The 72,089-nt window shown below is 36.7% G+C and overlaps 5 protein-coding genes across 7 annotated transcripts; all 5 read right to left on the bottom strand.

Annotated features, from left to right (window-relative positions):
- Positions 1-6,007: 6,007 nt before the first annotated feature.
- On the bottom strand, positions 6,008-7,956 carry LOC116177431. 3 transcript variants are annotated; one of them, XM_031496408.1, is made up of 3 exons: positions 6,995-7,956; positions 6,591-6,948; positions 6,008-6,505 (listed from the first exon to the last, which is right to left on the bottom strand). In XM_031496408.1, the coding sequence occupies exons 1-2, from the start codon at positions 7,362-7,364 to the stop codon at positions 6,614-6,616; spliced, it is 705 nt and encodes a 234-aa protein (XP_031352268.1). In that variant the 5' UTR covers positions 7,365-7,956; the 3' UTR covers positions 6,008-6,505; positions 6,591-6,613. The 3 variants fall into 3 exon arrangements, with proteins under 3 accessions (XP_031352268.1, XP_031352266.1, XP_031352267.1); XM_031496406.1 differs by having other exon boundaries at positions 6,008-6,948; positions 6,995-7,396; positions 7,582-7,956; XM_031496407.1 differs by having other exon boundaries at positions 6,008-6,948; positions 6,995-7,390; positions 7,582-7,956.
- Positions 7,957-22,222: 14,266 nt separating this feature from the next.
- Positions 22,223-24,334, bottom strand: LOC116175545. The gene has a single exon (XM_031493710.1). The coding sequence runs from the start codon at positions 24,332-24,334 to the stop codon at positions 22,223-22,225; it is 2,112 nt and encodes a 703-aa protein (XP_031349570.1).
- A 6,505-nt stretch (positions 24,335-30,839) lies between these two features.
- LOC116175309 lies at positions 30,840-39,403 on the bottom strand. Its single transcript, XM_031493385.1, has 4 exons — positions 39,162-39,403; positions 31,582-31,766; positions 31,097-31,352; positions 30,840-31,043 (listed from the first exon to the last, which is right to left on the bottom strand). Exons 1-4 carry the CDS (start codon positions 39,386-39,388, stop codon positions 30,869-30,871), a joined length of 843 nt encoding a protein of 280 aa, XP_031349245.1. The 5' UTR covers positions 39,389-39,403; the 3' UTR covers positions 30,840-30,868.
- Positions 39,404-44,223: 4,820 nt separating this feature from the next.
- Positions 44,224-45,683, bottom strand: LOC116177121. Its single transcript, XM_031495996.1, has 3 exons — positions 45,478-45,683; positions 44,732-44,993; positions 44,224-44,682 (listed from the first exon to the last, which is right to left on the bottom strand). Exons 1-3 carry the CDS (start codon positions 45,619-45,621, stop codon positions 44,372-44,374), a joined length of 717 nt encoding a protein of 238 aa, XP_031351856.1. The 5' UTR covers positions 45,622-45,683; the 3' UTR covers positions 44,224-44,371.
- A 19,678-nt stretch (positions 45,684-65,361) lies between these two features.
- LOC116176605 lies at positions 65,362-66,885 on the bottom strand. Its single transcript, XM_031495249.1, has 2 exons — positions 66,442-66,885; positions 65,362-66,392 (listed from the first exon to the last, which is right to left on the bottom strand). The coding sequence occupies exons 1-2, from the start codon at positions 66,856-66,858 to the stop codon at positions 66,024-66,026; spliced, it is 786 nt and encodes a 261-aa protein (XP_031351109.1). The 5' UTR covers positions 66,859-66,885; the 3' UTR covers positions 65,362-66,023.
- Between the last annotated feature and the right edge of the window lie 5,204 nt (positions 66,886-72,089).

Raw genomic sequence — 72,089 nt, 5'->3', positions numbered from 1 at the left:
ACTCTATAAGCTTGCATGACACAGGTGGATGAGTACTACATTACCTGAATTTAAGTGGATCAGTATACTAATCTAACCATTTTGCGAGTGTATTCCTTAGTACAAAGGATGTAATTTAGAAGTTTAATGATCTCGTTAAATGAATGCATTAATTTTAATTCATCTAATTTATACAATTTCATGCCTAGTTTTGGCCTAAAAATCTTCACAATGACAATAAAAACATAATTAATGAAAATTTACATGCGCACATTGTGTTAGCCTTTTGTATATAATTACTGCAAGTAGTGTAAACAAACGAAAAATAAGATACCGTGTGGATCTACCTGCTAAATGAATAGTGTTCCCATCTAAAGAGTTCAATGTGGGAGAGTGAATACCAGATTTAAAAAGTAGCATGGGTTTGATACACATCTTTTGCAAAACATACTTCCCGTATTGTTTTTCATCTGATAGATAAGTGAGGGAAATGTGTTATGATGTCGTTATTGTTCGAGAATAGGGACACTATTTACCAAATTACTCTCTCGTGATGAAAATCAAACATAAACAAACATCAATCCTTTATTAGTTACAATGGTATGAGAATCTTTTGTACAATTGAGATAAATATAAAGCGTCAATAATTGTTTATTATTAAAAGTAGTTAAACATGGTGCACCACTTTCCAAAGTAAAAGAGACACAGCCGGAGTAGTTACTGCATTGTTTTGCACTATCAATCGCTTTGTATTACGCTAGTTGTATGCATCCAACGTTAGTTGTGGCAAGTGTAGGTTGAGTAGGGTTGAGGGGGCAGAACCGGGGTTGGGGTCATAATCGGGTGCCCCACTCTTTCTTCTTTGCAGCGGTTATGTTGTATAGGTATACAATATATAAACGGCATTAATGCCAGTAGTTCATCAAGTTCTGAGAGGAAGTTGTGTTTATTGATCAGTGATTTCCAGAATCACGTGAATTTTAGGTATGCAATCTTATTTACTTACACATTGATTTTATTATATTATTATACTTAAGTTACAATGTTCCTCAATCAACTCTTGGTAAATGCTGCATCTAGGAGTAAATTCAATCTTGAACAGGTGTGTAGGGGAGAGTATTTTGCATCAAATAATATATTTTTTATACCGTTACATAGATTTCCAAGAAGAGAGCCGCTTATTTGCTCTTACAACTACTGAATAATTGGGACATGTCGCATTTCAGTTGGTCTAAAGAGACCAGCTACAACTCAAACAGCACCTAGATTTGTGGTTAAGATCCACAGGGCCTAGACCAGTAGCTCGAGCAATGGGCTCCATTCTCCAATCAAGTGGCAGTTGGAAGTTTTTTCGTCTTTTAATTAATTCAAGTGGCAAGTATCAGTTTGGTCCAATGGTCCGATAAATCACGTTCCCAAGAGTCATTCGAAGGTCATTTTCCTATGAGAAACCTTAGACAAATGGGAACGTCAGGAGAACGTGGCCAATTAATAACTGCAGCATTATGATTCTCCTCTGCAGGTGATTACGTTCCTAATTTTTCCTCGTGTTAGGATGAGGGCAAAATTGCTGGACGGTGCACCCACTGAAATCCATGTGGCTGGATGCAGTCTACCCCTTTTGTGGAATGGGTGGAACGTTGTATTAAGTATGTGAACTGTGAAGCCATCAAAGGAAGATCCAGTTCTACTCCTTCTTGATGGTCACGTTACCCATACCATAGAGGAAATACTAAAACCTTTTCTTGTTCGACTTTGTACGCAAAAATAAAATCATTTTATTATGCTTTCGCTTCTTTTGTAGATTTCATCAAGACACATCTTTTTTGTTATTAACATTTTTCACTGGGATGCTAACGAGGATGCTTACTTTTAGAGAAAAATGCAAATTTAGAAAAATAAAATATATAGTTTAACTTTTCAATTCAAAACTTCTCAAAAACAAAGGAACTCACGAAAAAATTGTAATGAACTTTTTTGTAAAGTTTTTTTAAGCCATTTTGGCCAGTGTATGCGAAAAAAATTTAAAAAAATGTTGTCTAGCCGTTATGCCTCTTTTAAACTGTTGACACCCTCAACAACCATGAAGATGGTTACGGATCAAAACCAAAATAGGCCGTTTCCGGAATAACATTTCCCACGGTTTATCAAATACTTTGGTAGAAAGAGTATCCTTACGTTTATACTGTTAAATTCGTTGTATTTTTAAACAAATTAAGAGAATTAGCCCCCCCCCCTCCTCCGCGTCTCCTCCAGGACACCTTGTTCCACCGTTTGGGTCGTGGTTTAACTGACCCAAGGTTATGGCCGAGGTCATGGCCTTATCCTTTCCCTCGTTGAGCCCTGAAGATCATGGTCTTTGAGATTAATATATAGTCATGGCCTTGGGTTTTGGTCGAAGAGCATGGTTTTGATTTTGGACCAAGGTCGTGATGGCCTTGGTGGTGACCTTTATGGCACAAGGCCGTGTTTTTAATACCGTAATTAAAGGGTGACCTTTTTTTTGTTCGAGCTCCAGATACTCGTATTTCCCACGCCCTTGTACCATAAAACAATAGCATTTGATTTTCCAAGGTTAACTTGTTTTCGAATGCGAAACAGGTTTCTAATCCCAGTTAGTTATTAACAGTTTAATCAGTTTCACCATCTCTCTTCTAACGCTTATTTATTGTCCCATTTGTTCTGGGCCCTCAACAGACTTGCGCCCAATTACAGAGTGACCTTAGCTACCCAATCGGGAAATACTTTTTATCAAAGCTGACTTTTCCGTCTGTGAAGTCTCAGGGCACGACCTTGTACCATATGGTCCAAAAGTTGAGACAATGACCAACACTCACGGTCATGACTTTGGATCAAAGTTCAAGGTGTGACGTCACCAGCAGAAATCCCAAGGTGAAAGCCATGACTCAAACCGGAGTGGCGTAGGAGATAGTGCCTCGGCTCGACTGAAAATCTTAATGTTCAAATTTAAAAATACGAGGGTTGGAACTGAAATAGTGATTGTAAAGACGCCACGCAACGAAACCAAAGAATGTCGCGTTGTCCACAGATTAGTTACATACCTACCTTACCTCTGAGCAAATAGATTCGCCCTTCCAATGTCGGGCGCAATCGGAGTAAGGCGAAGAACTGAACCTTGTATTACCTTGCGGTCACGATGCTTTCAAAACAAGAATAATGGAGTTGGATAAAGATTGAATGTGACAGAGGTCATACAGCATGACAGTGTTATCAAGGTCTTCAAGAAGGAAGCTGGCGGGGAATCTGCATTGCAGTAGCAAGGTGAATAAAAGTCTTCAACGAAGAACGTCAAAATTTTCTGAATTACGCCCTTATCATTTTGAATAACAATGCTCGGCCACATGCAGCTCAAGCTCTGGCTGATTTGTTCCATCGAGGGGGCTGGGAAGTACTGTACCATCCACCGTAGTCCCCTGACTTAAGCCCTTGTGACTTTGACTTAATTCCTATGATAAGGGCCCACTTCGTGGCATTCGCCTCAGAACAGTTCTTGTGGGAGTTGACCGCTCCATTATTCCAACTATCAACAGAACAGACGCTGCTAAAGGTGTTTTACGACTTCCACATCGTTGGAAACGGGTTGTACAGTATACACAATGCTGGCGACTATATTGAAGGACTGTAAAGCTAAAGCTTGGTGGTATGTATCACTACCTCGATGCCTACTAAATAAATAGTTGTCACTATATTAAAGTCTTAATGAAAGTGAATATCAGAAATCGAATCTTATTATTATTGTCAACTTACCAAATACTTACCACATTTTTTCTTGCAAATCAGCAAAACCATGTTTTTGTTTCCAACCTGTACGGCTAAAAAATATGTATCAATATTTTCGTGGTGGTAAACGTTTCTGGAACAAGCAATTACCTTAACTATCACACAGTCCAAATTCATACGTGAATGTAAAAGAATTTGCAAAACAAACAGTTTTATAGTGTCTAGATATTCTAGCGTGGTCATTTAAAGTGGTATTACATACGTTTTTGCACGATCGGTTATAGTCGGCTACTTACTAATTCATTTTCAAGGCGGTAAGGTGCACTTACCAACCTAGGGCGGTAAGTGTATCATAGCAACGTGCTTAGCAACCAAGTGACAGTTACAGTAACATGCGACAAGTAGGATATGTGTCAAAAATCAAATTATTGTTTATTAATGTAGAAGTTAAATGTACAATTTGCAAGTTACAAAAATTAGTTCGGGAATTAGACAGACAATTGGAAAACACGGTGTTTACAGATTCTTCACACTCAGCAGTCGATAGAGGATTTGAATTAGTACGGTATGAAATAGCAGGTTCTGTTGATGGCAACGAAGATGATGAAGGGTTCCCTGGAGTTCCACATAAAATCTTCTGAGCGGTTTCAATCTTGTTAGTTAATGACTCACCAAGTACGTGTCATCGGGTGCTTCCGTAAGAAATTTATGGAAATCTGCTTTAGAAAAAACGCTAGATTTTTTTGGCTGATACCCAACGTTCTTTCTTTTCAAAAATGCTATCAGCGTACTGTATTTAGAAATATCAACACACCTTCTTAGAAAAATCATATTTTCAACATGGAATAATCACACCATAAGCCATTTCAATCCTTCACTACGTTGAACAAAATATGCTAACACAATTTTTTCACTTATGTCAGTTTGACATTTACTTTCACACCATTTAAGGAAAGAATCATATGCGGCTTCATATCTACTTTTAAATTTTTCGGGAGAGATCGATGCGCAGCCAATACTCCATGCATCTTCTATTTCGAAATCTTCTGAATCATTTAGGTATGTTCACTTAGTCTCAACCAAACCACGTTTCGCGCACGTGTTGTTTTGTTTTCAAAAACAGAAACGTAACTGGTAGCAACCCACAAAAAATTACTGAACCCATTGTGATGCTACCACATTGATACATTCGAATTTAGTTTATATCAATTATAAATTGATCGTGCAAAAAATAGCGTAAGCACCACGGTCAGTAGGTGCTTAACCGATTTCGGATAATATTGCAAACCTCGAGCTGCGCTCTCGGTTTGCAATTATTATCCTCAACCAGTAAAGTACACCTACTGACCTTAATACTTAATATACTATTATGAAGTAGACGTTAAATCGGCTGTTTTATTGCCTAAACATACTTTTTCCGTACTACCGACGCATCGCTTCGTCGGCAGCTATCATTCGTAGATACCCTCTTCTAACATTCCGATTTCGAGAATTCGCATTTACAGTTTTAACCACACCAATGGATGCGTCTCATCTACACATATCATTTTCTCTTTGTGGGTACCTTCTTCCGACATTCCCTTTCTGAGTTATTCGCATTTACATGTACAATTCTCTCCTTGTGAGTACCCTCTTCTAACACTCCTTTTTCGAGATAATCACATCTGAAATTCTGCCCCCTCCCGCCCCTACATGCTTGACATAAGCGATTAGTTTGCTTTGATTAGAAAGAGGTGGCATTAACTTTTCAAAAAGATCCCACCAGAGCACCAGTAATAAGAAAGTTGATTTAGTAAAGTTTTCCCCAAAAAAGGGAGGTTTTCAAAGAGGGCTCAAAATCGATAGGATTCATCTACGAAACACCGTAAATGAATCTATTTTGAACGTTTATTATACCGGTTTTATTACAATATGATCGATCATTCTGATTCTGATACGTAGAATATTCCCTACTATTTTTGCGTATTTTGGGGAAAGTTAATAAGCAAATATTCCAGCTGGAAAATATAAGTATTGCTATAGGTATACGTTTTTCAAATTTTTTTATTGCATCAATTCGTCTTAAAACTTTTTTAGATTTTAACCCTGAAGAAACTACAACCTAAACGTCGTAAAGCTTTAAGGGTATCTAATTTTGAAAATTGGGTACATTTGGAATGCATTCTTATGTTTGGTAACGATTTTTACGTCATAGGTATGCAAGATCCCTAAATGGTAAATTGAAAATATATTCACTTACTTCATCAGCCGGTTCTATGTTAATTAAATGCACAAATCAAATGATAACTTCATCAGAAAATTACAGTGTACTCGTAATTGCATCTATTCATTTAAATAAACACTGCACGCAATGTAAATTTTCATAAATTGCCAAGAACTTGTTACGTTATTTAATTACTCCTGTTACATAGGTAATACACGATTCGATTTCTGCACCTGTACCATTCATTTAATATTTCAGAATGGACATTGTGTATCTTTAACGTGTCCTAGAAAACTGTCCATAACCTAAGATAATTAGGACATTATAACATACCAAACAAATTTTTCGGTTAGTTTTGAACCTAAATGACTTTATTCCGCACAGAATGCGAAACAGTTTTGACATTCTAACGGAATTCTATAATGTAATAATTAAAATTAGTCTTTTACAAATGTTTACAATAAAATTTATTACAGCAATATCCATAACGTTATGGCTTGTTTATTGTTGGTCATAAACTTGTTGATGCATCCGACAGTTGAAAAAAACTACAACTGGTACGATGCTTATATAATAATTTAACTGAAAAAGAGTCTCATTCATTATAAGTAAAATCCTTAATTCTAGTAAATTAAAGCGCAGGTAATAATTGCCAGATGATAAATACCTAACTAAGGAAGCAGAAGGAAGCTAGAAAACGTAATTAGAGTCAGTTGGCATTTGTCCGGCATACACCAACGTTGGATCTGGATTAGTCAAGCTGCGATGCCATCCCCCATGACTGTGACCGTACCCACCGGAATCGGAGCTTGTGGCGTATACAATGTGTTCAGCTCCTCCACCACCACCTCCACCAGTCTTTCTAAGCGCACTCATAACCGACATCATTAGTGCCATTTTTGCAATAAGCAATGCGGCTCCAGCCAAAAAAGCAATTTTACCCATAAACATTTGGCCCATCATCCCTGCCATTGCCAATCCGCCCATCATTAGCATACTTCCGGTCTTGTCCTTCTTTTTCCTGCCTGGGGGTACAAATGTTATTAATTTAATGAGAAGAGTTCAACTCACCTTCTATGACATTTGCCAAGCTAAATCTAACGGTTCTCGACTCAAAGAGATCCTCCACTTGGTGGTAGAGAATATCATTGAGTTTCGCGCTCCTTTCATTGAGGTCTTCAGGTAAATCATTTACTGATGTATTGCACTTGTAGTTAGGATCCTTCTCGATGTCTATCATGTCAAAGAAACGCATCGGTTTTTCGTTCATGATGGTTCTGTTTAAAATATCGACGGCTTCCTCTTTCAAACACACGACGACTTGAGGCTTTAACAAACACTCGCGTATCCGTTTAAAAGCGATGGGTTCCTGTGCACTTCCTAATAGTGTTGCAACTGACAAAAACACTAGTGTACACTGCAGCATCTTTGCAGCGTTCATACCGCGATCTTGTTGCGCAATAATCTCTAAAACCTCAAATTGTATCAGTGTAATGGTTTTATATAAAGGTCCGTGCACTACGAAGCGTGGATATTCACCGGTCGAGATAAATACTTATACACGACGTCACACAAGATGTGCTACGTTTAGGTATTTAAGTAATTTTCTTATGCTCTTCAGTACAGATTTTCTATGGACTATGATTTCATCTACTTACTTACTCCCGACTTGAAATTTAAATATTTCGCATTATAAATACACTGGCCTGATGCTCTCGTTACCCAACACCCTCTTCTCAACCGCAACTTGTCAAAATGTCGTCAGAATACATCAAGCAAATATATTCATATTTACCCTTCCTCGCCGGCGGCGGCGTAGTTTTAAATGAAATAGAGCATACGGGTCATGGTGACTTTTTTAAACAATATTTAGCAGTATCGGTAACGGTTTGTTGGTTATGTGTGGTAAAAAGTAAAATTGATTTTCAAGCTAATTGTCAATACGTATTCCAATAATGACCCGTAATAGTGCGTGGAGTCTTTGCGTGGTACCAAATTTGGAAGCGGAACGTGCTCGTACTGGCCTACGATCCGATATAGCGAACAATAATTAATAAAACGGAGAATGAATCACGACCTATCATTTGCGCCGGACCGATAGTTGCATAAACATTTTTCCGTTATCAATATTAGAGTACTGTAATTAAGACGCGAATAATTACCCAGAATTTTAACATAGCTTCATCAATAGGATGCACACCGCGCACGCATGGCGGAACGCGTTATATGGCGTTTATAATTACAGGAATGTTAACAACAAGGAAGAAATCTTATACAACAATGTAACTAACACAATGTGGATGAGTCTTCTGTTCCACTAATCTCGTTCAATCAATAAGTGGTAATTCGTTTGTGGTTAATAATTCTATTGGAAATGGAAAGAGCTGTAAAATATGTACTTAAAGATAGTTATAATAATAAATTACATCTTTAAAGCAAATAAAAATAATTCAAACATTCATACAATCCGTATCTGTTCCTCCACTAAACCATTAAGTTATAAAGCATTAGTTAATTAGACAAGATCGTGAAAAATACACTTGACATAATACCATTCATTTATTGCTTAGAACGTGAATGTTTTAGGACGAGTCGACAAACACCAATTTTTAAATTATATGTAGGTAGCGCATCAGAACACAGAAGCACGAAGAAACTGCCACTTTCTATAGCACGTTTAAAAACATAACGTCATATTTTAAAATTAATTAAATCAAAATGTTTGGCATGACTAAGAAATGACAAAGGCTGACTTGTTAATCTGAACATTTAATCTAGATATTATCCGTTGCCGATGAGTTTGCATTTCTCTAAACTATATGTAATGAATTACCTGTAGCAAATTGATTACATAAGCATTAATATTCGCGTAAGAATGATCGTTCCTTTATAGATTTAAAGGTCTGGAAAAGCAGAGAACAAAGGACGCCCAAGTATGAAACCATAGGGAACTCTACAGTTCAGTTTGCGATCAGAGCTTAATTTCTTATTTGCGCTTCGTCATTTAGTGGTTTGTTAGCACTATACCCTGTAACGATTTATTATCTCCGTTACGTACCTTATTATTGTTCACGGTATTATTACTTGTCGGAGAACCCCCGTAACATCTAAAACGGTCGTATAGGAGGCACTACCTACCGACGCAATTTGCAACTGTTCTGTGCAGGTATTAGAGCTTTAACGTTCATTCATCTTATTTTCTTTGTAAGCAGCATCGAAATACACGTCGAAAAAAAATGAAAGCGTAAGGTAGAATGCATGGGATTCTAATTGCCATGTTCCAAATATATCGATCTCTGGCGAATTTAGGAATTCCGCAGTGTTTGGGCGGGATTCGCCTGTGCTCCCATGTGCGTAAACTTTTGATGTTTCGGCTGTAATTTCCATCGACAATCGTTGCTTCATCTTTGAGAACCCCTCTTATTTAAGAGGGTTCACGCTCCATACACTTGCAAACCAATTATATACCGAAAAACAAGTTTTGTGTGAGAGAACCAGCCAAGTTTTCGTTATGTACAGTTTTCACCTCAGAACCTGCGACTACCGAAGCCCTTGGCTTACCTCAACATCTACCGACAGCGAGCGGTCATTTTGGTGCCAACCCATTATGAGAAATAGGGCACTGAGTCACGAAAAGTTACTCACACCGAGGATGGACAATCATCGGGAACAACTTCCGTAAACCTTTAACGTCTTAACGGATTAACTATTTACTTACTTTACTTTACTATTTACTACTTAACTATTTTGCCCTACAGGGTTATATAATAAATTCATATTATAAGAGAATATTTTATGTATCAACGTTATTCAATTTGGGAGACAATTTCAATGGATTTTAAGTGTAATAAAACCAGTAGTTTTTTCGTTAATTTAATTTTACTGTTATTTCTCTTACATCTTTCCAGTTTTATAGAGGGAGAGTAACGTATTTACAGAAGCTGGGTGGTGCTCAACCCTATGGTAAGGTGTAAAGAGGTACAGAAGCTAATATACCCTAAATGAATAAACCGCTGTGGACGATCTCAAGCCTTTTAATTTTACAACCCTGGACCCTTTTTGAAAATACTGATGCCTGGCCTAGTGATTACACGTAAAAAATCACCGCTAATGGATCGTGGTTACGGTTGGGGAAAACAATGTTGATCAATGCCAAACACTACAAATGTTAAGTGCCAATTTCAAAGTTCAAACTGATTTTAGTTATTTTGGATCACCCGGTTTACTGATAGGCTTATGTTTGACATGTTTCCGGGATGACTTTTTTTAAGAAGAGGATACTAAAAAATCTTCAGTTTTATACGACTTTTTTTTTATTTGCCTTTATTTTTGAGTGGCCGTGGTTTCAGCCAAGACTTTTCTACCAACCCTAACCCACTATATATTTACAAATATCCATGCCCGAACCCGGATTTGGACCAGGGACCCTTAGGACCTCGTTATTGAGCGGTGCAGCAAAGAGATGCAAGTTTTATAGGGCGAATTCGTCTGTCCGTAAACAAAAGAACTGCCAACTCTTGGGCCGATCCGGTTCAAACTTTGAACAGTTGACCTATATATCACATGTAACAAGCATTGAAAATGGGTCAAATCCAATTACGCCGTAAGGTCACACCAAGAGGTGCTTTGCCGCTTTTTTAGATCCGTTTTAAGAGTTTATTAATGAGCACCTAGCGAGTTTATAATTTTGCGGTGTCTGTCCGTCCGTCCGTCCGTTAGCACGATAACTCATAAACGAATGGACCGACTACGATGACATTTTGCAGGTGGATTTTTTATAAAATTTGTAGATCGGAGTTCGTGAATTGGCAATGTAGACCAAAAAAATAAAGTAGGCCCTTTTCGCATCTCCGTTAGTTATGAACCGAATTGCATAAAATTCAATATGCGCATAGCTTTAGCTATACAAAACAAAAGTTGAGTCTGATCGTTCAACATTCACAGTGCCCTTTGTGCATCTCGGCCATTTACAGACCAAAATTGCAAACTTTCTTATTTATGAAGGTATTTAAATGAAATTTGATATACAGTGTGTCCCCGGATGGACTGAACAAGAGGGAAACAATTTTTAATTTTAACTTTATCCAAAAATTCTTTTTCTTAAGCTCTAAGGTGTCTTTTTTAACTTGATTTGCTTATCAGGTTGCCACGGAAGATACAATGATTGATTTAATCAAAAACATGCAACTTAGAAAAATTTCCGATGTAGATTTTGCGTTTTTTGTAATTTTCTCAGCTGCTAAAAGGAATATCTAGATTTTTATTTCAGAATAGGTGGTTTTGAAGCAAGCAAAAATTTTTATAAAGAATGACATTTTTGCGTAAAGTTAAAATTAAAAATTGTTTCCCTCTTGTTCAGTCCATCCAGGGACACACTGTATAGCCACTTAGAATAAAATTTAACACCAGTTTCAAAATTTGGATTTGCGCATGCGCAGTGCCAACTTTCTTATTTATGGAGGCATTCAAATGAAATTTGATACATAGCCACTTGGTATAAAAGCAAAAAATGTAGCGCCATTTTTCAAATTTGGTTTTGTGTAGGATGTGCAGAGCCAACTTTCTTATTTATGGAAGCAATTAAATGAAATTTCATGCATATACACTCTAAATAAAAGCAAAACTAACATCAGTTTAAAATTTAGTTTTGCACATGCTATGTTTAATTTATTATTATTCACTTTTTAGTGACCGTTTGTCTTATTTTGGTTGAGACTGTGGCGTATCTCAGCAGAGACGTGCCGTTTTCGCGACCCTGTGCCCAGGCTGTGCCACTTTTTTTGTGAAACTTATACCACAAACAGACTCAATCATTTGTTTCCTGGAATACAGGGTGAAAACGAAAAGTTTGATTTTTTAGGAGGTTGTAAACACTGTTATTCTTTTAGATATTTTTACCACCGTTTTTGAGATTGCACCAAATGTTGGTATTTTTTAAATGCAACACCCTATATACCTTATTTTTTAAATGTTTATCACAGATGCTTCTAGTAAAGACAAACGTCGCATATAGTTAAGGTCAGATGTGCGCATGCGAAAATTGCGCAATTTATTTACTGAGACATTTCTATAAAATTTTAACCATAGATGCTTCTAGTAAAAAAAGCATAGTTCACATAGCTATGGCCTTTTAAAAATACTGATCAAAGCATGGATAATGCGCTAAAGTTACACGCGTTAGAACGAAAGCATTTTTTTGCTTTTATTTTTCCCTTTCGAGCAAATATTAAAAAAATACATCATATATTATGGAATAGTTTAGCCCAGTGTTTCTCAACCGCCGGTCCGCGGACCGCTACCGGTCCGCAAAGAATCTTTGCCGGTCCGCGAAAAATCCACACATCGCGGTCAAATAAGTTGACGTGGGACTCATTGCACAAAGTACAAATTATCCGCTAGAAGATGCGCTTTATAAATAAGACCATTTACGTAGGCCAATTCATATGTAATTGGGGTACCTTTGTAAATGGTGTTATTCATAAACGCATTTCCACCCACGAAAAATGACTTTTGTACAAATTGGGAACGCGAAAACCGTGTCTCCCAGCTTGTAAAAAATTTTCCGGGGGTGGACCCCCCTCTTCTTTTTTCCGACCCCCCTCTTCTTTTTTCCGACCCCCCGGTCCTCAAACATACACACTTATCCTTCGCCGGTCCCTGCACCACATACGGTTGAGAAACACTGGAGCCCATTATATCGTCAAGTATAGATATGCATGCTTTCCCACTTAAGTCTCTAAAACTAGTTACAATTACAAAATGTTACAAATCAGGAGCACTTCACATACGTCATAATTAAAAATGACCTTTTTAGGTTGATTTTGATATCATGCAAGAGGCGGACTTTTCTAGGATTTTTATTGCATATCCCTAGATACATTAAAATGCTAGAGTTATTGAAAAATGGGTTATTAACAAGAGCTCCGGGAATTAAGCCATAAAAACAGAAAGTTGCCAAATACATTCCCAATGACAAAGCTTAAAGCAAGTGAAAGGTTTTCGCCCTAAGCTACGGTGAGTAACTTTAGCGCATTTTCCATTTATCAGTATTTTCCAAAAGGCTATAGCTATGTGCGCTATATTTTTTGATACTAGAAGCGTCTATGGTTAAAATTTCAAAGAAATATCTCCCTAACTAAGAAAGTTGGAACGCGCGCATATTATTTGTACAATATGGAATATGTTCTTAAAGTTTCAACGAAATTATCTCAGTAAGAAAGTTAACATTGCGCAGTTTGCGTATGGCACATTTGATTTTCACTATATGAGGAACGTTTTTCTTTACTAGAAGCTTCTATGGTTAAAATTTCAATATCTATAAATAAGAAATCCATGCACATACTTGATTTTTACTATATGCGATATGTTTGTCTTTACTAGAAGCGCATTAATCTCCAAGATTTTTCTTAACGCAGGTGCCAGAGATATAAGTAAGTTACCGAATTCAAAAGAACGAACTAAATATATTGAAAACTGTAGAAGTAGTTAAGGCCACGGACAGACGGACGCACAGAGAAAGTGCGCACCCAACTTCTTTAGCAAACGCGCTAAAGGGGTTTTATAGGTACATTGTATTCTTTCAATCTGAAAAACGAACTATTAAAACAGTACTACTACTGGTATTTGGTATTAAAGTTACACTATACTGTAGTACACGATCAGTGTGGTTGTGTTGTATGAGTTTTTGCTCAGTTTTGTAAAAGTGAATTCTTGGGACGACACCGTTTCTGTCATATGTAGTACTCTATCAGAATTGTCTGTTTTCGATCCTGTGAATAGATTTGGATTATTTTACATGGAAGCAACACATACGCGAATGTGTGGCGGTTATTATAATAGAGCTACGTATGAATGAAACATAAAGACAAACAATACAAGATCAATTAATCTGTACCAACCAACTACTTTAGCTTCTTTTTTTTTGTTAGTATTCGTTTAGTTATTTAATTTTTCACTGCCTAAAGCAACTGTCGACTAATGTGAAATAAACAGTAGTTGAATGATTAGATGGTAATTGGTTGTTTTGGATGCTTTGGAATGTCAACTGTTAATAGAAGTCGCTGTCTTATAAATTGCCTTTTCACCGGCCCCTTAACGAATAACTCATTAAAAAACCTTAAAAAGTAACGTCATGATAGACACGTATTAAGACGTAGTTTCACACTGTAGATGATACCAAGTTTTAGACCGAGGCGTATCTAGATATACACGACTGCGAGGTTCTCACTCTAAAATGCTGTCACAGTAGGCCTGTATACTGCGTGTACCATGTAATTGTATTAGAAACGTTTCCGCAAACCTTCAAAATATTCTCCGTTTTCGGAAGGTTTATGGATGCCTAGTAAAATAGGGAGGATATTCTTCCTCAAATTCTTTTACAAAACATCTTTCTCTAAATTTTATCGAAGTTTCCTTTTTGACGACTTTACAAGCCTGCCTAGGAATTTTTTTTGTAATCACTTTCCTGTAGATCACGCCGCAAGCCTTTCCCGAAGGCCACCACATTTTAGTAAAAATCTTCGCTCAGAAGCTTTCTTAGAAATTGGCGTAGAAATCTGTTTAAAGCCGTATGATTATTTTTGAAATTTTGCAATAATTCTTGCAATCTTCGAAGAGATCTCCTTCTAGAGCGCCTTCAGAACTACATTACAGAGACTCTGTAACAGGGTGATACACGTCACACCAGCAAAATGCGCGGTCACTCATTACTCAAGTTGAGCAGCAAATATACCCAATGGCGGCGTTACTGGTGGAAATTCTAGCCAATGGTGGCTGAAAAACATTGTATACGACGCTAAGCTGCTAGGAGACTGCTACGCCTGTATTTCCCTACATAAAAAAGGCACACATGCAAATTTCATTCTGGCGGTCTTAGTTTAAACTCTTCTAGGCCGTGTAAATTTGAGTGCCAATGTTTTTTTAGGTAGGCTAAATAACCATTGAATAATAGTATATTAGGTCATAATGTTGAAATAGTAGAATTGAATTAAAACCGAATTACGTACCACAGTACCACAGTTTTTCTACAACCTCCGTGAATTTCGAAATTAAAATAAGGCAAAATCCAAAACGACGTCTGTTGACAGTTTTGACATTTGTGCACTTCCTAACGTACATGATCTATTCTAATTGCTTTCATTACGCACGGGTGTAGGTAATGGGTACTATATCATGCCTCCTAAATTAGCTATGACCTGATTTCCAGGGAGGTCGTAGAAAAAACACACTTTTTCTATTCATAGTGCAACATTGTGTATCGCGTTGGGCGTTCAGTGCAGCCAGCCAATCTGCGTCCCACAGTGAAAGTAAATGTGCCTTTCTATTTGAATTAAAACAGACACCTGTTTTAAATGGACGATCTTAAATTATTCTGTTCCACGAGCAAAAAACTTAATCACCGAAACATTTTCATACAAATTGACTTGCGAATCGACAACACATCACAGCTGATAAAAGACAACTTTTAAATTTTAAGCACCAACAATGTCATTTTATAAGTTCCATGGACCAGAATGAAACTCGTACATTTTGTTTCGGGTGAGGTAAGTATCGATGTTGGAAATAGTGCGATCGACATAGAATTTGGTAACTGCAAGTTTTTCCCTATTATATTTTTTTTGCTTTTTCATGGGCCTCGAACTGCAAGGAGGATGCGGTAGCGAGAAAGCGATGATTCGACATTCCACATATTGTCAAGCGAAAAACAGCTTTCTCTATGGAAAATTAATGACGGTGAACTATTGATCGCTTCACGATTGGTATTCTATTATAATTAAGAAAGACTTGGTCCCACGATTTACGTTTAAGGAGTATATTGTTTCATGAGAAGCGGTAAATTGTACCTACTTTAGGTTTGTATTACGTACATCTTTCATTTGAATTTTACATATATAAGGTGACGTAAACGCATTGGATAGTTACTCGAAAAGCATTTCGCATGATCTTAAATTACTTTCGGAGGACCGTAGGTATGCATAGAAAATATCAGAGAGATATTTTAACGGTAACTATCGCGGTGGATGTGCTTGCCTTTAACCATTTTGCAAATGCATACACACAGCCAAGTGAACGTTAACCTCAGCATTAAGAGGCTTGAGTTTGACATAAATGACAACGGAATCTTTAATTTAGTTATCTCTACAATCTTCTTTCGGACGTGAATAAAAGTTGAACTATGAGAACTTTTTAGAGCTATAAACCAAATTTGGAAAGCTGTGAGAGGTGATTCGATAGCCATCGGATGGCGTCGTAGTCTACTTGCAAAAATAAAATGGGAATCGACAACATATTTAAACCCAACCACCCTTAAAATGACTACTAAAGATTTTTCTCGTACGCAGAATATTTTAATTCGGTATTAAATAACCATTTGGACGCAAAGGCTATAAGGACGAATTCCGTCTTCCACGTTTTGAATTAATCTTCCTAAAAGTTCGATATTGGTAGTGTCCGTGGGATAATAAATGACTTTGAAAAAAATCGGGCAAACGAAGAAAATACTTATGATAAGGAGCTTAGATTTTACGAATTCAATTTTTTTTAGTTTAGGTTTAACCCGTCTTCGCGGAAGCGCACTGAAACTATGGATCCTCTGGGCATTTAAAAAAATTATAAAATTGTCAAAGTAATTGATGAAAAATCTTACGCACCTCATAAACTACAGCTACACGACACAAATATTCTTTCACTCACATCCAAAGTTATACATTATCAGAATATTCACAATTAACAGTATGCGCCCAAAAGCTTTTACATGAACGAGTTCCACAAGAAGAACCAGGATTGTGTTGTTTCTAAGGCAATGTACACTTAGTTATCTGAATGTGATATCTTTCCAAAGACTGAAATCACAACAATGACACATGATTCTTCTCGACTCTGTTCAAAACGTAAGTGTTGTAAAATTCCTCCGTTAGATGTCCGCATCCTTTGAAATTGAATCCCTTCGTAGTGGCCCACTTGTTTGTGCTTCCCCTTGTCCCTGAAACAAACAGGATATTGTATTTAACCAGGAATGTTTCCCGAGACATTTATCAAAGCTCACTAACCGACCAGATATCAATCCAGAACCGTATTCCGTGTATTCCAGATTCGATTATCTATTAATCATTATTCCTGTACATTCCCGACAGATACCAGAATACTTCTCGCTACGACTATTAAATAATGCACTGATTCTTGTTGCGTATTTGATTTTTCAGTATTGGCGGTAATATGAAAAAATCACATTCCTTTGGACATCACTGACAAGAGCGTATTTTAGCAACCCTGCAAGTCGCCATTTGAAACGTCAAATATACAACTCATTTCTGCTGCTGTTTCACATAATTTTCATTGATACCCTTTTTGCAAGACTCGTTAATCGCAAAACAGACATTTAATCCGGCTCATATTCAATAGCTCTGATAGTTCAACTCGTAGAAATCGATTGGCGAATGTTTGACGTCGCTGTCTCTTTTCGTTCACGAGATAGACTAGGAACAGAAAGACGGACAGACAGACGGAAAAAACCATCACATAAGGAGAATTTTTCTTCTTTCAAAAAATTTCCCCAAAAAAGGCAGTATACGCAAATATATACATTTCTTGTATTAGTCGTAGAGAAAGTGAATGACTTATTTACTTAGATGATTCCATCACTCGCTCAAATTTTATCCGAGTGAATTATAGCCACCATTCTACGCTCGTTGAAAAATGTACTATTCTGTTAATTTTTCCAGATCCCTGAGAGCGTTCCGTTTCATTCAATTATTACTATTTTCTGAACAGGCCTATTTTGATTCCATTACCCACCTTACTTGCCTTGCTAGCCGTAAAAACAATTCGGGTAGGGAAATAGCTACCGACTTCTGATACCTAGTACTGCCGTGATTTTTTGGGTTCGCGCTTTAGATCGATAATCCTGACTCGAACACGATTGACACAGTCCTCCGTGATAGATAAAAGACTTAACTGGCTCTTGATAAGGGTTGTTTGAATAGATTTTTTTCAGGGACGTATGCCAGGTAAATCCTAGCCGCCCTTATCTGGAAACCAGAAGGGCACTATAACGTTGCGTAGAAAGTATACAGTGATTTACAACCATGTGTAGGGGTTCAGTACCTAAAAGAAAAAAAAAACGAGAATGCCTCCTTGACCTCCCATACTTCCGGAATGTACGTACCTACCTGTTCACCGTTGTAAATAACTGATTCAATTACAGCTAATTAATCGACACGAGCAAGGGTAACTACTCAACACACCACCACCACACCGCTTGCACACGTGTCGTACTGAGAACTGCGATTAGTCGTTACGTTGCTGCCAAAAGAGACTCGGTTCTGAATTGACAAGGTTTGGCAGAGTGCATTTAAGCTTTATCTGCTCGGACGCGATAAGCACGTTGTTATCACGAAAGTTCACTGGTGTTATGGGTGTTTGGGTGCTTTGTAAGCAAAAATATGTAAGAGACGGAGTTGTTCAAGTCCCTAGCGTGTACGTCTTGTACGCTAATTTTATAAAATAATAAGCTTTTCTGCTTGTTTGAAGACGCGTCTTATTCAGAATTATCTGTGCAGATGCAATTCACGCCTTGTGAAAAGTTAATTTGGTCTGTTCGTTAACGAAGAGGTTACGTCGGTTGGGAAAAACAGTTTGTAGTGCATAACGAAACTTTGTTGGAAGGTTCTTCAGATTAATAAAAAATGTTCTCCGTTTTTAACAGCCATCGCACCGAAAATTTGTAATTGTGTTAATTCAGCCAGTTTGTGTTATCATTGTATCAATCGAGTAGAAAAGTAGTAAAGTTTTCTTGAATCTGTCAGCGACTGTTTCTGCATCAGTACTTATTAATTAATTAATTATTAATTAATTGTTATTTGAAAAACTGTAAGAATTGTATGATTTTCTTTGTTTATTTGTGTCGACCACCTGTGTGTGGAGTAGATGTAATGGGCGTCCGCCTGTCTTTTTTTCAAGTTTTTCTTGATTATTTATTGCGTTTTGAGTTCTAAAATAAATTCTTTTGTTTGTTATTAATTCTTTCGTTACGTCCACGCTCCTAGGAAATAAATGTCAAATTGTCAACACTGGGCGGGGCGGCGCGGCGGTACAATAATTGGTCCAATAAAAAATCGTCTGTTTGTAGAAACAACCCACGATTTCAGTGCGGTATAACGCTGTCACATAATGTGCAAACACCCTCAGACTAAAAATCGTCGGCGGTGTCTACAGAACCAGAAGATGCAACACAAGTTGCCTACATTGTAATTTCATCTTTACAATTTATTATGTAATTAAACCCCAGCCGACTGGAGTTATACGAAGGCAAAGCTCAGTACATCTTACAACAGTGAACAAACATCACAAACATCAAACACATAACATCGGCATGTCTTCACCTTTGTCGGCTTAGGCTAAAACATGAAGTGCCAAACAAGTAACTACCAACACCAAACACGCAAGAGATCAAATCTCTGGGCGTAATTCCAGACAGCAGGCTAACATGGGCCAAACACATCAACCAAATAATAGCTAAATGTAAAATTAAAATCAACAGGGCTGGGGGTATAGGAAAGGCAAATGCCGAGCAATACCTCTCATCGATTGTGAAAATCGCATTGTAAGTATTGCTTGGCTGGACGATTTTGGCCAGCAGAGAATCCTCTGGAACTAGTTGAGTACACCGTCAAATTTCCGGGAAAACTTACAACAGGTACCAGACGTACTAAAACCTGCAGAAGAAGAGCTAAAGGCTGAAGGGAGAACAAATAATTTCTGTGTAACAACATGCAGCGGCGGTAAAACGAAGGGATGTGCAGTGATTGACAATAATTACATAAATACATGGAGATTCTTAGAATGCATTGAAGAGCATGGAAGACATAGCAAAATTAAAAGCCTTTAAAAAACAACAAAATCCCTGCAAAATTGCTTTACTGCCAACCCCGTAAAAAGGGCAGTTATTAATTAATGGGACAAGTCAAATATGTAAACCCGGAACGAAAGTACTTTTGATGCTGGCTCAAGACATACAGAATTAATAAGAGCAAAGAGGGCAGCAAATGAAGCTGGTTCATCAATATCGTCATTTATGATACCTAAACTAACTCTAGCAGATTTTCTAAACAAAATAAAAAACATTATGAGAGAAAACTGGCAAAAATTCAGTGGCCTACAGTTAAAAGACAACCCGAGCTATACCGGCTATAAACTAACATTGAAAACCTGAAACGAAAATATCAAGTAACGAAAACACGGTTACTCATTACCTAAAGTTCCTGAAAGATAGGTACAAACCATTGCAGCGAAATATAACATACAAAATCACTACGTGCCAATTCAATAAGTCACACAACCAGTGTTTCTTTCAGGCATTTTTCTCCGGGGGGGCATTACAGCCGCTCGGAGGGTGCAGTAAATAAATCGTAAACTAACGAATAAATTATAGGAGTTTATACAGGGTCATTCTTGACGAGCGTCGGTTAGAAAGATATGGAAAACCTTTGAAAATTAAGCTAAACTGATAAGCCCTTTAAGGGTTTTGGCACATGATGAATTGAACTAAAATATTTTCAAAATGGCGCCACTTCCGGAAATACCGGAAGTAGCCATCAACTTTGTTATTTTAAATAGGGACCCCCTATTTTTTCTACATTTTCGGATTCTACGTCGAATTTGGAGTACAACGATACCCCATAGTTGACCCTTTGCTCCAAGGGCTTCGCCGATATTCAAGTTTTTGTGTCAAAAATTGAATTTGCAGGGGTAACTTTAAAAATTTATTATTCGAAAACGGTGAGAGATATTGCAAAACAGTTTTCAATGCTTTATTAAGGAAAGATCGAATTTTCTTATGGTATGCGTAACCGTCTAAAAAAGTGAGACTACGTCACTTTTTCAAAGCTCTCAACTTTTAAACTTTTAAATATCCGTAACTCCATTTTTTCAAATGGCACCCCCCATTTTGTTCTTAACCCTTGTTTTCCTTTTTCCCAGACCTTTAATTTGATGCAAAATGTCAAAAGCTGCTCCAAACGGTTTCCGAGATATTCCATGTTTTAGTTACTTCTTGAGGAAAGTTGATAAAAAAATTAAGTCGCTTGATGTTATTCTTTTGTTTTTATTATGATAATGTTTAAACGTCAAATTTTCGCTGCTTGAACTTATACTTCTCGTCAATAATGGCTCGTTTGGGTTACACTAATGAAGATTTTTGAATTTAATATTAATACACGGTGAATGTAATCGAATAGCTGCCAGGACTTGTCGTCCTTTTCCGAAAGATACCCTGACAAGGCGCAACCCACAGAGGCTACAATTCGCAAATTACTACAAAATTTCAGGAATAACGGTAGGTATCTTTCAAACAAAAATACAAAAAAGGAAGCCTGTGGTATACTCTGAAGAACAAGAAATAACTGTACTGGCGTATTTTGCTGCAAATCCAACTGCATCGCTCAATGATACCCAACGAGAAATTGAGAAGTATAAGTTCAAGCAGCGAAAATTTGACGTTTAAACATTATCATAATAAAAACAAAAGAATAACATCAAGCGACTTAATTTTTTTATCAACTTTCCACAAGAAGTAACTAAAACATGGAATATCTCGGAAACCGTTTGGAGCAGCTTTTGACATTTTGCATCAAATTAAAGGTCTGGGAAAAAGGAAAACAAGGGTGAAGAACAAAATGGGGGGTGCCATTTGAAAAAATGGAGTTACGGATATTTAAAAGTTTAAAAGTTGAGAGCTTTGAAAAAGTGACGTAGTCTCACTTTTTTACACTCTTACGCATACCATAAGAAAATTCGATCTTTCCTTAATAAAGCATTGAAAACTATTTTGCAATATCTCTCACCGTTTTCGAATAATAAATTTTTAAAGTTATCCCTGCAAATTCAATTTTTTACACAAAAACTTGAATATCGGCGAAGCCCTTGGAGCAAAGGGTCAACTATGGGGTATCGTTGTACTCCAAATTCGACGTAGAATCCGAAAATGTAGAAAAAATAGGGGGTCCCTATTTAAAATAACAAAGTTGATGGCTACTTCCGGTATTTCCGGAAGTGGCGCCATTTTGAAAATATTTTAGTTCAATTCATCATGTGCCAAAACCCTTAAAGGGCTTATCAGTTTATTTTCATTTTCAAAGGTTTTCCGTATCTTTCTAACTGACGCTCGTCAAGAATGACCCTGTATAGGTATATAGTTTATTAACGGGCAAAAACAAAAACTGAAATCAAATCAAATTAGGTAAGTATACAATTTATTGTTTTTAAAGAAATCGTATCCGACGCATCCTCTTCCTCGCATATAGATCAACCGTGTTTTCCAAGAACTTCCGTTGGCATTTCAGATCCTTCAATGCTGATCATCATGCAATGCAACAAGGTTTCTGGCAGCATTCTATTCCTTGATTTAGTAAGTACTCTATTCATCGTACTGAACGATCTTTCTACGGAGGCTGTTGTTACGGGGATCACCAAAAGAATCTCACAGAGTTTCTGTAACTCGCTATATCCTACGTCAACTTCCAAAATTGTTGGAATTGGACTTTCGTCTACTTTATATGTCCCGCAATCTAGCATGGACTTGACATAAAAATTATAGGATTTTAAATCTGCGAGTACACCTTCCACATCGATCATGGGAAAGTTGCGGCAAAACTTCCTTACTTCAGATTCCTTCAGATCAATTAATGACTGAAATGTTTCGAACTGGCTGGCAAATGTCATGACATCAATCGATTTGTCATTAAATCTTTCTTCCATTTCCGCAATTACGCGTTCACAATAATCCTTCATGCCACTGTATGTTTTGGCTGCATTTGGATCAGGAATAAGGTGCACTTCCGGTTCGAACTTCTGCATTATGCCTCTAATACATTTCTGTAGGTCGCTATTGGAATCTCCACACTGTTTCGCAATATCGCGCAAGTGAAATTTTGTCGTGGAAATTAAGGGAATGACTTTGGATAAAGTCAAGTCCTTCCTTTGCAACGCATTACTGAGGTAAGATAGTGCACTTAAGAGTTCATTCATCACATAACAGGTAATGAAAAAACTCTCCTCTCTGATTTCCAACAGGATGCCTCCCGCGAGGGATGCAAAGTCTGCTCCTTCCTTGTGGATGTGCTCACAAGCCAGTAAAATAGACTTCAAGCTTCTGAATACAGCATTCACTATTCTGTAGTGTGACAACCACCTCACTTCAATACATTCTGGAATCTTAAGAACTGGATCGTTTATCATTGCTTGAATTTCATGCAAAACATGCTCCTTCTTGGGCGACTTGCTGAACAGCTTGTATATGTCTTTTAAGACATGAAAAAACCTTTTGACTTTTTGGTTTTTATTCCTGCAGGAAGCTGCTGCCAAGGACAAAATGTGTGCTTTGCAGTGTATATAAAGAATATCTCTTTTCGCCTTTTCCGAGAGCTTCCTTCTCACACCTCCAATGTTCCCAGCCATATTGGAAGCACCATCAAATCCAACGGCAATAAGATCATCGTATGATAGACCAAGGGCGGTAATCTCCTTATCGATAGCATCTGCAATGGTTTCTGCTAAACCATTAGGAATTTTGACTATTGTCAGAAATTTTTCCACAGGGACTTTATCTTCCACAACTCTAAACATTATAGTCAGCTCCATTTCATTTCTCAAAGAAGTACTTTCATCCGCCAAAATAGCAAACTTTTTGTGTTGCAATGATTTCTTTAAATCATTCCTCAAGACTTCGCCCATACACTCCAGTAGTTCACACGCAGTGTCCTTGCTGCTATAATTTGACCTTGAACTCTGAGCTTTTCTCCATGTTCTAAAATCATCATTCACTTTGTCAAGAATACTCTCAATCAAACTTTCATATTTAGTGGTGTGGGCTACTTCTTCTTTTACCAAAAAATACACACCTCGCAAAAGTGTCTTTAAGCTTTTCCTGTTTAAGTCCGTTTCACTTTCACTCTGTTGAATGATTTGAGCGTGGATTGGTTTTTTCATTGCCTGTCTCCTGAGATTTTCCATTTGTACACTTACTGTATGAGCTGAAGAATGTTCATGCTTCTCCAATTTCCCCTTTTTCCCCAAGGCTTTTTTGAATGATGTGAAGGGAACCGTTATGAAGACGCCGCCTGTCTTTTGTAGAACCTTTGCATCATTTTTCATAAAATTTTGACATAGATTACAAAATGCTCCTCCATTTTCTTCACTATATGCAAGCCAATTATATTTCTGCTCCCATTGTTTATTATAGTATCGCTTTTCTTTCTCCGACAGTTTCCTAGGGCGAGGATACAAACTAGATGAGGATACCGCATCGTTGATGTTTTCAACGTTTTCGGACTCCGTTTTACTAGTAGGTACTAGGTTGGACTGACTGAAATGGGACTGTAGACACAGCTTCTGCTGGCTGTTTTCCTCCACTTTCATCCAGTCTCGGATTTTTACTGGGTCCTGGTAGTCCTGTTGTATCCTGTGCCGCTGCCGTTGCGACTTTAAAATAGGAAGTTATCGTTCTCTTCATTTTGATTTGGTCAGTCAACCACCACAATGAAGGACCACTAAAAATTAAAAAAAAACCAGTATACTAAAGTATAAGTGGATATGAATGTCTTTAAACCATGCACGATTTTTTGAGCCAGAGTGCTCGAAATAGAGAAAGTGGTTTAAAGACCAGTTATCCACGCATACTTTTCGCTATTTTTTTTAAGTAAGTATGCAATCGGCCATTATGTATGACTTCGCTTGGCACATTTTTGATATACAATTAATCAATAATTTAACTTGCATTCGAAAAAGTGCACAACAATGCTGAATGCTGCGAAATAAATAAAACAATCACCAGTATGAAAATATGATACATAAACTTGATAGCTGGCTTATCAAAGGTACCTCCAAGTGTTAAATTGCATCGCCTTATCGTGCCTGTGCCTATTAGGTAACAGTGCGCTATTCATAACAAAATTGCAAATCCCAACATTCTTGCCAAGTTGCCACAAAATTCGATCAATCCAACATTGTATTTATGGAGTGGAATGGAACTTGGTTGGAAATTGGAAGCGAGAACTAGGAAACCTACAAAGTGAAAAATATCGCAAGTTTACTTCACTTACTCCAACAGTTTTTATAATTCTAATGCCGTCAGCCGTGAAGAGGAAAGAATAAGTCTCTTGAATCTTGATGCTCGCGAATTCACACACACACAAACTTATTTTAGTTTTTTAGTAGCAGCAGCACTTGTCACTTAGCAGTTTTAGCACTAGCACTATAGATACCCGCAGAAAACAAGCAAACTAGTGAAGGTACGTAGTAAGGTTAGACGGGCGGTAGCCGGTACGACGGTAGATGTTACCATATCAGTATACTCAGCTGTTAACTAGACTTTGCGAGCGCTTCAAAAGTGTTCATTTTATAAAATATGACAGTAATACAATGCATTGCTTGATTTAACTTGAATTTCGCTGTTGACTGTTAAGCTTTCCCCGGGGGTGCGGTAATCTTCCTCCGGGGGGGCATTGCACAACATCTTAAACTAAAATTCACTAAATATTAATAGAAAAATTATCAAAACAGTGTAGATAAATCGTGTGGTGGTGTGCCAATTACCTGTGTTATAGACGCCGCTTCCGCTTGGTGAACGTAAAAACAAAAAAAAAACTCGTAATACTAATTTAGTGTCGGATATTAAACTAAATTCATACTATAAATAAGTCTTAATATTCTTTTCTTAGCAATAAACACTTGATGTATAGTTCTCAATTGACCCCCATATACTATAATGTTGTAATTAATTATGGAGTATGCACGAGCGTATAGTAAACACTAATGAGCTGCTTTACGTTAATATTATTTCAAGTTTAAAACCACAAAAAAAAACTTTCTTACACACTAAATTAATATGCTCTTCAGATGATAGTTTACTATCAATAGCGATACCTAAAGTTTTGTAGTAAAATTACATTTTTAGTCTTAGGAAAAAAAACTTTCTTATGTTTCTTCCTTGTCCTTGTCAAAGTTCCTCAACGCAGTGTGCATCCATTGTTTCACCACATCCGCACTATCAGCACATAAACTACCGCAGTTATCTGCGTACATCCCCAACACTATGATCTAAGATAAGATGGCGTAGAAGATCATTCACATATAAAGGGCCTAAAACACTTCCGTGCGGAGTGCCGTGTTCCACATCGAATATTTTTGATTTGGTTTGCCATAATTAGAGATATTCAGCCCTGTGGTGGTTTCTTGGCAGATAACCTACACGTTAAGTTTGACGTTAATGATACATTACAAGGCTGAATATCCGTAGCGCCTTTGTATTGTATCAACAATCAAGGCCTGATTTATTATATCGGGAACTTCATCTGTTTCAATGGAGTTGTAATAAAAGTAGGCTATGATTGAAGCTAATTAGTTTGATCGACACCTCGTCCAGTCCAACCGATTTAATACTAGAAAGTTGATTTATGAGACATGTGACTTCTTGTTCATTTGTCGGGATAAAATACAATGAATATAAATTGGTGGCTTTGATTGTATACAGTTATTTATGAGATAGCTGAGGCTGACCAAACTGACTGGCATTCGAAAAGAAACATTCAAATTAATGGTTGACTATTTCGTTTGGATTAGTACAAAAACTTTCGCCAACTTTAATTTGTAAACATATGTATGTGTCTGTCTTTTGCCTTCTCTAGGTTATTTATTATACTCCAGTGTGAGTCGTCTTATTTGATGAAAACGTGACAACATTCATTCCTTGGGATTATTGTTTTTAATTTTAACCTCGATTTTAACCTTTTATTAGTGGATTTTTAAATTCAGGTAGCTGCGGCATCACTGCTGATATATTGCCGAGTTTATTGCTTTCTACAAATATTTAGATCTCCTCGATTTTCTGATGCTGCGACTCTTATTTTATTACCATTTAGGATTTATTCACGAATTTTTGATAAAATAATGAGAAATACACTAGAAAATGAACTAATTTGCATATCATTAGATGAGAAAAAAATCTTCTTTGGATTGGTGTCATTATAAACCCTCTAATTTAACATAAGGAGTAACGATCTGCAAATATCCTTTTTCCCATGTTAATTCCCTATGTTCGGTTTTAGAATATTCACCCGGTATATTTTGGGTCCAGGACAAGTCACCGCGGTCAACTCACTACCGCCGACTCGCCATGTGGAAATTTCCCTACCAACCATCCCGCAGCCTTATAAACTATACAGGGTGTCTTAAATTCAGTAGGATAACATGATTACCTTTGTTATTATTATACTTACAGGTCCGGTTAAATTTTTTAAAATGGCAATTATCTACGAAACTTTGCCAATTTAACCGAATCTGTAAGTATAATAATAACAAAGATAGCCATGTTATCTTTCTTAATTTAAGACACCCTGTCCCAGACATTTTTCTATAATTTAATCCAAGCAAAATCAAATCCACACGAACTTTTGGCAACACACAAACATAATGTTTTTTAAGGAATTTGGATTTTGAAAACAGAACACGCTTTAAACTTCTCACAGGGATATTATAAAAATGAACTGCGCCTTCAATGAATGAAATCGGCCGGGCAGCTCCAACAAAGTAACTTAAAGAGGCAACGCACTCTTTTCCAACCTTGGCGAATTAACCCCGTTTTTTCGTTTTCTCCAGTATTTAACGAAACATCACCTCCACCAAGCAAAATACTCCTTCCCTTATTTAGAAATAATACGTCAATTACAATAGGTCTTGATAACGCCAGCTTGGAAGGAACGCGGTCCCACTTACGCCGAAAATAATGCGCACTTACGTTCTACACCTGCATATCTTATTATCAGCACCAAAACACGTGCGTTAAGTATATTACGTCCGATAAACACTCCTTATGGCAAATCAACAGACAAAAATATTTTATTACACGCAAACTCGACCAGATGTTTCCACATTTTAACACGCAAATTCACGTTTTACAATTAAACAATCAGACTCAAATGAGCTCTACGCAGTTACAGAAATTTTAAAGGAAAAAATAGCACCACAGAAATACCAACGCAAATGAAATAAACCAATTCTGTAACTAATCGTAATGGTAAATGGTGAAATGAACACGCATTATAAATAGTATAGTGTGGGGTGCCTTGAAACTAGTTATTCATTTTCTAATTCTGGGAAGTTAGCGCTAAGGTTGTCAATTCAATTTAATTTTGACACCAACACATATGCTTTCCTGTGCCTAATTTTTCGAGAGGTATGGTTTACCAAAAGTACCAGTTGCGTTTTGTTTCATTGGACCACCGTCCAACTAATTGGTGGTTGATTGGTTCACTCAGATGGAGTATCTACGGAAGAGCTTGAACGTTCATTTACAGCGTCACTATATATACAGTTTTCTACGCTAATTTCATACTACTCTGATCTGAAATAAAATCAAACCGGCAAACAGAAGCCGCACGTCGTCAAAAGACCCCTTACGAAAGTTGTAAACAATGTTATGACCTCAAGTACGGTAGAGAAAGAATGCAAAATCAAACACTACAAAGGTGTAATTGTATCATTCATATTTTGAATAAGTCTTTGAAATTGGATCTCAAATGAGCACTAATGAAAATGTTGTCAATATGCAAGACCATTAAATGACTGATAATGAAGCACGATAAATATTACATACACAAAAAATGATAGCAACAACAGGTTAGAAGCAAGTTGAAAAACAAAGAAAGTGGTTGGATTACAAGCTGGTAACAGAACAAGGTAGCTGAAGTTTATGAATCGCATCCCATATAGCACATAAATTCTAAACCGAAGAGCTTTTGTTAGCAGGGCCCCGCTCCTGGGGCTTGTAACCGGCCTCTCGTGCGAAATATCCAAGCCAACAGGTCAAATAATATAAATCTTAGATACGGTAACTAGAGTGCTTGCAACATTTTTCATCCCTGTGACGGTTCCTTCACGGAGAAAAGTGTTAGTTTATAGGTATGCACCAAATAAATACACCAAATAATTCGATAATTTCCACATATAAATCCTTGCCAGGGATCTGTGCCCCTGCGTCATCATTTATATTTTATGGTGTAATATGAAAAAAGCTAGTCAAATTATGTCCGTAATAATTATATGTATAATATCCTTGAATGATAATGTATGCTCAGAGATGGCGGCAGCGGCGCTAAAAATCTTATTGACATTACGAAGTTTTGTTATGCTGTGAATTATCTGACGAAGTTGTAAAGCTGTAAGAACTGTTGTCGACACTAAGTAATAAAAGCGGAAAAAAGGCAAATGGAAAGAATCAAACAAAATGCAGTGACAGATGAACGAAATGTCAAATGAGAGGTTATGTATGTCGGTCAACAAAACAATCACGTAGCTAGTCAAATGAGTATCCAATTTTATAAACATGAGAAACAGGAGCCACCTTATTTTCATCGGTGTTCTCTTTTCACCGCATTGAATCCATTAATAGCGTACGTCGAACGCGTGAAATGCACTTTATTTATGATCTATCCTTGTTTGAATTGCGCGGTAATGAAATGGCATTATCAACAAGTTAGATGTTGCTTGATTCGTACGTTGATGACGCAGGGGCACAGATCCCTGGCAAGGATTTACGAGTATTTAAACGAATGGGCAAGTATATAAATTTAACTTAGGGCCAAGACAATGTATTCTAAACATAACCATAAATTGAGCAAATATTTAGACCAAAAATAATAAAATTTTTACACGTGATACAGCATTGAGATTAAATCATGTCAACAATTTTGGGATACTCGTTTTTGTTTAATAACCTAGTAATGGAAACGTTTTTAGAAATTTTAAGCAATGTATTGTGACAAGTATTAGAACCCTTCCTGAAAGTTTAATATAAAACTCTTTCTTACACAGAAACCTGCTTTGATATTATCCTAGAAATCTTGAGACATTTTTGCTGCATTTGTGAAAGTTGCGCATACTAAGCGGCACGGTGGTACTCCTCTAAATGTACAATTTTACGCCAATTCTTCCTGTTTAAGTTACCACAACTCTCGACCCCAAGTTTGATGAAATATTTGCTTCAAAACTCCGATGTTGAGGGATTGGCATAATAGACACGAAAACCAATAAACGTTAGCAACAAAAAACAAGATATCACAAAGAAACGATTGAAAATGTACAGGGTTATTACAAATGATGTTCCTGATTTCGAATGAAAATATTACTGTATTAATTTGATTTAAGACCACTTCAGTTGGTACCACTGGAAAGAAAAGCTTATAGTTTTGTTTATGATGGTTGGGGCACGTGCAAGCTGCGTGTTGTGTAAAGATCTAAATGATAACGCTCTCTTGAACTGGCCATCAAGACCTCCGGATATCATCTTCTGTGATTTTTTTCTTGTGGTGTATAATATAAAGTGTATACAACCGGGGTATCTATTAGGTTTGCCAGGAGAGAATGCCAGTCACGGAACACTTGATGCCGGTCTACTATCGTACGATAATTAATTGACCGGTATCAGGTATTCTGTGACCGGCATTCTTCTCTTGGCGAGCATTATATTGGGGATTTACGATAATTCAACCGCTTTAACCGGATTGGTAGAAATCACCATAGAAACAATTGTGGCAATAATTGTAACCATAGCAAAATCTACAAACCCGGTTTAACCGGTTGAATTATCGTAAATCCCCATTATGTCATTCTTAATTTATAATTCCTGGAATGGAACTTTTTCAATTTTCCTTAGAATGTAACCATCCTATTTCTTTGTGTGCTAGGTTTCCGTAAGCTTGAAATCATTTGAAATAACCCTGTACAGTACCCTGTAGGTACTGTAAAAAGGGTGGTACCTTGTCTTCACCCGAGTAGACGGCAGGAAAAAGTGAAACATTTTTACATAAACGTACTCCTAGTTTGTAAAGTATGTAATAACACGAAGTAATAAATAATCTGACTGCAAATAACAACAAAATTAAATAATACACCTATCTATGGGTTTTCTTTCTTTTCCGCTTCGTTCCAAGCGAAATTTCTTTTCCCTCCAATTGATTTTTCCTCTCTTCCATCAAGAGCATCGTGTATACTATTAAATACATTAATAGTGTTTCCCTCATTTGGATCCCTTAAGATGTGGTCGGAGTAATAATTTTCGTCGTCTGGATATCTAAACAATATTTACAAAGGATGATATAATATTTCATAATTTATATTACCTACCGGTTGTACGCTCCAAGACCGTAGTGTCCGTGAGAAGGATAATGACCGCCTTGAGGCACGTGCTGAGAATAGGGCTGTTTAAATAAAATTGATCCCAAGCCTATGGCTGTGGTCATAATTAGACCCACTTTGCTTATGAATATAAATTTCTTCGCCAAAAGTGCTAAAAGCCCAAACATGATCGGTATTAAAGTTGCGATGTTAAATTTAAATCCCAGCAGAAGCGGCAGTAGAAAATGCCTGGCTATCAGTCGACCTACAAAAAAAAGAAATTTGTCACGATAGATTTTACTTATTTCGTTGATGCTAGAATTAATGGATCAGTAACCCCATTGACACACATTGGTAAATGGTGCCCGATGGCAATATTGCTTTTGAACGTTAGGAAACGCCGACCTGCCATCTGACGTTGCGCGGAAGTTTCGCAATCGTCAAGAAGAAATCCTTGATCTTGCGAAAGTTCAAGGTTTCCTACATTTACTCACCTGTACCGACTTCCTTTAGCGTATGGTGTGCGAGAGCTTCACGGTGCGGATCTATGACGAATTCTAGTACACCTGCCGGACTTGCTGATGGCGCTACTCGCATCGATAATCCCGGATAAACGACGCTCATATCCCAACGCATACTTCTGCGTGAAAACACGTCGCCGACAGAGTCCACTATCGTCCTGAAATTCAAATGTTTTACAATATTTTAATTAATTGTCCTTCTTTCGTGGAGAGAGCACAGAGGGGTTGTTTATAAAAATAAATTACATTACACGGTAGGTATTGTTTTTGTTGGCTTACACATATAGGTACCTAATAAGCAAAGCGAAGGCCCGGGAAAAAGCAGAAAGTTTGCTACCTAAATATTTGCTCTATGAAAATTCGCCCCCATTGTATTTGTAGAAGGAACATTCGCTCCCCAAATTTCACGCACCACTAAATCTCACCGTAGTTTTTACGTTAATTATGACATTTAGAACTATCGTAACCAGTAAGGCAGATTTTCAGGAATATTTTACTTCCGTAAAATTAATTCGTGCTGAATTCAAGTTTAGGTACAATAATATCCTATATTTGATTTTTTTTTAATAAAGAGGGATGCGACTGGAGCGATACCCCTTATGACATCAACCTTAGACAAGACATTCGATTTTATATTAAGAGCCGATGCGTTCTCTGAAGGAAAAATTTTATAGCTATTGAAAAGACGTGCAAATTGATCATTCGATGATAATAGCAATTACGTTAACAGGAAAATATTTTGAAATTTTCTGTGAGAATTAAAATTCCGTTTAGAAAAATTAAAAAAAAAACAAAATTAATAAAAATGGTTTTGAATTTTGGAGGGTACAAAGAGGTTATTTAACGACTAAAAATAATAAATTATTAAATTTATTAAAAAAGTTACTTGATTAAAATGTAAAAATAATTTTATTAGTGCTGTTTGTTAACTTAGTGCTCCAGCTTCTGCGATGTGCTCTGGTGTTGCGTACAGAGAGCTAGTACGCTGCCACTGATTCCACGTCCATATACAAATATGGCAATGACAAAACCATGGGGATTATTAAAAATTCATTGAACGCTACCTCCGAAGAATGTTGAATTTCAATTTCAATTTTTAGAGGTAGTAGATCAAGCGATGAGCAGGAATATGAAACGATGTGCAAACTATATTATGTTCGCACATAAGAGCAGAACCAAGGGTTCCGTGGAAATGTGACCAAACTTGCAAATGCACTATGGAGAAAAACACCTGGAGCAAGCGCACCTAGTAAATTCAGCAAGCACAAGTACATGCAAAAGTCTACAAAGGATGCTAACACGATACGAAGAATCGCATACGACTTTCAGTAATTTTCGCATTCGGAAACCAAACTTTTAATCCGGCTCATATTCAATAGCATTGATCCTTGAAGCTTGAACTCGTATAGAATCGATTGGCGAAGGTTGGTGTCACTGTCTCTCTCGAGAGCAGGAACAGATGGACAGACGGGCAGACGTACAAAACCATCACATAAAGGGAATTTTTCGAAAAAAAAGGCATGTAGATGCTAGTATACATCAACGAGAAGAGAATCTCTGGCTCGTCAGTCGACGAAAGATGGTTACAATGTGAAAAAGTGACAGTATAAAACCTGAAAGGCAGTGTCAGAAGTCAATTTCCAAATCCCTTAAAAAAATTTCAAATAAAATTTAAAAAGATTTCAAGAACTTCAAGAAAACGCCAAAGAATTTCCAATTCAGTTAAAAAAGTATATTTTTAAAGATTTCAAGAATACTATAATACAACTTCGAATTTTTCACAATATTAGTATTAAGAATGGTAACATTGCAGTAGAAAATCGCGAAAAGTAAGTCTATAAATATGAGGGATAGAGATAAAGATAATTCAAGATTTCCTCACTTTTTTGGGACGAAAACGGGGATTTTTTGGCGCGAAGCGATATTTTTGAGGTATTTCACACATTTTTGTAGGGTTACAGTCGTCATTTTTGCTCACGTTTTGAGGTTCTTTTTGATTTTTGGAACTGAACTTGTGAGGCTACAAAAAAAATTTAATGGCACAACCAAGTTCATAAACACATTCATTAAAACCCGCCCGTTAGTTTTTGCTGTAGTGTGATCAACGTCAAAGAACAAAGACAGGCAGCAGCAGCACAAAGTGGAAACGGTCATTTACACCAGCGAATATCTCCGATTACACTCCACAGATTTCGGCAAATCTTTTTTAATCTTAAAAAAGCTCAATGTGCTCTACCTATTTTTTTGAACTACAATAGCGTGAAAACTGTGGTTTTAAATATCTCTTGGTAGCGCAGATTATTACTTTTTGACTTGGCGGGGCGGAGCGCCACCACGCTCTTTAATATTGAGAAAAAAAATTTTCACCTCTTGTACTCGATTTGCTTAGTTATACCTTTGAATATAAAATATAAATATTTTATATTCAAAGGTTATACTGAGTGAGCCATAATAACTAGCGCTTTTGAAAGGAGCGCTAATCAAGCTGTGTTGGTGGGAAGTGGTGGGGATTGCATCAGTTACGTTTATCGCAAAATAGCGTTCAATCTCAATGGATGAATTGTGCGGCGTGCCTATGCTGTTAAAGCGTTTTATCAAAACGACAGTTCTTAACACTAACGCGTTATGCGTTTCGCACCCACTACAACATTGATAGGAATCGCCCTTTTGCCCAGGGTCTTCTGTATGTGCGATTAAAGAGTGGAGAGGCGTCTAGGGCTCGGCTAGGGCTTTTTCACGTACTTTAAAATGATTAAATTTTTGTTTTGTTTTTCGTTTAACTAAGTGTTTTTGCTTTAGATCTCTTTCGTTATTATGCCTCACCTTGTATGTGTGCCTGCATCTGGATTTGAAGGGTTTTTAAGTTCATGTTGCTCAAATTGAGTCATAAAAATCTAAAAACAACTAAGCTGTAAATTGAACAATGAAGAAAATATTGAAATTGGATAGAAGCGATTGTAAAACTATAAACAAGAGTCAATCTGAACATCTTGTAATGCGTTACTTCGTTTACCGAACCCTCATTTAAGGGAATGCTAATTGCACCCCCATCACAATATTTAGTGCTCTAATGTTACCCGTAAAGCAATTGCGAAGATCGTGCTCCACTACTTAACTAATTACAATTTTGCTGTACGTCATGTTGTATAGTTACTTACATAAGGAGAATATTTAATTAAGTACATGGGTGATTGATTACCGATCGTTTACTTGAAGCTACAAAGTATGTCCTTCGCTTTCCGGACAAAGGATTAGTTAATAAAGAATTCCTCACGTTTGACGAGTAAAGATAATTAACATCTATAACATCATACAAAGGCGCTGCTTCTATATCCGTAAGCAATTACCTACGTACATGATAATGAAACTTAATTGCAAATCGCCCTAAATTTATTACATTGAAAACAGAAAAAGCTCGGCAACTAAGAAGGCGGCAATCAATTCCTGCAGTACGATCGTAGAACAAAAACGCTTAATTTTCAGCAACAGCAGTAGTTTTAGCGGAATGTGGAAGTTGTTAATTGAAACACAGTTTGCCGACACCTTTTGGTAATACAGTAGAAAGGATTATTTATAGCTGTAGGTCCGGTAAATAATCAGAAAAGGGGCAATTTATCGAACCCTCATTATTATATAACCGAATGCAAAATCTCCATTTATGTACACTACCCTTCCGGAGAAAGCTTTTAGGTCATTATAGCCACGTGCGTATATAGGAACACTGGAAAGTGGAATCGTGGAATGGGAAAAGTGTTTGGGATGAACTGAATAGCAACGAAGTGCTGGCCCTTACGAAAGTGTAAACATTTGAATGGAAGAAATTCTAATAATATTATCGCGGGCAGTTTGGTGAATAGAAAGCAGTTAATCCAATATATTTTACGACATTTCTATCGGAACTTTAACCGCTACTGTTGTGGATGCCTTGTAAACTCGTTTGTAAAGGTAGTTATGCAAATCCCTTCAAGAAAACATGTTTATAATTTCTTATCCAGAGAAAACGGTGGCCACTTAAGAAGTTCAAGATGGCCGCCGTTTTCCAAGAGGCCAACACAGAACAACGGCGACCATTTTAAATTGTTTTAATGGGCAGCGTTTTCACATAAAACAGTACCCTTTCCCTTATAGGAGCATTCATACCAAATTTCAGGCTTATCTAATCATTTGAAAGATACTTGCCATAATCTGCCCCACATCACAAGTTTCGGTGGAAGGAAAATGAAAACCTGCTTCCTATGATCAAAATTTCGCGCTTTTGCAGGTGTAGAAGTTTATGACAGCTCACCTGCTCACAAATTGGAAAATTGCCTTTATCATAACTGACGTATCGCGCTTGCTATCGTTATTATGGTTGTTATCTCCATGTATGATCTTAAATTGATAATGACACGTTAAAAGAAGAAGTATTTAATGGGAAACCATTTTATGGCATACGCAACTCATTTAGAGTCCACCATGTAATTAGCAATCAGCGAATCTTAGAAATTTGGTATACCAAAAATTAGGTGAGTAAGGGGGACCAACAAAACAAACATTGAACCATAGTTTCAAAATGATCGTTTGCCTAGAGAATGAAATCATACCACATATAGGGGTGGAACTTGCGGCTTTATCTAGCTAGGCTTTTTGGTACAGGTACTCTTTCTGATTTTGTAAAATGATTTCCAAAATGCAAATGGCGTAACTATAAATGGGAATACATTCGACGAAATTTGGTATCTGGGAGCTTTTGAATATGGAAATATATCTCAAAAATTAATCCTTGAAAAATAAATTACGAACTTCTTACTCTGAAGTACTTCCCTCTAAAATTGTATTATCTACCTGCCTCTTTGAGAGACATTTTCAAATTCCTATATACGCGTGGTATAAATTAACGGGTCGATACTGTACCATTAGATCTGCAAGAAAATATCAGCAAGCTATAAACAAAAAACACCAAACCGCACCCTTGCACAAACTACTTACAGAATACGCCAATAGAGTGTATTCACAGAATTTATCTATAAGTATAAGAAAATGGGCCTGTTTCCTTATGAGGTAGGTAATATTATCATTACTTTACAAGGCCAGAAACTGATAAACAGATCAGTGGGGTTTATATCATTAGGCTGACTGGTCTAACCGAATTAGTAGGTTTTGCTATGGTCACAATAGTGCTGCCACAATTGTGTCCAGCAAGATAAATTCATCACCTTGGTTTCCGAGTTAATTTACACAAATCCGGTGTATTTGACCAAAACATGGCGAATCTCCAATCACCAATAAAAATTAACACCACCATATGACCACACTGTCTCTATAGGGTCATTGTTCACAAAGGCGAATGCGCGATTAAATTCGACGTAGGTATTGAATTCGATTATATTGGGTGGAATACAACTGCTTTGTGAGTGTTCTTTTGTTGGTGTTCTACCCCCATTTCTCAAACGAATCCGAATCTGATTTTGTACAACTAGTTTTGAAAGTGAGACTTGTTTTCATGAATTCGCAGTTTGATTAATGAGGGCGAACCTATCATATAAATTTCGGAGAAAATGCAAAATATGTCCGATAGATGGCCCTCTAAGAAGTCATTGTTCAAGCAAGTATTGACACCAATGGCTGAACTTTGGTTAGAGCAACGTCTACATCCAGCAATACGGCAGATAGGGGTCAGTGATCATTCACCATCACCCTTTTCATGTAGGGAAATCACCACGTACCCATGTTAAATGGTTTTGCACCTACATGCTGTCAGAGAGCGCGGCACCACTTATGTCTCTCTCTGGGACAGAACTATGGAATAATATTCGCAAGCATTGCCTTAGATCCACACCCCACCCAAGAAGCAGTCACCAATGCTGGCGAGAATATCCACATCAATGGCACTGAGAACATTATTTTGCCTTCATCAAATCATTAGCTACCTACGGTTAAATTCAGTCTCCCTCCCCCCAACACACACAGGGAAACCACGTTTTTCGAACCCGACGCCGATTTCACTTTGCTTAGGATTGCAAACCTGTGTATGTACTACCCGTGGGGATCCTAGCAACATATCACATAGGTAATCTCAGATATTTTAAGGTCCTTCAGATTTCCCTATGATAGTAAAGTTCCGTTTCACTTCATTTATGGCGGCAGTAGCGGAGGTGGCTGTAAAAGTTCCTTACCAATTAAAACCAGCAAAACCAAAAACTAAAGGGTTTATTTGTAGGGTCGTAAAATGATAACTGCTTGAACATAAAAATTTCCTCTACAAAGAGGTGTAATAATGGAGCAGGTTTGCCAAATTGGAATATTTTCTTGTTTTAACGAAAGATCTATATCAAGCAATGCGTTGCCAGTGATACCTGCTCATTCTGTATTGAGAATTGTAACGGGCGATTCTTTAGAAGTGATCATGGTTTGAATTTCGCGCGTAACGTTTTAGTATTTTTTGCATTATTAAATTGGTAGTATGAATGTCGATAAAAACTCTTTTCCTGTGCCACCCTTATTTGCTGTAAGCCATTTGCGATTTATTACTTCTCTACCTTGAACGATTTTTATAGTCAACGCACTGAAATCTGTAAGAAAAACTGATGTGCTTAGTGTCAATTTATAATTTGTGGTAAAACAAACCACTGCAATTAAATAAATGATCATCAGTTAGTACCAACTTCAACATTTTTTTGATTTGTGGGAAATTCAAATGATCATTACTTCAAAAAAATCAGCCGGTATTAAATCCGGTATTGTTCACAAAGGACGAGAAGTGAGAAAATTAGGTTACCTATATAACGCTATGGGTCAAATCAAAGTAGTTACTAGTATATGAATATAGCAGGCATGTAAACTGTAAAGTCGCTTGTTCGTATAAGAATTTTTGTGGTTTATTTTTGTCTCCATTATATTTTGTAATGAAGCATACTTCAATCACAGTTCCCCGTGGCTATAAAATTGTGCCCTCATTAAATGATGACACTACAACTATGCTGTTTTCCTACATATTTGGACAAATTATAATCGTGGCGAAGTAAAGGTTAATCGGTCACAAACGAGAGAAAAATAAAGTTGACCTCAAGCAACGCATCCATGAAACGAAGACACAAAAAGAGATTAGGAGGCGATTCTCGCGAGAATTACTTGGGCTTGTGATATAAAATGAATAAACAAAAAAATGGAAATTCCCTTTTGTTTTAAAAGGAATTAGTACTTAGGGAGAATATCTAGTTATGCGTCTGACACACATTGCTACCAAAACATAAATATTTAATGTCTACACAGCAAAATTGCAGTAAGGCTAATACTCCAGAGTGTTTCTCGCTGTTGAAGAACTTGTAACTCCTCGCCTAACATAAGTTTGCTTTTAATCTCATTTCCTTAAAAATTTAATTTCCAATTTGCGAACATATTGTATGCGAGCATACAAAATCAAATTAATAGGTGTAGCGCTATCAATGATGTGCCAGTGAAACATTGCACAAAATTTAATACGCCCTCCAAGCAATTTTTTAATTTGCACTGTGCATACAACCCCGAAACACCCTAATTTCAGTATGCAAACATATTGTACAATTAAGACTTACCTGAAATCTCCTGGATCGCGATTTAGAAAATTGTAACTCTCCCTTACTTCTTGTTCGTCCTTCGCGAAGGTAACGCCGTCGACGACGTCATATTCGGGGTTATTATCAATGCTCTGCAATTTGCTCAACGCCCCTATCCCCAAGCAGTATCCAAACGAAGTAGGCGTACTAATTAGACACTGATTAAATGAATCGAGAAGGGCCGCGTATCCCAAGTGGGTTATCATAGCAACACCTAATAATAGTACATCGGACGCGTACATTTTTAACTGAATTTCTTACGTTTGGGCGATCCCTTTATATATGACAATGTTACGAATCAGTAAATTTGACTGTAGTGAAAGTGCTTTGTTTATAGAAAAATTCACATCTTTGTATTTCATCGGACATCCATTCACTTAATGAGTTAATTACGTTGCTTAAAACTTACATTTCCGTCGTGGCTCAAACCCTCAAGAGAAGAGGTATTTTTTTTGTTAACCTGTACAGTTTTGGAAATTGCATTGCCTTAGTTAAAAGATAAAGTTTCCGTAGAGAAAACATTTCAGTAACGTACGTTTTAACCGAAAAATATTTATCATTTTCTATTGTTTAGTATTTACTTTCTCCTTCAAATAATAATACGTTCACAGGAAATACCTTTGAACGACCGTGGGTAAAGTTGAATTACGTTTTGTCTAAGAAAATGTACAGATTTGTGATTCTAGGTAGGCCCCCAATCCAATGGAAGGATGTTGTTTCTAACTTCTGAAACATATTCATCAACTATCCATCACACCTATGAGGTGAGTTTAAACCATGTTCTCAAGCAGATAGATTTCACCCACTAACTCAAATATCACAACCCTAATATGCTGTATAAAGGAAATGAAATAAGAATATCTTACCGAAAATGTCTATTTTTTATGGAATTTATACAGGGTGCCCATTATGTATGGAATACATACAATAAAACGCACGAATTGTTACGACGAACTATAATGAGATGATTCAAAGCATAAAAGACCAACGTTCGGCTGACAAACCCCGCCCAAGGCTCGTCACGTGCCGTCCTGTTCGACCAATAAGAGCTTACCGTATTTGAAAATATACTATACTTCCGTTAGAAGCGGAAGCGAGCAAGCATAGCAGAAGTCTGTTACACCAGTAATCTGTGGCGTTATCATTTACAAAATGCTTAAATATAACTCCAAGTTATACGTTATGTTGCAGCAATTAAACTTACTTATACAAACTAAAGGTCGATCTCGTACCATAGCTATTGTTCATTAGGTAATTTAGTACGCTGCGAGACAATGATCGTGTTTCACGTAGAGAATAAATACAGAGGACCCCAGTAACAGTTTTCAGTTATAAGTTTTGTTAGCAGCGCCATCTAGTGTGTGGAGTACAGCTGAGAGATTTAGCGTAAGGCAAACTGCAATTGCAATGAAAGTTATTTTAACTAATTTAATGCGTTTCGCTATACCGTGTAACACACCGCGTTGCCCAGTATGACCCACACAAAAATACAAAATGCTAAAATTTTAAGTAAATCTTCAGGCCGACTTAAAATAATGAATGTGACCGTCACGGCGTCACCCCACCATATTGTTCACTGATAATGAGATCTTTTAAATAATTTTGATTTAGAAGTAAATACCCGGTTTGCCCAAATTACAAAAAAATCGAAATTTACTAGGTTCATAAACACACGTAGGTACTGACAGCCGTATAGTATAGAAAAATTCTAAAAGTTTACAAAGGCTTTAGACACAATTAATCACAAACTGTTCATTGTTATCTTACATTACTCAGGATTGTCTTTATGTAGCCAGGAAATTATTCTCAGTTATTTGCAGGGTAGAGTCCAAGCAGTGTCAACCGCGCGTATTATCATAATGTTGTATTATGTCTACATTCCTTTGAACCAGTCGCGCAAGGTTCCGTATTGGGATCAGTCTAGTTTAACATATACATTTCAACATTTCCTCTTGTACTAAAGCATTGAACCTCATTTTCCTTGCGAACGAGGGACGATACGCAGACATTTTACTATTTCGACACTTCATTGGTATAGTTCACATGCTAGAAGGCCAAAGTACGTATTGCGAATGCTTGTAAAGAACATATGGCTCTTTTGGTAGGTATAAACATGGATGAGAATGAGAAGCGAAGGGTAATGTACAAAATGGACATGTAGCGATAGGTAAAATGGCAATATCTAGAGAAGATTGCGTAAATGATTTGGAGTTAGTACAGTGGTGAACGTATATTTGGAGTTTTGGAACAAATAATTACAAATTAAAGGGAATCAAATGGCTCAATATGGTATAGGGCAAATTATAAACCATTTAAATATTATGTTAGCACAATAAATAACAAAAAAGTACAGTAGTGTTTATTACGTGTTAATTAATTTTAATTGAAAACGCGAGGACGTAGGTAATAATTGCTGTAATTATGGCGATTAAAATACAGTTGTTATTATACAGTGCGTAAATGTTAACTCTGAACATAAAAATCTCCTATGTTCAATCCTTAAATATATATAATTCAGTAACATTCTACCTTCTTTGGTGGCGGATTTCGAGTGTTACAGTAACTTGTACATACATTCTTACATATGTTATTAAACAAACATTAATTGCTTATACAACTTAATTATCTCCTTTATAGCTCATAAATTAAAGAGATTTAATAAATTAGACATCTATCAACAAAATAAATGTTCCTCTCTTTTCACTCCTGTTTCAGTTCGTATACACAAATTCCTGCCACTGTTTCTTGTTTTGTGATATTTGTCTTGATAGGGCCCATAAATTATTCAAATCACTCTACCCTTCCATATTTGCTTCAATTTGAATTTGAAATTTCACACATGTTCGTATTGAACTCGACAATTGACAGCAAATGAGTACACTTCCAGTAACTGAAAAAACACTATAAAACCACTTTAAAGACAGTGTCACAGATAACTTTGGCCGAATTTACGTACCTATAACCAAAGAGACTATGGATACTTATTGCTATAACTTTCTTTTGTTTACAGTATTGTCTCATGTGTTTGTAAGGTGGGTTGGGTACCCGGTATATAAATTCATTGACTTGTGTATCTTATGTATCAAATTGGTCACAACACATCGAGTAGAATTGCAAGGATAACTTTTGTATTATTGCAGAAGGGGAGGTAGGTTAAATGATTAAAGATTAACAATTATGCGTTTAATCCAGTTCCATTAATAGTGATTCAAAGTACTGAAACATTAAATACCCCGGTATTATAAAAGCAAAATGTAACTTATGCCCGTTTGCACCAACAAATTTAAGCGGAGCTTAGCTTAAGTGTAGCTTAAAATCCATGGCAACGATTATTGAGACAATGGTTGTCATGGATTTTAAGCTACGTTTAAGCTAAGCCCCGCTTAAATTTCTCGGTGCAAACGGCCATTTTAGTTATCTCGAATTATATACATCAGCTTTCAATACTAAATAGATCATTCATGAAATCCGACTCGGTCTGAAACACCCTGTGTGCTTGATAAACAGGACTCACACGCGTAATTTGTTGGTGCTGTTGATGGTCTGATGGCAAAATGTTGATTGTAGAAAAAGCCAAGTGGATTGCATTAAGCGATTGGAAGAAAGTTTGGCGTTTTTAATGGTTTAGATCGGAGGATTTTGGCTTTCAGACACATAATCTCATTTTTTCTGTATCTCATTCCGGAACGCAAATAACGAATTTGCCTCTCATAATATTGAGAAAACGTACACAATTTTGTTATCCCTATGGAAATATGGCAACTGAAAATTGAATCCAAGTAGACAGTTTATCCAACACCTACACCTTAGCAAATTTATTAATCACACCTACATTTACAGCATCAATTTGTGGTTTAAGTATCTACATGAAAATCGTGCTAACCCAACATACAGTTTGCCATTCCTAGAGCTCGATATGTTACTCTTACCGTAAACGCGGAAGTTTTTGATTGGCATATTACGGAATGAAATAGCAGTTCTTGAGACGACCGCTTAATCGCTCAAATTCTTTCTACGAAAGCGTAGAGCGAACATAGACCAAATACTTTACTAATTTCGAACACGAAAATTTATTTATCACAACAAAGCCAATTTGACGATTTAATCAACTGTGTAATTTCAAGACAATACTGTATTTCTTGTTAGAGCATTGACTGTAATAAATAATAATACAAGCTGAAATAAATAGTATTAGTGGGTTGTTAAATATTTGTAGAGTATAGAATTCTCAAAGCTATCGAGGAAAAGTCCGTATTTAAAATTTAGCCCTCGAGTGGTAATGAATTATAATCTAGTAGTTCCCCACAATGTGAAGAATCCGATATCACTGCCCTCATACGTAGAATAAAATTTGATGTGACTATTATCCTTTTGCATATTTATGAGGACACACGATCTCAAAAAAACTCTAATTTTACTGTAACGGAATTATGACCGCCCTACGGACTCATTACTAGAAAATTGTGCTGCTCCCTGGAAAACATTAAGATACAAGAGCTCGGAAATCATTCATAATTACAGTAGTGCACGAGTAAATGACAAAATTTGTATTCGAAAATCATAACGCATTCAAATCGTTTATGACTACTCCGCTGGGCTTTTGTAATTAAAACAAATTTTACGCCATAACTTTCTTTACAAAATGTACGACACGTTCTACACGATTTTTTACGTTCTAATTCAAGCCACGAATTGGTTTGAACGTGCATGTCATAGTTGTGATAACAAAGCTTTTGAGTTTTTCCGCCGTGCGTGCAGATCATATAGCTAGCGGAACTGTCCACATCTAAGGAAAAAAAAATATTACTGAATCTTAAAACAAAGTTTTTGTCTTCTACGTCTCTATTTCATTCATGTGAAAACCGCGGTGTCAATATCGCTTTTAATGACAAACGAAATTCCATTTTCTTAGCGGTATATTCGTCTTCATTTTCGCAGGCGTATGTATTGGATTCACGTTGCTAGGTAAGATAATATTTTGATTAGTTAATTAAAAATCGGTTTCTCATCATTTTTCTTGATTTAATGGATTTATTTATTTATTACTATTTACAAGTTAACTACAATGAAACGCAACAATTATTCAATAAAAAATAAGTTAATAAATAGATTTGGAACAATCACAATTTCATTAAATAAATAAATTATTCTGATCAGACAGACAACAGTCCGTTAGAATGAACTGAAGGTTAAGAGCTTATAATTCCATTCGAGTCGTCTTTATATCCTCTGTAAGCGAGTTCTTGGCCGAAAGACCTAAAATGTCCATGATGATCATCGTGTGCAACTACTTCGTATGTTGACGAATGGTGCTTGGCCTCGGCAAGTTTCTTTAATCCTATTATCAACGTAATAGTTAGGGCTATCTTCGCAATAACTAAAGCTTTAAATGCGATTACAGCTAAGCCTTTCATTGCTAAAGCTGCTAACATGGCAGCTTTCATTTTAAACAGCATCAGTAACCCCATCATGTTTCCCTTTTTGCCTTTTTTCTTGCGACCTAAAATTCATAGTAACATAAGATAGAGTTGCTAAATACCGTCGGTTACCTTCTTCGAGTGACCGCTTAAATTCCGTGATGGCCGAATCGGGTACTTTAAATTCGACAGTATGCGATGATAGGAAGTTGAGGAACTTATCATAAAGCATCGTGTCAATAGCTTCTTCCCGTGCCCTGGGATCCTCAGGCAGTTCACGATCATTGTAAACCCTTCCGGATCTATCAACGGCACCCTCCGCTTGTTCAATGCTAAGTCCGGCCCCAATTTCTAATCGGTTTGGTAATTTATCTAGATATTGTAGGGCTCGCTCCTAAAAATTTGAAAAAGAAACGATTAGTCAAACACATGTTCGATCTTAACGGTTGCGTGCAAGTATTTAATCGGTGTTAGAGGAATTGATGTTATTACGCTACATTCAGTTCATAACCATATATGGGTCGTGACAAAGGAAACCACTATTTTCCACAAAAGTATTTGCACGGATTAAGGTCTAGTGCACAACAATTCATCATGGAGTTACAAAAGTTAACATTCTAGGTAATCTAAAACGGAACTATAATTTAAATGTTTATCTAATTATAATAACAACGGTTCGCGGATCGTACCGTTTGACTTTAAAACATTGTCATTTATGATTTATGAAATTCTGCACGGAATTTTCCTGGTATCACGAAAAAATTCGACGACCCACGTACAAATTTTGTAGGTTCTCATCAGATCGTAAACATAAATAAATTTAGCGTTCAGATGTATTATTAATCATAGTATTAATTTACATAAATTAAAAAACTTACCTTGAGGCAAACTGAAATTTCTTTATTCCCACATTTATCCACAAATTGAAAGGCGTCCCGCATAGCTCCTTGCTCAAATTCATTTTTAACATCATCGGCTAATGCGCCTAACACAAAAAGGAACACAAGAGCTACCGACTTCATAGTGATCTTCCGCACTATACTTCATAAACTGTGACTCTTTGATTGTATACGTCCCGGTTTTATCAGGAAGGAGTTACCAGCAAAGAGGCAAATTATAGCCTACTCGTAATTTTTATGTTATCTGTACTAGTTTGCGTTCTAAGTATGCGCTAGTTAACGTACTGCTTTCATATTGTATGTATTTCTAATTTATACATAATGCACATTTGGTTGGTCATGAAGAAAATTGCTTTAATTTTCTATAGGAGAATATAACGAAAAGACTTAACAAAGGCGTTTTTACAGTTCGTGCGCTAATGAATTTAACAAAACGCACACGCTTTTGAAGCGCTTATTAATTTGGCGGACACTATTTACAAAAGGTAAATATTTAGATTATGTGCTTAATCCATGCTCCGATTATTTTAATTATGAAATATTTTTATAGCAACGTACTTCACTGCATAACATGACTCTTCTTCGTTTTTTGCCATTTAACAATTGTTTTGTGTAGACTTTAATGTTATTTTGATTGCAAGGAGCGAGTTAGAAGAAATGAAATTCTTCTTCAAAAATACACTAAGCGTTTTGTTCTTCGGCAATGCATACTTCCTGATCGATTTTAGTTTTCTTTTTGTAAACCGCGTCACAGGATGTTCCAGTTTTTTTTTCTATCGATGTCAAGATTTCTACGTTTCATTCTCAATATTCTATTATAGGATCATTTTCCATTACCGACATCCTTGTGCGTGCTTTCGACGATTTGGGTGGCCTCAATAGTCTAATGATTTGTTTGTTGGATATTTTGAACGTTTTATGTTAAATGTGTTATTTACTCCTGCAAATGATCCGTTTTTTACTTCCTACGTTTGTTTCGTGATCGTCGCGATTAAGGTGAGTTGTCGACATAGTTATCCAGTGGTGTAAATGAAATTTATAATAAAAGACATACTAATTAAATCAGTTTGTCCCGATATGAACTTTATGACCGCCCAAGCACTCAGCCACAAATGCATTTATCCGGCGCTGGACATTTTCTGTGGAGCGAAGAGCATCAAAAATAAGGCGACACGATAAAGTCGGGATGCTGACTGATCTTACTTCTCTTTCCGCTGCAAAGCTTAAAGCTTAAACCAACATAAAGACATCCATAAATAACATGGATGGCATAGGCTCAAGTTAGTCTTGTCAATTCCTTTTAATTTTTTCTCATCGATACCTTAGTTCTGATTTATTTCTTTGTTTGTAGGAATAGTAACTGTAAACGCCCATGGTTCTTGGCGCTCGCGTTGGGCTCGCGCTTCAAATAAAAACCACATTCTGAAGAGAATAAAAATACTAGTGGATAATCGACGCAACTGTTAATATGGAAGGCTTTCCCGTCGACCACAGAAAAGGTTTTTCCAAATCGCAATGCTTGGGAATTTTGCGATTGTCAAATAATATTTCTGGATGGTTTACTGAGAGTACTTAAGTGCGTTTTATAATTGCCATCCGCAAATTTTGTTACTGTATAGGTGTTGAAAAGTGTGCATTTCAATAATCTAACGAGCGTAATGTAAGGTGGAAGAGTCACAACTTTGCAAAAAACGTTACCTTGACACTCTTGAGCGCGTGGGATTTTTTTTATTTTGAAGGAGATTATTCAAAAATAACACAAGGAATATAATGTGCCGATTTTCACACTCCAAACTAGAACAAAACGTCAATAAAGCTCTACGTTCATGAATTGAAATATGCATGTCAGTTGACTGAGATGATAAGCGGTCGTGCCATAAACTTTACATATAACGCTCTGGATTGTTACTATAATAGTATTAATTTGTGTTTTATAAATTAAATTTTGTTAGTTTAATAGAGAATACCTTTATGGAGTCAGCGATAGCAAGTTACATCGGCTTTGCAATAATCTGACGCGCTCGAGTAGTTCAAAGTGACGATTTTTTACATTTTCAAAAAACCACCCGGAGCTTCTTTGGCGTCTCCTCTAAATATCTGACGCGCTCGAATAAATCCCGTTTTCCACCTTTCCGGACAGCCTCCCCCAGCTGCAAACCGGCTAATTGATATACCTCCAATATCACAGACACGTGGGGCATATACACTAGGTAACAATATCTGACGCGCTCCAGTATTTTCATGTGACTATTTTTTGTACATTATTAAAAATATTTAGACGCATTCTCCATCGATAGAAAGATGTAGGTACTTCATATAACTTTTATTCTTTCTAGCATCTAATCTGCAAAGTTCAATAGGTCCAAACGACGCTCGAGTAAATTCCCATTTAGCAAAGTGGACTTCCCTACCATTAGAAACAAATTAGTATAGTATTTAGCGAATGCTTTTACTCATTTGGAGTTTAAGGTTTCCAGTCTTCACTTTGCAAGAAGTGACGCTCTGACGCCTTACACTTTATCACAAATTTACTCGATCTAGAATACCGAGATTGGACATGGTTCTTGAAGCCAACAACGGAGAACTACTTCGCGGATGAGTACGAGTGGAAAAGCTTGTCGCGAATAAGAAATTGAGTTGTAAAGATTTACGCCCATATTATACTTAACCCCCAAAAAATTGGGCAACAAAATTTATAAATAAAAAGTACATAGGTTAGTACCTATGTACCTTCTAGTGAAGGAGGTTAGAAAAATAAACATTGTAGATAAACGGATCAAGAGTAACGTATAAAGCGACATGACATCAACATGCATGCAACAGTTGTAACAGTTTAAAATAGTATTCACCTGTGTAGTCATATTTCTATTTCCATTACCCTGTATTACATGTTCGCGCATCGTTGAGTGCAACCAATATGTCAATTCTCTAGTTACTTTTATATTTTTTGTGTTGCCTGCCCGTTTTAGTTTCTCGATCTACCGATCAATGACGTCAGTTGACTGTAATTCGATACCTTGCTGTCATTGGTTTTAAATTCGTTTCCTTTATCGATAAGCATTAGATATTACCATTTATGGTATTGACATATCCATCGGCTCTCGTGGTTGGTTGGAATTATTCGTCGTCGGTTGCATCGTGATCGGAAACAAAAAAAGTTAGCGTTTTTTTTTTCTCGCCACCGGCTTCTAAAAAGACGGTCGATTGGTGATCCCGAGTTGGGGGTGCTTGTTATATCTTCCAGTGGTTGATTTTGGATCGAACACCCTTGCGAAAGCATATTTTAACCAAGTCAACCCAAATTAATGTTTGCACCAAGCAGTTTCGTTTTAATGATTGGGGACAAACTTCCGTAAGGAATTTTTTTTTGTACTGGAGGAATTTCAAGCCACCTTAATCGTAAGTTATACTCCGTGTGATCGAATCCACTTTACCTTCTTTCTATTTCTAGGGGGAATCCATCGTATTTATGGTATAAGAAGGCTACCTTACTTTAACGAAGTTCTTTTTAGCGCATTTTTGGTAACAAAAAGGAGCTTATCATTTCACTTTGTCCGGCTGGCTGGCTGGCTGGCTGGGCGGATTGAAAAACTTTTGATCTAGACATCGTAGAGAGGTCCGGTTTTTTGCATTATCTCCGTCTTGTCGAGTTATTGGCGCAATGGACATTCATTAAGCCCGTAGTGGTTGCGTTTAATTAGAATTTGCGAAATAACTAACGCCGCTTGAAAACTTGTCCGTGCGTATATCGATTTTAAGCCGATCCGATTGACGTAGAGGAATGGCTTTTTTATAAAATATACTTTTGGCATTGCCTAACTACGGTCACTAATATGACTTATCTAGGATAACTACTTCAAGGTGAAAACTAATCAAAATCATAACACGGTGATGAGTTTTACAGTTTGTGGTATAATTTTGGTTAAAAATATCGTATCCAGGTCTGAGCGGTTTTTAGCGTAACACAACGAAGTTGAGGTAACGCTTATGTGCTCGTGTTTCCGTCTGTCCGTCCGTCCGTCCGTTCGTTCCATCGAGATCTCGGCCCCTGGGACACCTAGAGACTTCGGGTTTTCGCTAATTGATAGCTGCTATGGTCTATATTTGCCCATTTCAGACAGTTTTATTGCACTCTCTATTTTGCGCAGACTGCGCATTGCCAACTTTCTTATTTATGGAGATATTTCTTTGAAATTTTAACCACAGATGCTTCTAGTAAAGGCAAACATTTCACACATAGTAAAAATTATGTAGACATGCGCAGTGACTGCGCAATGCGAACTTTCCTATTTACTGAGATTTTTCTTTGAAATTTTAACCACAGATGCTTCTAGTAAAGGCAAACATTGCGCACATACTAAAAATTATGTGTGCGCATGCCCAGTCCCTGCGGAATGGGACTGCGCAATGCCAACTTTCCTATTTATGGAGATATTTCTTTGAAATTGGAACCACAGATGCTTCTAGTAAAGGCAAACATTTCGCAAATAGTAAAAATTATGTGTAGGCATGCGCAGTGACTGCGCAATGCCAACTTTCTTATTTATGGAGATATTTCTTTGAAATTTTAACCACAGATGCTTCTAGTAAAGGCAAACATTTCACACATAGTAAAAATTATGTAGACATGCGCAGTGACTGCGCAATGCGAACTTTCCTATTTATTGAGATTTTTCTTTGAAATTTTAACCACAGATGCTTCTAGTAAGGGCAAACATTGCGCACATACTAAAAATTATGTGTGCGCATGCGCAGTCCCTGCGCAATGCCAACTTTGCTATTTATGGAGATATTTCTTTGAAATTGGAACCACAGATGCTTCTAGTAAAGGCAAACATTTCGCAAATAGTAAAAATTATGTGTAGGCATGCGCAGTGACTGCGCAATGTCAACTTTCTTATTTATGGAGATATTTCTTTGAAATTTTAACCACAGATGCTTCTAGTAAAGGCAAACATTTCACATAGTAAAAATTATGTAGACATGCGCAGTGACTGCGCAATGCGAACTTTCCTATTTACTGAGATTTTTCTTTGAAATTTTAACCACACATGCTTCTAGTAAGGGAAAACATTGCGCACATACTAAAAATTATGTGTGCGCATGCGCAGTCCCTGCGCAATGCCAACTTTGCTATTACGGAGATATTTCTTTGAAATTGGAACCACAGATGCTTCTAGTAAAGGCAAACATTTCCCACATAGTAAAAATTATGTAGACATGCGCAATGACTGCGCAATGCGAACTTTCCTATTTACTGAGATTTTTCTTTGAAATTTTAACCACAGATGCTTCTAGTAAAGGCAAACATTGCGCACATACTAAAAATTATGTGTGCGCATGCGCAGTCCATGCGCAATGCCAACTTTCCTATTTATGGAGATATTTCTTTGAAATTGGAACCACAGATGCTTCTAGTAAAGGCAAACATTTCACACATAGTAAAAATTATGTAGACATGCGCAGTGACTGCGCAATGCGAACTTTCCTATTTACAGAGACTTTTCTTTGAAATTTTAACCACAGATGCTTCTAGTAAAGGCAAACATTGCGCACATACTAAAAATTATGTGTAGGCATGCGCAGTGACTGCGCAATGTCAACTTTCTTATTTATGGAGATATTTCTTTGAAATTTTAACCACAGATGCTTCTAGTAAAGGCAAACATTTCACATAGTAAAAATTATGTAGACATGCGCAGTGACTGCGCAATGCGAACTTTCCTATTTACTGAGATTTTTCTTTGAAATTTTAACCACACATGCTTCTAGTAAAGTCAAACATTGCGCACATACTAAAAATTATGTGTGCGCATGCGCAGTCCCTGCGCAATGCCCAGTTTCCTATTTATGGAGATATTTCTTTGAAATTGGAACCCCAGATGCTTCTACTAAAGGCAAACATTTCGCAAATAGTAAAAATTATGTGTAGGCATGCGCAGTGACTGACTTTCTTATTTATGGAGATATTTCTTTGAAATTTGAACCACTGATGCTCCTAGTAAAGGCAACAACTTGTTGATTGCAGCGTTATCGGAGATCGGGGATTTCATTGAGGCAACTGAAGACGTCTTGATTATGGGAGACTTTAATTTCCCATTAACTGTCGGAAATCGGGTAGAGAAATTTCTTCAAGAGAAATTCAATATAGTGATCATCTCTCCCCGAACAGTGACAACGAATGGCGGAACAATAATTGACGGAGTTTTTGGCAAAATGGTCAACTACACTGTTGATTGTTCGGTTTACGAGTCGTACTGTTCATACCATCGTCCAATTATTATTAGAGTTCGTGAAAATTAATAAAGAAATATATGTTTGCATAAACCTTATTTTATAATTAAAATTTTCTGATAAAATACTGATTGCTAATGCAATACTGATCCGTCACGCCAAAAATGCGCTGAAGTCTCATCGATGCACATACGAGGACTTTTGTAAATTTTTTTTGTGTACTCTCTGCTTTAAGAGGTTAGCGCATTATATTTGGTTAACCGTGGCCATAATTACATTATATTTTAGAGTCCTTGTAAGGAGTCAAAGTCCAACGATTCCGTAGCTTCTACGTACTCTCTAAGCGAAACACATCTACGTTAAACGACAACATGCAGGAGTTCCGTGTACTGTAAAATCTGCCATTGAAACGTTACTATCTCTAAGGCGCAGCCAAACAGATACTGCGGACACCAACCCTTTTGACACCTGTTGCGGTACATAGAAAACCGTTAGCCGTTTACACGTACACCAGGAATCTTAGGAACCAGAGACCTACCTATCGTAGTGGTGATATCTTATTATTGTTTAAACTACTTATTGCCTTTGTGTATTTGCATTTCATTTAACCCAAACTTATATGGTAAATGTTAACTGGCCGAACACTAGAGCCACCCATATTACTCTTAATTAGTACGCTTGAAATTGAAAGGGAATAATTTGCTTTAATTAACTGCATTTACTCATGTGAAGTAAATCACCTGTGAAGTACAGAGCTCTATACTATGATTTAAACTTCGATACCCTACAAGCTACCAATCAAGGTATTCAATCCACTGTCAATTTAACCCATTAAACTCAATCACTGTGCAACGGTAGTGGGTGTTCTATACCTACTTTCAGGATTTTTGGTGTGAACTAGTTTCAGCTACTAAATTTATGTAATATTTCATTGGGGGAATTTTATGTAAACCTTGGAATTTGGGATAATTATTTCAACACTTATACTTGGGGTTGTTTAGTTTTTACATAACGTGTTTATTATACTTTATTGATTTTTTTTATTCCCATTTGGGGAACATAACTTTTGTGTTGATGTTACGTATGCAGGTGCAATTGCACCCAATAAACACTTATTTTGGTGGGTTATCAGTTGCCTACTGTAAAGCTAAAGCTACCTTTCCTAGTTCCGGTAGTGGCAAGCGAAACTTAACTTGGAATTAGGTGGCGCCCAAGAGATTTTAATTGAAGCGACCAAAAGTAAGTACCTACTGACGACCTAGGCTGGATCGAGGAGTTATAAGTGCCAATTACCAATTGAGTTAATTCTGTTACCCACAACCCTGTACATTAGTCTTTCTCTCCGCTGTTTGCTATTTGGTCAACAGAGCTAGCTGGCCGGTCAGCGGCGTGTGTTTTATTTATGAAGCACATGGTATTTTTTGTAGTGCCTTGCATTTTGCTGCTTGCGCGTTATACAGTTCGGATTCCTATTACAACAAATCGATGAAAAATTAAAGAAAGAAGACAACACAGCCCAACTCAATGGATGGCTGGGTAAAATTGAACGCCAATATTGAAGATCTGAATGAAGACATTGAGGTATATGAAACAAAATTGCAATATACCTATTTTGTAGACGAGTTCGAAATGATCGAGCAATGGTGTGATGAAATACGCATCGAACCCGGAAATAAAATAAAAGTGGCTATACAGACAGAGCTAATATCTAGTAGTTACTATGAAAATCGGATGACTTTCCAGGATACCTCCGACAAGGTAATCGCGAGCAGACGATCCGCCAGTCAAGGGAAGCAACTATGACACATTCACGCATGCAAAGATCAAGAAGTAGCGATAGTCAGTATGGCAGTACGAGCAGAAGAGGAAGCAAAACTGGAAAAAGTTTAAGAACTTGAGGAAATGTACCGCCAGATCAAATGCAACGAACAAGACTACCGGTACAAAGTCATAATATGGAGACCCACACCAAGGGAACCAATCAGGGAAACATTAGGTACACGTAAATCGGGTCCGGAGCGGGATCTCATCACCGCCCTCAGTAATCCGCCTCTCAAGTACAGAAACACTACCGGGAGCAGTCATAGTCATCTGGGGAACATGGAAAATCTGAAAACAAACAGAGGGATCAACTTGCAGCGAAAGTAAGATGATTTCATACCGATATTGAACAAATAGATTAGCAAATGATCGTACTTACTTGAGAGATATTTACAGGGCTTCTCAAAATACCCTGGTGATCACGGTGAACTTATTTGAAAAAAAAATGACAACTGTGCAAAACTAATTTTGATAATTTTAAAATTTTTGCAGTAATTGAAGAAATGCTGCACCGAATCAATATAAACCATTATTATTATTATGGTCGGTGTATCTTGTGAGAACTCAGGTCTAGCCTGGTTAACTAATCGCACGGATTAAAATCAAGTAACGATTAGTGTCTGTGTCTGTGTCTGGTGAAGTTATGTAGGGTCCTAAAAAAAAATATTATTATTATTATTAAAGTCCCCGGTTCACTACACCTGTGATCAACAATTTCGATAAGTTAGAAAATTATTAATCTTCTTTTAATACAGAAGGTGGTTTTACATCGTTCCACTACAATAAACTGCTTTGGTATGTTCAACAATCATGTCGTGGGGTATTGAAGCGAATATATATCTTGTGGTTCTCCCGGCCCAGAAAAAGATCATTACGCAAAGGACGGCCAAGTACATCTTCGGAATTTGGATGGTCAGAGATTTACGACCAAGACGAAGAAATATAGGGACTATGAAAATAGGGAAAGAGGGAATATACAAGGAATAGCAGGAAAAGAAACCGAAATATCCTTGAAAATACAAAGATCGGTTGTAGACATAGTAGTCTTAAGTGAAACAAAGAAACAGGGCCTTAAGGAAAGGAAATAATTCGAAGATAGACACAGAGTGTTCCTGATCATGATCGAGCGGCAAAGGAATATCAATATTAATAAAGTAAATTACAAAAGTAAATGAAGGAAATACAAATTAATGAAATAATATTAGAAATAAACTAAACAAATATAGAAAGCGAGCTCCTGGGTATGGCTATGCGCAAAATCAAATTTGGAAACTGCCGTTAAATTTAATTTATTCCAAGTGGCTATGTATCAAATTTCATTTAAATACCTTCAGAAATAAAATAGTTTGCAATTCGGTTTATAAATGGTCGAGATGCGAAAAGGGAACTGTGAATGTTGATCGATTAGGCTCAATTTTTAGAATTGCGTTTTATATGGCTAAGGCTATACGCATATTGAATTTCATGCAAATTTCATGCAATTCGGTTCATAACTCGTGAGTTATAATGTCAAGAGGGCCTTCCTTATTTTTTGGGCTACATTGCATCTACTAAATTTGATCGTAATCGGTCCATTCGTTATCGAGATATCGTGTTAACGGACGGACAGACGGACAGACACCGCAAAATTATAAACTCGCTAGGAGCTCGTTAATAAGGATGCGCATCTTTGGACAACAACGATGACAGTTGGAGTACATTATGCAATGAATGACCATGCGACTCTAAAATAGAAACCACGATTTTTCAATGCAGTAAACAATGGATGTCTTAGACAATGTAAAGGGAAAAGAAGGTGTTTTATTAATTGGTGACTTCAGCACATATGAAATGAAAACAAAGACATGGTAGGACGATTTGGAATCACTTGGGGGGACCAATATTCCGAGTGAGAATATTCTGAAAGCGAATTTTACGCCATAATGTGTCAGGGGGTAAAAATATTGCTGGAATGGGTCGTTATGGGCGCAATTTCGATGGTGTATATTAAAGTGTCATCTATTAGTAGGAAAGATAGGTGTACAATATGCGTAAGATGGTCATAGCACGAGGCACACTTCTGCGTCGCGGTTGGTTAATGGAGAAAGTATATTTCAACTAAAGATACGAACGGCACGAATTCTGAACATCTAACATTCAGATAAAGTATTGGTACGTTGACGTTTGACGTTTTGCTCACCAAAATGGTAAACGAGTTCGCTTTACAAAGCTCGTACCATCATCGTCGTTTCCGAAAATTAACCCCCGCAATATGCAGGATATGCTTACATACACTTAAATTCGCTGGCAAAATATTGGGGCTCAAAACACTCTATATCAGACGATTCGCTTTCAAAATATGTACCTTTTTATGGAAAATTTGCGTGCCCAAGGACGATACCATCGAAATCATCGTTTCTTTAAAAAAAATCGCCTGCAAAATACAAACTCCAGATAAATTTATCTATACAACATTCGCCTACAATAAAATTAATTATATTATATAAATAAATATAAAATAAAATTTTGAAAATTTATATCAAGTGTATTCCCTGTGTAAATGAGTCATGGAAGCCTGCAGTTACGGATTAGTCGAGAAAGTCTTTACAACAACATCCCCAAAAAAAGCTCACCTTAAAGGAAAGGTGTAATTTTGATAAAATATTTCTTTACAGGGGAAATATGAGAGGGAATTTTGTTGGAAAGATTTATAAGATCTAGCATAACTGGAACTAGTTTCGTTCGGCAGAATATATTACGCGGGAAATACTTTTGATGAGAATGCGCAGATATTCTGGAAGCGAACACCACGGGGCGAATTTCTTTGGTTTCGAATATGTCGTAAGCAAATTTTCTGTAGGAAAATTAGCTGAGTATGCAATTCGTCACCGACTTGGGGGGATATTCCAGGGGTGCACGCCTTTGGGGGCAATAATGTTATGCTAGCTAAAGGAAAATGTATCAATCAATTTGCAAATCGAACTAAAATGCAGAATGTTGATCGTCCATAGTATTAATCGACACTGAAGCATAAATTCAACAATAGAGGGTTTTTTACGTGGCGTGTCTAAACCTTCCTTTACATAAGTTGTGCTTCCAACCTACTGTCTCCATACTTATCTGTGCTCTAAGGGTTCAACGTAAAGGTACTTACCGATTATACCGTAATCATTCAAATTACGCGTCTATAATTGCCTCATTATATATAGCTTAGTGCCTTACATCAAAGAGTTAATTTTTCCAATTATTATTGCTATAAACAGATGGCACATACCGAATCGTGACCCACAATTAAGAATCCTCAATTATTTTAATAAGGTAAAAATTTTTGTGTGTGAAGATTAAACAGGAATTTTAGGGCACGCACTTTATTAGCTATATCCGCCCAGTTTTAAAAGTCCATATATTGGTACAATTTATTTTATATTTACACCAGCAATCGCTCCGTGTTACGTTTGATCTTACCTGACATCGCGCCCAATTTTCTTTGGTAACGCGATCAAACGAAAAATTTCCCTTTTTCAATAAAAATTGCTTTAAACCGAAAACGTTCTTATAGTCTTATGGAACAAATATGTAGCTTTCCCTAACGTGTACCTATTGATTTTTCGTAACAATTTCTTTACAAAAATTGTTCGGTTATTCAAGGAATTTACTATATTAAGGATATGATATTAAAACTTTGGGTATTTTCAGTTTTAGCTTAACCATTCGACCGAAATGAGTTCACTTTCACAGTAACATCATTTAGGCGATTAAGTAGAAATTACCGTATTGGTACGTCACATAATTAAATAGCACTAATTCGCCTATACATACAGAGATGAGTCCATTTAAAATTTTCGAATCCGTAAAAAAACGGTGCCAACATTGATATTTGTGTGTCACAAAGAAAGCAATTTCCTTTGTGTGGGGGACGCGGTATTCACGTTATGCATGAAAGGTGTGACTGCGGCATATATTTACAAACTGTCGATGTGCAAGTGGGTAAAAATCGAGGTAAAAATACCGTATATGTGACATACAATAACCGACCACATGCTACCGTTGACACGCATCCACTAAATTATTGGTCCATTTCCTTTCTACGTCTTAAATGCTATTCCTATGGCGTTGCGACCATATCAAGATTGATTGCATCAGTTACTCTTCAAGGGTATTAGGTAACGCTGCCGAATAAAAATATAACAATATTCAGAGGGAAAGTTACATTTCCCCGCACACGCAATGGATTAACCTGAAGAGGGTAAGGGGTGCTTTGATCCACTAGCTTCAGAAAGGTGCGACATGGCTGCTTTTACCTCCGCAACTTGCCGAAACTCGAAATCCTCCAAGTTCCCTTGATTTTTCGTTGAACAATCGAGAGCGGTTTTAAACACGGGGTAAATATCTACGTAGAAAAGGAGAATAATAATTAGGCTGTCGTGTTATCTGAACAGTGAATAATAACCACTTTTCTAAAATTACCTCGAAAGAAATAAAGATCGTGGGAGGCACTTTAATGAAATTGTTCATAGCGGTACCTATACTTACTCGTAACTTAATCATGTTGTAAAACGAATTGTTAATTATCTCGACAAGCTATTTCAATCGTATTAACTTAAGTAAGGGAGAACCGTTACAATGTGAAACATTGTGTTCATATAATGACGTATGAATTTCAGTACTGTTAGTGGACAATTATACCCTGAATAAATGGGCAAGGGCGCTAGTAAGTTCAGGTAACCTACTTAACATGGTGAGAGAAACACAAAATGTACCTAGATTTCGACTATACCGTAATGGAAATTGTCTTTCCTCAACGAAATTGATGGCAAAATGACGCTTTTAGCCAGTCGTTCATAAACTTGGGACATTTTTTTGTGGAAGAGCTTTCTGCTAAAATTTGCGAAAAAACGCTTCTGTCTTCAACTGCGGCTTATCATTTTAGTTACTAAAGGTTCCCGAGCTTCTACCAAGACATTTTTATTTCTCTGTCAATGACTTTTTGTTGTTCTAATTCATGCTCTTGTTTCTACATCCTCTCTTCTTCCTGATTTATTATTTGCCTTTCCACAACTTCTTTTGTCCTTTCAGTAACTTGGACATTTTCTTTCTATTTCGTCTTATTATTCTTTTTCTAGTTCTTCTTGTACTCTTATACCATCAGAAAATTGATTTATTGGAGGTGGCCCTTCATTTCGAAGGCGATGTTTGTACTTTATCCGATATTTAATCGTTTGCCAGAAGGGGCCAAGTGCGCGTATAGGCACGCCTTCAGCTTGTTTGCCAGCTCTCCGCGAACGAAATTATGTGATGGTTCCGGAGTGTACCAAGGTGGACAACGTGTGCCCAGCGGTCTTACTCGGGGATGAAAAAGGTCGATTAGGAGTGGTACCTCTTCATTTATGTTCAGCTGTGCTTTCCTCTGTAGAGGGATTTTGTGCCCTAGTGTTTTCCCAAGATCATGCTCTTTGTTTTTGGTCCAAGGCAATGAACTTGAATGCTGGTCCAAGGTCATAGCTTTGGACCCTAGGATCGACGTCATGGCCTTTAATTTTGATCTAAAGTCGTGACCTTAAGATTTCTCCGGTTAACTCACAAGATCGTGGGCTTGGTGATGGCCCTCCTTTATGGACCAACATCACGGCATTGCACGATAAACCAAGGGGGATTTCATCGATGGAAAAAATCATATAGGCTTGACAAAGATGATCTTCCGGTTGCGTAGGTAGTAAGGTTGCGGTTCTTGTTCCGTATATTTCAAAATGCAGAATAAGATTTTCTTCTAGAAGAACTGCGCCGATGACGCTATCATTTCAAATTAAAATAATAAGGCTTGAAGCACACTTATGACTTAACCCGCACGAAACCGGCCGGGAACGGATTTTTGCCGGTGAATGCTCTTCTCATCAATATCAATCTGCCGTTCATTCTGGACCGGGTCCAACCATTACGACCCTTTACAATTTTAATCGAAATTTTTAGTATTCGGTCCGGACCGATTCCGTCCGGATAAGTGTGCCACAAGCTTAAGGCTGGACAGTACATACAGAACGGAGTATGTAAAGTTGCCTATTGTCAATCCCCAAATTTGGCTATTTATAATATTAATTTGTGTTCGATGGTAAAAACATAAACTTAGTCCAATTATAATGCATATTTTCTATCTGTATAAAACCAGCCACGCGGCGGAAGCTATCTTTTCGCGCTTTTGAGGAAAACTTTTAAGTTGTTTTTCCCAGATAACGTATCTATAAATGAAGTTGGAACAATTTCCAAAATTAAGATACGTTCGTAAACTTAATATCTAGGCAATAACGCCAGGAAAATTTATTTCTTTTTTTCTTTTCCAAAATATGACACCCTAACAGCCCTCGACGTTGCCCTTAAAAAAAGCTTATTTTAAAGCATTTTAGTAAACCCCGGCGTTATTGTCTAGCTAAAGCATTCACCTTTCACAGGAATATTCGACCCCTTCTTCATCTTCACTCAGAATTAAGATATCGTGGAACGAAATCAAGTATTATCGGGCAACGGAACGGGTGTACTGTCCAGCCTTAAGCAATAGTTCGGGCATCTGTCGGCACTCATTACGACAGGAGCTTGTCGTTTAAGCATCATTTCGTAGTGACAACACGATCTTCTTTAAGGATTCTTGTTTTTGTATTACGTAATAGTAAATCTTTTCAAACTATTTCGGTATATAAAATAAAATTTTGAGTTTTCGGTTTAGGAAGAACTTGTAACGTATATGTAGAAATCTTAGGAAAATTTAGCAAAAATGTATAAAGTGTATGTGCCTTGTGGTATAGTAGACTAAATTGGAAAACTAAAAAACTACACCATGCACAAAACGAAACTAAGAGCATCACCAAGACCACGACCTTATGAGCAACCGGGGAAAATCCCAAGACCACGACTTTAGGTCAAAGTCCCAGACCATGACCTTAAACCAAAACTCAAGACCATGACTTCAGAATCCAAGGTCATGACCTTCGATCAAATTCCAAAGCCACGAACTTGGGAAAAATCAAGGTCGAAGACCAAAGTCCAAGGGCACGATATTGGGAAACCTCCTTGGCCATAATCCAAAATCGAAGGTCACGAGCTTGGAAAAAACAAGGTCGATGTTCAAGGCCCAAGGGCACGATAGCGGGAAACCTCCTTGGTCAAAGTCCAAAACTAAAGGCCACAACCTTGTCCATGTCCAGGACATTGTCACGTCGCAAAATCCAAGATGGCGTCTAGTGCCGGTGGCTACTGTCCGAAAAACGTTTCATGGTATCCTAGTGAAAGGTTTCACTAAAAGAAACTGGTTTCTATAAACGATAGTGGGTGGTTTGAGAGGAGTTTTATCTTTCATAGTAATAATTAAATAATGCTTCTCAACTAAAGGAACTGTTTTCTGCAAGCTACTTCTCTTTTTCCCTGCCCTTTATCGAAATCGTGACGAAATGGGAGTGGGATATACAAAGAAAATGGTTTTATTCTAGTAAAAGCTCTAAACTAACCACGGTATTCCTCCTTGACCATTTATCGAGATCGGTTATAATTCCTCATATTACAAGAGGGGAGTAGGAGGAGGGTACTAAAGGCAATTAATCATCTGGACGAGACATTAATTGACCATGTCAAAATGTTAAATGCAAATATCTCAAATACGCATTGTCGGAGGAGGGTATCCTCAAATGGCGTTTGCAACGTTTGGACGAGACATATCTACTGCAGGCGATGTGAAATCTCTGAATACCTCGAAAATGGAGTGTAGGAGGAGAATGCCATATTGTACCGAATTTTTCTAAATATGAATAGCATGGTAAATAGGTAAATAGGATTTAAGTTTCAATAACATTTATAATACTTACTTTACAAAACTGAATTAGCATGATGACCCAAACCCGTTATCATCCCTAACCCTGAAAATAAGCAGTTCTGAAAACCGTCATTTGTGCATTTAAAAGAATTAATGGCTTTGCTTTGCACTAGTGACACTAAGGATTTGTTCATCGTGTTTAAATTAAACTTAATGAACTTCCATGCAATCACTTGTATTTCCAGAGAAGGTTATTGGATAAGTTTAACCAAAACTTTTTTTCTTTACCAAATGCACAAAATGTGGTAAAGGATGTGCACTTCTGGGTCAATAATTAGGTATAAAATGTAGGTAAATAAATTGTCGGCATCCGGTACCCGCGCATACCTTACTTAAATGGGCACTAAAGGCAAAAATATCACACAGTTTCGTGCGTAAAAAAAATAGTAGGTATGCAAGCAACTGGTGTAAATTACAGCACGCTCGATGGATTGCATAAGCAAGAGAGTTGCTTCACCATTGTTCTATTGTACATAAATATATCATATCAAATTGTGAATTGATTTCGGGAGGGATAATCTTTGCCAGATTATATTTTTCGACCATATACTCTATGAATAAAGAATGCAGTGGAATTACAAACCGTTAAACTGCTTTAAAACTGTCGCTGCTGGATAAATCTTGAATTCAATCCGAAGTAGATACCCCGTGGCTATCACAATTGTTTAAACAGTATTTAAACAATGCATATACCTATAATAAATGCTAAAGTAAGCCAACTCGCATTTTGTTAAGAAATGGTTTGCATATAAGATGAGAGATAAACTCAAATTTAATATCGTTACAGGAAAAACTAATAAATTACCCGTTAAGTAATATTAAAGTACTTACTTCCTCTATAATAACGAATATAAAATAAAAGCTTCAATACGTAATTATTATACGTAATTTAATTCAGGTGAATTCTGCTTTGTTTATGAAGCTATTTTTTCATAAACAAAGCAACAAAGCTTCTACGTTTGGTCGTAGCCTACCGATAGGCTACGGTTTGGTTCACTAAATTTAATGGACGTACTCTACTTATACAGTGTGCATTTATACTTTACCTACTGTAACTGAAAGATTCAGAAACACGATTGGCAATCTTGTAAAATACTAAACCAATCCAATCAAATAATTTAATAATTAAAAATAGCATTATAAGAAAAAGAAATATTTAAATGCCGAAATGGTGAAGTTCTGGTAGTTCGAGTGCGGCGACGTTAGTTCCGAGTCTTTGTGATGCTTTCATAATGTAGTGTAGATGCGTAAATTGTTGGCTTTTGAGATAATTATACTCCATTTTCAAAAGTATGTTATATCAGTCATAAATTGGCTGATAAAGTTGAAGTTGCAATTCGAGTGTGCTTTTCCGAGTTTGCTTGTACGGATCGTATTGAGATGTCCCAATTGATCAACACAATTATCTAATTATTAAATATTGTCAATCAACACATATCCGAACGAATTCAATTAAATACTATAGTCCATTTGGTATTACCATTGTTTAAATACTTTAGTATTTAAACAATGGTATTACTAATCCGATGTGTAATTAACCCCACTAAATGCAGCATTAACTTTTTTTTACCTCACGTCGTCGATTAAACATAAATTCCCTAAAACAAACTGCAACGCGTTCTTGTTGACGTGCCGAATAAGAATGAACAGAATAAAGTACCGCAACGGTTAAGCGATTCTAGGTCGTATTGCTTACGTCAAAGAGTATTAATTGAGGTGAATTTCGCTTGCATCCAGTTTTTGTTTACAGTAATGTTGTTTACGCCTACCTGATGCCAATGTAAACTGCAGTTCTAAAAACTGGATGCAAGCGAAATTCACCTCAATTAACATTCTGTGATGTAAGCGATACGACCTAGAATATGGTAGTGGATTGGCGGTATACGGGATTATAACTCCCCTCCCCCCCCCCAGCATAATTTTGTTTCCAGATTGTTTTGGTGTGTCCATCCCTGCTTTTGGGATGTAATTCCGTTCTCGGATATACGCGCAAACAGGTTTCAAGAATTGGAACCTAACTCGATAGGTGGCCATGTAGGACTTCGGTAGTTGGACAATTTCTTCTGTTGAGACCAGTTCCCAAAATGCTACCCAACATGCTGAAACATTAAGTTCTGCATTACCGAAACCAAAATGTTCTTGTCCTAGTGAATTATTATAGTGTAGTAGTGTAGTAGCCATAGCCAACAAAACAACAAAAACAGTAATATCAACAGTAAAATTGTTCTCTGTCAATGGACCACCATTTAATCCATACGAGTTTGGAAAGTTTGCAAAACAATATGACCTTAGGTGTATGATGGAAGGAACGAGTGAAACTGTAAAAGGTGTGATCACTAAAGCGTACAAAGACGGTCAAGACCCTTTTTAGCAACGATACAGTACAGTGCAACTCCTAAACACGTCTTACCTTCTCCTTGTTTGTTAGCAATGGGTCGCATGATTAGAACTACGTTCCCAGTAACTATTAAAAACCTCAAACAAAAATATCCCGCAAACGGGGTGAACAGTAAACTGGAAGAAACGCAAAAAGAACAGAGAATAACACAAGAGAGAAAAATTGTCAAATTTTTAAGAACTAAGCGTATTAATCGTTTTGTGTTAAAAGATTCCCAGATATCAAATTTCTTCTAGATCAGACCTTGGGAGCATATCCAAAAATGGCTACATAGAGCCACTCCCTATGTGTTACAGTTTGTGCGAAAAAATTAGAAACACAAGTTTTGTAATTTGAGAGCCTATAATTTCTAGACGAAACGTTTTGGAAACTTGGTTTATTTAAGGGCTTTGTTTCCTTCTACCTCCCATGTTATTTTAAATACTTGTGTACTATACAGTGTGTTTCATAATTGAATGTCAATATTGAAGGGGGAGATTTTTGGGACCATTTTAAAAAGAAAACTTCATATGAACCTATGTCTTAAACGTCTTAACTTTTGAGATACAGGGTGGAAAAGTTTTCAAAAACAAATCATTTATTATTAATATCTGTAATACCACTTTAGATAATTTAATGAAATTTGGCATGTAAGTACTATGTATCCAAAGGCATTTTTTAACGTACCAAATTTTTTTAATTTCCACCAGTGGCGTTGGTACGGAATTTCACATGCCCATTGGCAGACATTGATGGTACGCCACTGATTTTTCTTGAAATTTCCAATCATTTCTAAGCAAATTTGATCCCTTTGTTTTTTCAATCCGATGCACGGTTTTCGCTTAAAAAAATAAAACCCGTTTCTCTGCATGATCATGAGTTCATGACAATCATGCAGCGAAAACGATTTTCTTTTTAAAATCGTGCGTCGAATTGAAAAGATCAAGCGATCAAATCTGCTCATGCTTCGTACTTCGAATTTTGGAACTTTTTGAATAAAACATTAAGAAAACTATAAGTACTTAAGTAAAAAAGAATATTAATTCTGTTGACGAGTTTTTATTATTTAAGCGAAAACCGTGAATCAGATTGAAAAAAACAAAGGGATCAAATTTACTTACAAATGATTGAGGATTTCAAAAATAATTTTTATTTTGAGAGAAAGCAGTGGCGTACCATCAATGGCCATGTGAAATTCCGTACGAACGCTACTGGTGGAAATTAAAAAAATGTGGTACGTTAAAAAATTCCTCTGGATACATAGTACACACATACCAAATTTCATTAAAATATCTAAAGTGGGATTACAGATATTATTAATAAATGATTTATTTTTGAAAACTTTACCACCCTGTATCTCAAAAATTAAGACGTTTCGGACATAGGTTCATATGAAGTTCTCCTCAAAGTTTTCTTTTTAAAATGGACATTCAATTATGAAACACTCTGCATAACTATATCATGTGTAAAAGAATGCATATCGCATACGTATGTTAAACACCAGGTTAAACACGAAGCATTCGTTCTGAAAATGGTGTGCTTCCCCTAATTCTGACACACTAAGCTGCCCTCACCAACTAATAGGGGTTCTCGTATGTAGGGGTACGTAATACTTTTATTTTAAATGTAGGAAAAAAAATTATAAACCTAAATTTGCATGCCGTATAATCTTGTAGCCTAACTCATTATTAGGTATACCACTGTTGCATTGTTGCAGTCATGCATTTTTAACCACATGACACCAACATAGCCAGTAAAGCCATATTTGTAAATCAAGTTTGATATCTACCAAATCAGAAACAGGAAGTGATCCCAAAAACCAGCTGTTTTTGAACTAAATAATATAAATCGACATCCGGTGTGGTGGTCATTAAACAGTGTTTGAATATGTTTGTAACTACCACGAGTGACCAAACAGTTTCTTGCACATACAGCTATTATCGTTCTTGTTCCGTTACGCAATAAATTGTCTGTTTCCCTTAATATTTAAACTAAGCATAAGCTCTCACAAATTGGGACGCTAAAATTTATTTTTATGCCTTAATTGGTAGTGTCGTTGTAGATGTAAAAAAGTAAAGCAATAAAAACCGTTTGAACTGTACTTTTAAGTTCTTTGAGATGAAATTTATGCCGTACGACAAAATATGCCGAGTTACTTAACAAATTCCGCGAAATGTACATTTCAAGCTTACTTACATTAGGTACATACAAAATAGAATAAATTATTCAATAAATAACTTTGCAAGTAATGAGAACATTTCACCGGGAGGAATGAGGTGCATACGCGCTGTAGGCAATTTTCTGTGCTTGCTCTTTGTCGTAGGATCGCGCCCAGGTTGAACCACCCGCGCCCCCAGAACCGGCGACAACGACTTCGTGGCCAGAGTCTGATCCGCCTCCATGTCCTCCGAATAGTTTCTTTAAACCCAATACTCCAGCTAATACCAGAGCAATCTTTGCCACAATTAACGCCTTTCCTGCTAAAAGCGCCAAGCCGCCCAACGCTATCGGTACAAGCGTTCCTACCAAGATTAATGGAAGTAAAAGCAATCCACCCATTCTATTCTTCTTCTTTCGCCCTTCATCACTTAGCGACCGTTTAATGTCACTAGCGCTGGGCAATTTAATCTGCAAATCGACCACATTACAAGACGTAAGAGATTTTCTCTCATCTTACCTGAAGTGAATGAGTATCGAAGAAGTTCACGAATCTCTCCACGATAAGCTGATTGAGCGCATCGTCGCGATTTAATTCGCGAGGAAGGCTAGCTTCGATTTCGGCAACAGTTTTTGGCGCCGCCGGTTCCGGTGCCTTACTGTCCTTCACAAAAGTAACACCCTCCATGACAGATACATCATTAAACGCTCGTAACGCACGATCCATTGCAGAAATTAACTTTAACTTAAGACACGGTGATAACTCGGACGCTGCACATTCTCGATACACTTTATAAGCGTAGTGTAAGTCGCCGAAGTGCGAACTGGTAGATGCTTCAGATCTAGCTTCATGTGGTATATCGTTCAAATTGGTCGATGCGGTACGTGCCCATGCTATCGAGACTAATAGTGTGACAACAAAACACTTTAAAATCATTGTAATAACTACTAGAAATTTTCTTACACCACTAACCTTATATAGTGATTAAAGTCCCTCCAAAGAAAATGAACTTTATTTAGGATGAAGAAGTTTATCCCCTCTTTGTGGCCAGATTTGTTTAACCATTGCATTAAGTCCCCTCAGCCCCTTTAGAAACGCCTCTTTTACTACCTTGACATTGACCGAGACCAAAATAAGATCTAATTTCTTTAGTCACATCCTTTATGTACGGTGCGTGACGACATGACACGTAAAGATATTGTAATGCTGTGCACTTGCATTACCATGCACTGCACATACTGCAAGTAGACCAACACTAGTATTGTCATGACAAAAAACGGCCGGCGTCGTGCTTAGAATTAAACGTTATTCAAAATTAAGGACAAGGGCATCCGAAGCAAGATCAAGAGAAACTTGTTTTCTCGTAAGGGCCACCCGTACATTCATCTTATCGACCTAGTTTTACGTAACCGCTCTTCCGAGATAACCAGACGCAATAATAAAAGTAGAAACTTATTATCTAATATAATGTAACTTTTGGACGCAAATATAAAAAGTATTATTAACCTTCTCGATTTCATTGGAATGCCAAATCGAGGTACGAATTCGTCGGCCGTTGCACTGCAAGTTGGATCCGTGATCTTGACTTTCTCGTTTGAAAGTAATGAAGTGTGTTTACTCCGTTTCTTTCGCTCCTTTGGGTGTGCAAAGGGTGCATGCAACTTTATCTTTGTTTAATTCTAACGTCAATGCCCCAGTAACCGTATTTGGATTTTTTTCGATCGGTCGAATAAGTGCTTCCACAGTGGTTATTAGACATGCACGGCTTGATTAGGTTAATTTCACTTATGAACAGAAACATGCCTTTACTAATATTAAACATGGTAGGATCTAACAGTTTTTTTCGGTTTTGCATGTAATAAGAGAAAACAACAACTGAAAGTGGCCATTTTCATTTTCATGTTGTTACATTTCCATTGGGCTTTTAATTTCAGCTCGAATAAATTAACCGCCTTGCCTTGCACGCCATTTACATTGACAAGTCAATTGAAAAGATGCGTGTAAAATAAGAATATTGGTACGGCCAAATTTAGTATTGTTCATTCAGACATATGGATGGACTACAATCAAATTATGTAGGTACGAATCGGTTTACATACTTTCAACACATGGATTATTTCAGACAAAACTAAAAACTAGCGCTACAAATAAAATGGATTTGAAATGAAAAATTTAAACAAATGTCGGCACTAATTGACCTCAATTTTAACTATTGACAAAACCGATTTTAAGTCCGTAACATTAAAATGGCCAGCACACAAATTTCTCTCAAAAAACAAATTTTATTTTGTGTACTGCAACGTTCTATTAATCACTTCGTCAAAATAAGCTCAAATTTTCCCGTATATAATTTACTTATGTACACAACCCACTGACGGCAAATTATAATGTTAATATGAGAAAACAAATTTTATTGTATTAGAAAATTACTTGATATAATTCTATGGAAAAGATAAACAATTGTCATAATAATAAATACAACTTAATTTTTCCTGTGTGACCAAAGTATGCCAAAACCACTAAAGAAAATAACCCAAAACCGGAAAACAAAGGAATCATCACAAATCTCTTCAAAATTTATCTAATACTTGTACACAGAGTGTAAACATATCTTTAAAAAAATGTGGATATAAAGGATATCAACATAAACATTTCTTCTAACAAAATGTAGAGTCCAAAACGTTTCGTCATTAGAGATAAAAATATACTATGAAAATATTTGGATTTGTCAGAAAAATAATGAACCAAAAATTCATTAAAAAAATTGCAAGTTGCAATAAATTTCTTCCCCGGAAAAACAAAGGTAACAATCGAATAAAAAAAAATGACCAGGGAAAACTGGCTTTCCACTTTGTTAACGCACAAGGTAGTGTGACCGAGCTTTTTATTTTTCAAATAAATCTAAAATTTTTCCCATCCACAAGAACACCAGGCTAGGTTTTTTCCCTGGGACATTCTGTATATGTTTAGTTATCTTTGTTGGAATATTAATAATTTTAGATCCTATACAAACCGAGGCCAGGCTTTTAGTATGACACATTCTGTGTGCGTTGTCGGTCTAAGAATGACAGTTGAAAATAGGTATTCAATTATTCTAAAACTAACGTTGAATTCGTTATTTTCTTGTTTAAAAATACTTAAATTTCGTCGTGATCGGAGTTTCTTTTAATACATTTAAAAATGTATTGCAAATTCTCTAGTTCGAATTTTCTATGTGTTATATGGACTTATGGTGGTTGGCAAAAGAATTAAAAAATGCTTTTGAAGTCTGTAGCTTAGATATACTTTGATTTTGGCAATTGATTTAGTTCTTCTTTAAAGTAAAGTATAGCTACTTAGGCCTACTAAAAAGGAACGTGAAGACGACGCAATGTACATAACATCCGCAAGCGTTCTTTTCTTCTTCCTTCTATAACAGCTTTATCCTCGATTTTATTCCTCATTTTGGATCTAAATTGTCGCTTTGTCTTTTTCGTAGAGGGTGTCTACTGCGCGTATCTATAGGTGTATCGAAGCACCTGTTTTTCTACAGATATTACATCAGAATGAATGAACTCTCCGTATATTGATGGAAGCTACCAGCTCTAATGAACACCCGGTACTTAGACGAATGATTTCTAGCGTCGTGTTTTAGCCGCAGGTAAGGACAATCAGCTACCCGTAGAGATATTCAAATTATTTTTTGTATCATCCTACAGACCTCGTCATAGGGAAGAAGGGGAACAGATTTTAGTTTCCCAATGTTAAGCGTAAAATTCAAACTGCAAGGTCGTGCAGTTTACTTAATTATCGCAGACCTTTTGCGATTGACCCGGAATTCCACGTAAGAATGGACTACCGAATTTGAAAATTTTAAACCGGCCATTTAAGTGAGTATAATTAACTGCAGTTAATTAATTGTGTTGCAGAAAACTTCTACATTCCCTTTCCGTATTTTGGGAAGTTTATATAAGATATCCGCACAATTAAGGAGAATCTTTTTTTTTTAAAAAAAGGTGCACCAACTGCCGAGGTTATACGGCACCTATACCAATTGACATTACAATATTTAGATCCTTGAGAGCAAATAATCAGTAACCTTCAAAAAACAAAACAGTTTGTTAATGTCACCTGAGTCACTTAATAGACCTGACAGTGAGTTTGGTAAGTTCAAAACACTTCGGTGATAAGTAAACTTTGCGCACTCCGTTAATATGTGTTTTACACTTAGAGTTTTGTCGAACTGTTCACATCTTTTTATTTCATTCCTCTCCATAAGGTATCCATGGGTTAAGTTTGTATGGCCTGGGTTAGTTGATCTCTGCTTCCGTTGCGATTTGGGAAATTAACCGATATACGAACTACGTGACTCGGTAAATGATTAGTCAATTAATGCTTGAAGAGCGTACTGCCACTACACGAAAATTCAAAATCGAATAACTCAACAAAGCAGTCTGTGAAGAAGCACACATCGAGTTGGGTAACAACTATGAATTACGAACAAATAATAACTGTTGTCGTTGAAGTATTCCTTGAAGAGGAGTTATCCAATTAATTACTAACTTATTTTAATTCCAGTGTGATCAGGTTATTCTAGTTGACCCGACTGCTAGTTCCTTATCTGCTTCCCAAGCGCTGAAATTAATGCGGCTTAAATTTGTCAGTACAAATACTCAATAATAAAATATGAGAATTATGCACATTTTGAATAAACGCCAATATTGACAATAATAATAATAATAATAAAGTTTATTGTGTTTAGGTAATCAACAAGAATTTCATGCACTCGTCATCAAAAATCATGTGAACATTCCCCTTAAAATCTAACGTATTCGTTTTAATTTAAGAGCTTACTTCTTGTCCATATTAATCAATCTTTACGCATCCTAGACTTATCTGAAAGTTGGTTCCAAAAATTGCTGGAAAAAGCAAAAACCAAGATTAATATAATCAACCCACTTAAGCATAAAAGAAGGCACAAAACCGGACGACCACGTCGTCAGAAGATGTAATTCGGTGAATCCGTAGACGAAAATTTAAAACTGCAAGTCATTGGAAAAGGTTTATTTCTGAAGTGTTTGAAAATTGTTTGCATGTTTTGTACACAATACGCGCAATACTTTTTTCGCAACAGATAACAAATAAAAATATATTGTTCGAAATTATCTGACAGATAACCCAAATACCTACCACTTCAACGAAGATTAGTTACTTTTCAAATTCAGGAAGCCGGCTATTTAATCACGTAGATACTCAATCGTTAAAACCATACGAAGATAACCATGGCGCATGCAGTTTGGTTCCTTAGTTTGGTTATTGTGGCACTGTTCATCATAGAAGCATCTGGGAGCGGTTTTGGTAAGACCTTTCAGTACTCGTCTCAATTTTCACTAAACCTTTTAACATAGTATGCGATGTCAAAAGCGTTTATCAAATGAATAAGTGCAATAGCTGTAGATGCGCAGTACACAACAGCCAAAACGTTACATTTGCATGTACTCTAATGGCTTGGTAAGTAATCATATAATGAACTGATCTTTTTCGATTTTAATACATGACGTTTCAGTAATGGTAAAGTAAGTAAAAAACTTAGAAATTGTAACACAAACGAACGGTCAGCTTATAAAGATTGTTGGTGCCTTCAAACGTTAGGAACAATGTGCAAGATTTCACAATAAATAAGTACTTGTACTATACTTGGTGAAATAAGGTATTAACAGCTTCGTTAAAAACTGTTTAGACTGCATAAGCCCAAATAGGGTTCATTTATACCGCTAGCATATAATTTAAGACACCAATTTCTATTTAATTTCCCTTAAGGCTGGACAGTACACCCGTTCCGTTGCCCGAAAATACTTGATTTCGTTCCACGATATCTTAATTCTGAGTGAAGATGAAGAAGGGGTCGAATATTCCTGTGAAAGGTGAATGCTTTAGCTAGACAATAACGCCGGGGTTTACTAAAATGCTTTAAAATAAGCTTTTTTTAAGGGCAACGTCGAGGGCTGTTAGGGTGTCATATTTTGGAAAAGAAAAAAAGAAATAAATTTTCCTGGCGTTATTGCCTAGATATTAAGTTTACGAACGTATCTTAATTTTGGAAATTGTTCCAACTTCATTTATAGATAAGTTATCTTGGAAAAACAACTTAAAAGTTTTCCTCAAAAGCGCGAAAAGATAGCTTCCGC

This window comes from Photinus pyralis, unplaced genomic scaffold (assembly GCF_008802855.1).
Source record: "Photinus pyralis isolate 1611_PpyrPB1 unplaced genomic scaffold, Ppyr1.3 Ppyr1.4_LG7, whole genome shotgun sequence".
NCBI lineage: Eukaryota > Metazoa > Arthropoda > Insecta > Coleoptera > Lampyridae > Photinus > Photinus pyralis.
The sequence above is the reverse complement of the archived record's forward strand: the minus strand, read 5'-3'. Positions and strand labels throughout refer to the sequence as shown.

Bases quoted from the DNA above. Each gene is read 5' to 3' on its own strand.
- LOC116175545 (XM_031493710.1), bottom strand. From the start codon at position 24,334: ATGAAAGTGGAGGAAAACAGCCAGCAGAAGCTGTGTCTACAGTCCCAT.
- LOC116177431 (XM_031496408.1), bottom strand. From the start codon at position 7,364: ATGAACGCTGCAAAGATGCTGCAGTGTACACTAGTGTTTTTGTCAGTT. The intron at 6,949-6,994 runs GTGAGTTGAACT...TTGTACCCCCAG, and splicing joins CTTGGCAAATGTCATAGAAG to GCAGGAAAAAGAAGGACAAG.
- LOC116175309 (XM_031493385.1), bottom strand. From the start codon at position 39,388: ATGATAACCCACTTGGGATACGCGGCCCTTCTCGATTCATTTAATCAG. The intron at 31,353-31,581 runs GTGAGTAAATGT...TTTTTTTTGTAG, and splicing joins GCTAAAGGAAGTCGGTACAG to GTCGACTGATAGCCAGGCAT. The intron at 31,044-31,096 runs GTAGGTAATATA...AATATTGTTTAG, and splicing joins GGTCTTGGAGCGTACAACCG to ATATCCAGACGACGAAAATT.
- LOC116177121 (XM_031495996.1), bottom strand. From the start codon at position 45,621: ATGAAGTCGGTAGCTCTTGTGTTCCTTTTTGTGTTAGGCGCATTAGCC. The intron at 44,994-45,477 runs GTAAGTTTTTTA...TCAAATTTTTAG, and splicing joins AAATTTCAGTTTGCCTCAAG to GAGCGAGCCCTACAATATCT. The intron at 44,683-44,731 runs GTAACCGACGGT...TATGAATTTTAG, and splicing joins TAAGCGGTCACTCGAAGAAG to GTCGCAAGAAAAAAGGCAAA.
- LOC116176605 (XM_031495249.1), bottom strand. From the start codon at position 66,858: ATGATTTTAAAGTGTTTTGTTGTCACACTATTAGTCTCGATAGCATGG. The intron at 66,393-66,441 runs GTAAGATGAGAG...GTCGATTTGCAG, and splicing joins TCGATACTCATTCACTTCAG to ATTAAATTGCCCAGCGCTAG.